This window comes from Mesocricetus auratus, unplaced genomic scaffold (genome assembly GCF_017639785.1).
Source record: "Mesocricetus auratus isolate SY011 unplaced genomic scaffold, BCM_Maur_2.0 Super-Scaffold_100003, whole genome shotgun sequence".
In the NCBI taxonomy this organism is placed as follows: domain Eukaryota; kingdom Metazoa; phylum Chordata; class Mammalia; order Rodentia; family Cricetidae; genus Mesocricetus; species Mesocricetus auratus.
The window spans coordinates 6495502-6567590 of NW_024429188.1; the positions used below are offsets into that span (position 1 = coordinate 6495502).

At 42.9% G+C, this 72089-nt stretch overlaps 1 protein-coding gene and 1 long non-coding RNA gene across 2 annotated transcripts in view; both read left to right on the top strand.

The window, feature by feature from the left end:
* LOC110339376 overlaps positions 1 to 2380 on the top strand; it is a 3753-nt gene extending 1373 nt beyond the window's left edge. The window contains exons 2-4 of the long non-coding RNA XR_002381507.2: positions 700 to 871; positions 1506 to 1584; positions 2208 to 2380. This is a non-coding gene — a long non-coding RNA (uncharacterized LOC110339376). The remainder of the gene's footprint in view (positions 1 to 699; positions 872 to 1505; positions 1585 to 2207) is intronic.
* Positions 2381 to 11798: 9418 nt separating this feature from the next.
* Positions 11799 to 42287, top strand: Itih6 (inter-alpha-trypsin inhibitor heavy chain family member 6). The gene is given in 14 exon segments (XM_040744000.1): positions 11799 to 11961; positions 13041 to 13195; positions 21558 to 21668; positions 24354 to 24601; positions 26940 to 27109; positions 30387 to 30503; positions 32020 to 32191; positions 32923 to 34796; positions 34798 to 34975; positions 36750 to 36839; positions 38053 to 38088; positions 38303 to 38416; positions 39789 to 40166; positions 41232 to 42287. Coding segments are annotated over 14 exon segments (3957 nt in total). The 5' UTR covers positions 11799 to 11859; the 3' UTR covers positions 41444 to 42287.
* The last annotated feature ends 29802 nt before the right edge of the window (positions 42288 to 72089 follow it).

A 72089-nucleotide genomic window follows, 5' to 3' on the forward strand; every position in this document is an offset into this window, starting at 1 on the left:
AGTAGTGCATAATGTTTTCTTGTATTGATGTCCTTTAATTTATTTGCTTGGTTTCAGCTTGCATGTACTTTTGGATTGTTTCCCCTTTTTCTGCACTATTACAAACAATCCTCAAGGCACATCCTGGTGTCTATATTGGACTCTTTTGTCATTTTATAATGTTTTGCTGATTCAAATAGTTTGAAAAGGACTTCCATTTTCAGCGTATGTTAATTGTACAAAGTAATGAGTTTTATTATGGCATTTACAGACCCACCCTCGTTAATGAATCTCACTATTTTGAGATGGCACTTCTGTCACCTAATAAATCCACATAAAGAATTGGGTCTCTTCAAGAGAACAAGATAAAATATAAAAACAAAGAGAAGTAGACAAAATCATTATTGGCAATAAAGCACATGAATGCAGACCCAGAAAAGTTTATTAGAAACTATAATGTACTACATGACAGTTATAGAAACAAAATTCAAGGTCTTTCTTATCCACAAATGATCACTAGTCTGCTCCATGAGGCTACCTTTCCCTTTACTAAACAAATGAAATATACTGAACAAATGAAATCCCTGTGCTCTGCAGACATTTGATTCACACGCATTTCACACATCATCAAGGCGGGTTTATATACTCCCGTTTCATCTTCTGTGAACTGTTACTTCCCCAAAGTGTATAATGTCACTCTACCACTTTCTTGCCTCCTAGGCTTTCTCTGCTGATCACATTAGACCAGCCTCTCATTTTCTTCCAATTCTGGAGCCCCAGATTCCTCTCCTTTCCAAGTTATGACAAACCTTCGATATCAAGATAGTGAAGTTCCCAAACCTGAGAGTATTGAAGGTCTATTAAAGAGCTGGAGACAACATGGATGTTGTAGGTGTGTATTTTATTGAAATAGGTCTTAGGTGTTATGTGGGGATTAAGTGTCTTCATGGAAATAGAGACCATAGCTATGACCTTGGTAGCCATCCAAGTAAGCAGTGCTGTGGTTTCTCCTAGAGTGTTAGCTGCAGAGATACCGAGGAGATGGGTGGGGGGTGGGGTGGGGTGTGTAGTAGGACTTGATGAGTGATTGGATTGTGTGGGGATGGATTGGAAGGAGGAACATATTCAAATCTTGGGATCTTTCTTTAACTGATAGCGTAGATGGGGACCCCTGCACTGAGACATGGAGGAATGGATTTAAGAGGAAATGAAGCCGGGCGTTAGTGGCACACGCCTTTAATCCCAGCACTCGGGAGGCAGAGGCAGGCGGATCTCTGTGAGTTCGAGGACAGCCTGGTCTACAAAGTGAGTTCCAGGACAGCCTCCAAAACAATAGAGAGAAGCCCTGCCTCTAAAAACCAAAAACAAAGAGGAAATGAATGTTGGTTCTGAGGCACCTGTGGTTCATCCAGGTAGAAATACTGTATTGGCAGTTGAATCAGCATGTCTGAAACTCAAGAAAAAGGCCTGAATAGAGACTGTCAATCTAGAAACTGTCATTATATAAATGGGTCTTTAATTCACAGGAAAGTGAACCCAGGAGGAAGGAATGCATCTAATTGGAAGATACTGAACCCAGAAATGAGCCCTAGAGTTCAGAAACATGTATGGATGCTATGGATGAAATAAACGAAAAGAGTCGTAAGGCATGACGAAAGAAATCACAGAATTTGAAAGACTTTTTAAGAAGGGGTTCTCAACCTGTGGGTTGAGAGGGTCAAATGACTGTTTCACAGGGATCACACATCAGATATCCTGCATATCAGATATTTACATTACGATTCATAACAGTAGCAAAATTACAGTTATAAAGTAGCAACAAAAATAATTTTATGGTTTGGGGTCCACACAACACAACATGAGCCTGGGTTTGATCTTTGTCACTGGTTTAAAACACACACATTGCTGATTTTTTTTTACAGCTGGGTGTGTTAGCATACAATGGTAGTTCCAGCATTTAGGAACCAAGGACATCCTGATTAACTAACCTGAAATACATAGGGGGAGAGGAGGAGGAGGAGGGGAGAAGGAGAAAGGGAGGGGGAGGAATAAATGTGTTTAAGATGTTAAATATTGCTGAAGTCTAGAAAAACATCGCATAAGAAAAAGTCCAGGTGTGTTTACAGGTAAATCTCTGGTGAGCTTGGAAGGAATATGTGCAGTGTAGACATTTGCAGAGTCAATTGCTAATTTCTTAAGCTGAAATCCACTCTCTTCATTTTCTCTAGCCATGGAAGCTCTCGCTTTCAGGATACAGAAGCTCTGCTCTGGATAAAGACAGAGAAGACTACAGTTACACTTAAGGACAGCTTCGCAGGAAGTGAAAAGAACCTGATTCCTGACAACGCTGTGGGATGGACTGCCTACCCCTGGCTTTCTTTTAATAAGAGAAAGAAGTTTACCTCATTTAGCCCTTGTTATTTCAGAGTGTATGCCGTGCAACACTTTCCTGGTGGCTCTGGGTGCCGTATGTGGTATTTGTGACAGTGAGCAGATTTTCAAGAAACACCTGAGCTTGCCATCTACACCTATTTGCCAGCCTTTTTTTCCCCTGCAGCTTTTCCTTCTGAAAAGTGTATAGTGTTGCCTATATTCCAGTTAAGCAGAGCACTTCTCTATGAGCTGACACTTTCTCTTGCCTAGGAACTTCTCATGCAACCGCTTCCCTATGCTCTCTCGTTCCAATTCCAACATTTAGAGTTCCACATTGTCTTGCCCATGGTCTCGGGAGGAACAGAATTAGAACCTTGAATATTGTCAAATTCAATGAAGTAAACTAAATCTCAGTCCAAGTTCATCAGAGAGGTAATGCCCTTCCTCAATTTTACTGCCTTCCTAACACAATGCCATAAATATCCTTATCTTAGCACATGGAGATGGGGGGCTGCGACCTAATCTGAAGAGGAAAAAAGCAATTAGCTCAAAGTCTTTACCTTTTGACTAGAGAAATTTTCTTCCATTTTCTTCTTACATTCTGTAGAATCTTTTGATCATCAGCATTAATCTACAAAATCTGTAGAGCCTAAATCGTTATGCTCAAGGCCTGTTTCCAATAACCATAGGCCATCAGAAACCTGAGATTATGGTCACCAGGCGCGTGCACATGCCCTAGAGCCTGATGGCCTGAGTTTGATCCCAGGGTCCCTTTATGGTGGAACTCGAGAATTGACTTCAGCAAGTTGTCCTTTGACCTCCACATGAACGCCATGGTACACACACATACACACACACCTCAACACACACATGCATGATCACACACACACACACACACACACACACACCACAACACACACACACCTCAACACACACCATCAGGTTCTAGGGCTGCTTTCTCTTTACTGCTGGAATCCTGTTGTCCTGTTGTAAGGCAATTTAACTCAGTCTGTGTTACTCCAAACTCTGAGGGCTATCTATGCAGCAGGGGGAAACACAGAAACAGAGAGAGAGGGAGAGAGACACAGAGAGAGAGACAGACAGATAGAGGGGGAGAGAGAGACAGACAGAGACAGAGAGAGACAGAGAGGGAGAGAACTTCTGTTAAATAAAAGAAAAATTCCCCATATATATGAAATTCTGATATCTGGACTAATACCATGTCTCCCAGGTTCTTTGTACAAAGAAGCCTCGTAAAAACAAACCCGTGAGAAAGGATTTGGCCATCAAAAAGAAAACGGGGACCAACTATCTATTAGTCACCATCACAAAGGTGGCCTTTACTCATAAAAGGCTTAGAATTGGGCAAGTCATTTTCAAGTCCTCTCTGGCTACAGGAAGCTGTTCCTTTAGTCCAGTGAATTTTGCAAAATCATCAAATGTGAATACCAGCCTCATTGGGTAGAGGACAACATTAGGGGATAAGAAAGATAGCTTAGCAGAGACAAGCTTTCATCTAAATGGGTATGCAGCACAGAGGGGTTTTGAGTCCAGCTCAATGGGTATCAAATACCAGTGTTTTAACCATGATACTACATTGTTGGTGGTTTAAAGTCCCATATGCTTTCCAAGTGCTGTGGTTTGGTTTGGATGTTGTTTCTCTCCCAAGGGTTCATGTGCTGAAAGCTTGAGACTTGGTGGACTGATTTGAATTAGTGGAATCTTTCAGAGATGAGGCCTAGTGAAAAGAGACTAGGTCACTGGGCTAATCACTATTGGGAGAGATTGATGTCATTCTCTTGGGACTCAGGTGAGTTTCTATAGTTGTGAATTGTTACTAAAATATGCATACCTCAGCATTTGAGCTCTCCTTGTATGTGCTTCCACCATGAGCTATTTGTCTTGTTAAAATTCACGCAGGGCTTCGGGAAATGGGACCAACTAATCTTGGACTTTGAACATGCAGCCTCAGGCACCTTGCTATAGCAATAGAAAATAGAATAAAAATAAAACACCAGCACCCTTCCTAAATATGTTATGGACATTACAGTATGATTTCTATCTGTGAAGGCAAGTCTAACTGGATATTCCCATTTAGAATGTGTCATAAGACATATACATTTCGAGCCAGGTTTGGTGGTGTAAGCCTGTAATCACCATGCCTGGGAGGCAGAAGCATGATTCTCCCACATTCCTGGCCAGCCTGTTTTACATAGTGAGTTCCAGACCAGCTAAGGGCTACAGTGTGAGACCCATATTCATGGGGGAAAACATTTAATTAAATTTGTGAGGTCAACATAATGTTTTAAATATTTTTATTAAATTCGGAAGTGTACATAGTAACAACTCAAACAAAAGAATATTATAAAAATGATCCCATGCAGCTAGTATTTATCCCTAGTGCATGAATGGACTTTGGGAGCCCATTCCCTATGGAGGGATACTCTCTCAGCCTAGATACCTGGGAGAGGGCCTAGGTCCCGCCCCAAATGTGTCAGACTTTCATGATCCCTCATGGGAGGCCTTACCCTCCCTGAGGAGTGGATGGGGGTGGGATGGGGGTTGATGGGGGGCGTGGGAGGATGGAAAGGGAGAGGGAACTGGGATTGATATGTAAAATAAGATTGTTTTTAATTTAAATAAAATCAATTACAAAAAGAAAATAGGGAAAAGAAATGTAAGTATATGTTAGTTTATATTAAATATTTATTGAAATGATCTTTTCCTTAATAAAAACACTTAATAAAAAATTATCAACTCTCCATACCTCCATCCTATACTTCTGGAGCCACCATCCGAAATGTTTTTTAAGTTGTCATGCAAATATATATTCTATTGTTGGCCACATTTCCCCCCTCCCTTTTTTCTTCTCGTTCTTCCCTTTAGCCCTCTTTGTTCTCCTAGGCACTTTCACTTCTGCTTTCATATATATGATTTTATGTATCTATACATGGTCTAAGAATCGCAAACAAGAGAAAGTATTTGTCTTTCTGAGACAAGCTTAATTTGCTTAATAAAATTATCAGCTCCAGTTGGATCTGTTTTTCAAGAAACAATGTCACTTTGTTCTCAAAGCCACTTTTTTTGGTTTTACATCACCCTTGGGTCTCTCTACAACTCTTGATAATGCTACTTCTTAGCTTAGAAAATTGAGACAATGTCCCATCAACTCCCCGAGATAACAGTGAAGATTCTTTTCATGCCCAGAACGTCTGTGCTTTTCTTTCCACCCCCCTGCAAGGGCTAGCATCAATACTTTTTCTGTTTTTGTTTAATTTGTAGCCTGAAAAAAAAGAGACATCTATTTCCTATTTTGTCTGTTTTTACAATGATTTCAACTGCCTGCTTTTTGTTTTATTTTTAAGTATAGTTTTATTTTTTTTGAGACTGTAGTTACATCCCTCTCCCCTTCCCTTTCCTTCCTCCAATCCCTTCCTTGTACCCCTCCCTCACTTCCCTTTCAAATGCATTGACTCCTTTTTTTAAATTGTGGCTACAGCTTTTCTATAAATGTATATGTGTGTGTACATATGTATCCCCAAATATATAAATACAAACTGCTTAGTCGTATTTATAGGTTTCCAGGGATGACCATTGGTATGGAATAAGCAATTGATGTGATCTTCCTTGGTCAAGACTATTCCTCCCAGTCTCAGCATCCCTTAATTGTCTGTAGTTCTTTGACTAAGGTTAAGGTCTCATGGCCTTTCCACCTTCTATGTTAGCATGCGTTTTGGGATCTTCCTTGTTCAGATCATGTTTAGTCAGGCGTATTGTTGAGACACTTTATGGGTCTAGCTTCTCTGACATTTCAAGAAGACAAAATCTCACAGCAAACTTCCTGTTTCTCTGGTTCTTACACTCTTTCTGCTCCCTCTTCTGCAATGATCCTTGAGCCATAGCTGGAGGAGTTGTGTTTAGGCATGTCAGTTGAGATTAGGCTCCACATCTCGGCAGTTTGGTTGGTTGTGATTTTCTGTAATGGTCTTTCTTTCTGTTGCAAGGAGAAGTTTCCCTGAGGAAGGGTGAGAACTATGTTTATCTGTAAGTGTAAGTAACAGAAGGCACATTGCCAGCTTCAAAGGGGAGGGAAGCAACCAGTAGTACTGCACAGCCATGTTGTCTATGAACACAACAACTGGCATGGTACTATAACCCTGAAGGTGCAGTAGTAGAATGAAGAGACTGGAGGAAACCAACATCTCTTTGGGGAAATTATGCCTGGTACTGGAAACCTAGCCAACTACCAGGGTCTAGTGAAGTCATGGATGTTGGAGGAGAACCTACAACTGCCATTTTACAAAGCCAGTATTATTCTTAACTGCCTGCTTTTTAAAACAAAGGTATTAGCTGCACATTGCCCATCACTGACCTACATTATCTCTTTGATCTCTCCTTTGACGTTATACATATTATTGACATTTATGTTCTGTTCTGCAGTATTAACGAGATCTTCCTCTCTTTGTCTTTCCAGGATAGCTCTTAAACCTAAAAACCAATAAACAGTATTTACATTGTCTTGACTATGTAAATATTTTTTCCAAAATCAAGCTAAGTAGTGAGCCAAGAATACACTTCCTTCTTTACAAGTCCAATGTCATTAACCTTGGAACTCTTAAAGGAGACTTTTTTCTCACATCAAGTTCTGTCTTATACTCCATTAGTTGCTTATAACCGTATTTTATTTTGTTTTATATTTGAACCACTACTTTCATATATATATATATATATATAATAACATATTTTATTCTTCCATAAATTGTATGGTTTTATTATGTCAACTCATTAAACAAATATTTATTGTCTGCTAGGTACGAGATGCTGTTCTGGGAGCTGAAGACATAACGGTGAAGAAGACAGAAAGCAATGCCTGGTTCTCATGGAGGTGATTCTAGTAAGGGGAAGAGAGGAAACAATTGGATACAGAAACAAGATCTGTAACAACTTAAATAAAGTGCTATGGAGAAAACAAAATCCAGGTTTGATGGCAATCCCAGTGCTAAGAAGCCTAGGGAAGGGGGATCTGGAGTATAGGACCAGTCTGAGTGAGTTACATAGTAAACCCTGTCTAGAAACAAGGGGCAGAGTAAAAAAAACAGGGTAAAAGAGATAGAAAATACCAGTGAAGAAATGTTATTTCAGTTTTAAATATGCTGGTTAAGAAGTAACTCACTAAAATGTCAGAATATGAAAAAAATAAGGCGAGAGAGCTAAGTGGATATCTGGGAAAAGATTTTCCAAATGGAAAGGTCAGTGTAAGAACCTACCCATGGCATCTGTTCCCATCCCAGGCATTTTGGAAGAACATGGAAGTCCAGGGTTCCTAGAGTAGTAGAAGGAGAAGGGAGAGGAGTAATGGGCTGTGTGATGAGAATGGTAATGAAGGCTTGCCTCACTAGCTCCTCTCACATAAGGCTCAGTAAGTGAGCCTTGGTGGATTCTACCATTTTAACAGAGAAATGAAAGGATGTGGACTGGGTTTTAAAGGGACCTGGAAATATAATGATGGGAGACAGAAGAACAAATGGTAACATGGAAGGGAACTACTGTGGGATCTGCTGCAGTGACAGAGGAGGTCCCAGGCTTCTGGATTTCTTTAGCTGTAGGAAATTAACTTGCAATATATTTTAATTTTGTTTTTGGATACAGTTTCTCACTATGTAGCTCTGCCTAGCTTGACACTCACTATGTAGACCAGGCTGGCTTTTGGATTGCAGCAATCCTCCTGCATTATCCTTGCCAGTGCTAGGATAACAGGTATGCACCATCAGGCCCAGCTCCTGATACATTCAAAAAACCTTTTTCAAAAAAGAAACCTTTTCCCATCCCTATTTCTCCTACTGTGTTGCCTCATCCAGCCTTAATATGAGGGAGGTGCCTAGTAATACTGAAACTTGATATTCCATGTTTGGTTAATATCCATAGGAGGTCTGCCCTTTGGGGGCAGAGAGGAAGTGGGGAAGACTGGGAGGAGAGAAGGGAGGGGAAACGGTCGTCAGGGTATAAAAATAATAATTAAAATACATTTTCCAACATCCTTAGCCATCCAGGAAATGCAAATCAAAACAACTCTGAGATACCATCTTATTCCTGTCAGAATGGCCAAAATCAAAAACACCAACGACAATTTATGCTGGAGAGGTTGTGGTGAAAGGGGAACACTCTTCCACTGCTGGTGAGAGTGCCAACTTGTACAGCCACTTTGGAAATCAGTATGGAGATTCCTCAGAAAAAAATGGGAATAAACCTACCTTAAGACCCACCAATTCCACTCTTAGGCATATATCCAAAAGATGCACATTCATACAACAAGGATGTCTGTTCCACTATGTTCATAGCAGCATTATTTGTAATAGCCAGAACTTGGAAGCAACCTAGATGCCCCTCAAATAAAGAGTGGATATAGAAAATGTGGTACCTTTACACAATGGAGTACTATTCAGCAGAAAAAAACAATGGAATCCTGAAATTTGCAGGCAAATGGATGGCACTAGAAGAAACCATCCTGAGAGAGGTAACCCAGTCACAAAAAGAGAAACATGGCATGTACTCTCTCATATATGGATTTTAGACATAGATCTGGGGAAGTGCCAGCCTACAATCCCATGGCCAGAGAGTCTGGCAAACAGAACCTTCATTCAGTGGCTAATGGAAGAAGAGGCAGACTCCCATGGCTAAGCACTGAGCTGAACTCAAGAAAGCCATTAACAGAGAGGGAGCACTGATGACCAAAGGGGTTAAGACTGGGCTTGTTTAACCCCCAGAAACAGCTGACCTGACAAGGGTTAGCTCTTGAATCCCAGACTGACGCCTGGGAATCCAGCATGGGACTGATCAAGACCCCCTGAATATGAGTGTCAGTGAGGAGGCCTAGGTAATCTATTGAGCCTTGGGTAGTAGATCAGTATGTATCCCGGGTATACAAATGGACTTTGGACTCCCATCTAACAATGTGAGATGAACTCTCACCCTGAACTCTTGGGGGAGGGTCCAGGCCCTGCCCTGGATAAAATGACAGACTATGGACACCCCCATGGAGGGCCTCACCCTCCCTGGGGAAATGAGGGGTATTGGAGAGGTTGGTGGGAGGGCACGGGAGGAGGGGAGGGAAAGGGAGAGGGACCTGGAATTGACATGTGAAGCAACCTTGTTTCTAATTTAAATTTAAATTAAAAAAGCATTTTCCATACAATATGTTTTGATCATATTCTTTTCTTCCCCGAGTCCTCCCAGATCATCACCACTCTGCTACCCACCCAATTTCATGCTCCCTCCCTCCCAAAACCCAGAAAAAACAATTTTAAAAAACTAATTTTAAAAATGGATGCATCAATATGACTAATGTACCAAAACAACACACAAAATGTTTCATTATTTTCCTTTTAGTCTGTAACTCATTTCTCTAAATGTTGTGTCTGCTATGTTGATCTGTATATCTGTATCTTTGGCATTTTTCTTTTCATATTTCCTGTTTGTTTTGTTGTTTCACCTTACATTCCAAGAGATTTCTTGTATGTTATTTTCCAGTCTTTCTGTTGACATTTTTATTTCCAGCAATTTCTTTTCCATTTCTAAGGTGTCTTTCTTTTCTCTGATTGCTGTTGTTTTGTAGCATCTAATTCTTGTTTCATGCATGTCACACTTTCTTGAATGATTGACAAGCATAATTTTCTCCTGAAGTTCTCTTTTGTTACTCAAATTCCCAACTTGCTCTGGGTTCATTTGTTCTATTTGCTTGTTTTGGCTTCTTGCTTTCATAGTACAGGCTTTCTTAATTTGCCTGGGAACCCTTGGTTATCTGTCTTTAAGAGAGAGTGGGCACCTGCTGAAGTTTTCTCTGTTGCTATATAAACAAAGCTTCTCTGCAGCTAGGACTGTCTTCTATGAGGAAATTTCTTCCTCTTCTTTTTTAAAACCATGGTCTCACATATTCTAGACTGTCCTTATACTCTGTGTGACTGAGGATGACCTTGAACTTCTGATCCTCCAGCCTATACCTCCCGAATGCTGTGATTACAGACAAGCTACACCACATCCCATTTACACAGTGCTGAAGACCCAACCCAGCAGTTCATGAATATCCCTAATGCCTGCACCTCCACTGAAGAACCTGCAATGGGAAACTTTGAGTGGACTTGGGGTAGGTGGCAACTAATAAGATTTGGAACCCCCAAAGGTCAGAATGAGACTTTGTTTTGCAGTGCCGAATGCCATAAGGCAAATCAAGGTGTCTTGTGATCTTCATGCCAATTTATAAATAGTTAAAAATCAAGGTGTCTTGTGATCTTCGTGCCAATTTATAAATAGTTCTCAGAGAGTTTTGCCCTTGTTGATAGATGCTGAAAGTCTTGTGAATGTAATCTGTGTTCATATAAGTATGATTAAGGTTCTGATACACGCTAATGGCCCCTGTGCAGGCACACTCCTCAATCCATCTTCCACAGAACCTTCAGAAACTGGGCTCAGAGCATGTCAACTCTGCATCTTTCTGCCCCTTTCATGTCTCCAGTAGGACAGGGGACTCCCCGTGCTCTTTTGTTGACGTTTTGAGGCAGGATCTCACTGCATAGGCCAACTTGGAATAGAACTCACCATGTAGAATAGGCTAGCATCAAATTCATAGTTCTTCGGCACCAGTCTCCCAAATGCTAGAACTATAAATGTGTAGCACGATGCCAGGCCACCATAGTTTGACTTTTGCCATACCTCATCCCACTATGCATTTACTGAATATCTACCAGATATCAAGCATTCCAAAAGTACAGACTCGGTGTTGAGACTTTTAGAAAATATTACTGTTATCCCCATTTTACAGATGAGGGAACTGAGGCTGCAGAGTGGTAAGTTTCCTCGCTGAATATCATGCAGCCAGCAAGCAGCTGAACTGCAATTCCAACCCAGATGTTCTCAGCCCTGAGCCTGTGTTTTAAATGACTGAATTATACTCTTTCTCGTCTCTTCTGCAGCCCATCTTGACCTCTGGCTATTCTTGAGATTGGAAACCTCATGCCTGTGGAACCTCTACAGTCCCTCCTGTGTCAAGACTAAAGAGAGCAACAGAGAAGACCGATGCTGGGTATTTGCCTCTCCAACCCTCTTAAAGGCTGCTACCTTTTTAAGATGATCAGTACTCAGTGACCTTTCTCTGGCTCCAGTTATTGAGCTCCAGTGGATGTTTATAGGAAAGAAAAACCCCACCCTGAGCCAACATAGCAAACAGACAGACCCAGCACTCTGGCATGTTTAGTTTCCATTCATCTTACAGCTGGACGAAGGGGAAAAAGGAGGCACAGAACTGGCCCTTCTCCAGGCAAGATGCCAACCTCAGTTCTTGGACAATCCTGGTTTGTGTAGGCCTCAATGCCACATTCAGAGACTTCCCCACCCTTCAGCATGGTCCCTCCCTCTCAAGAGAAGGGATACCTGGAAGTTTAAAAGAGGAAGGCCTTGGAGATCAGGGCCAGACATTCTGGATGAGAACAGCAGACCCAGGTCAGAAGTGGCACCATGTCTGAATGGAGGTGCCTCAGCCGTGTCAGTGTTTTGCTGACCATTCTCCTAGACCTAACACACCAGGGACCCCATGGCTCTGCCTCATCAAACAGCAAGGTCAGTTCTAGCATAAGAAAACAGTGTTCTGCAAGTGGTGAGAAAAGCAGCTCGTTGGGGTGGGAGGAGCAGAAGTTTCTCAGTCTGTTTCTGCTGGGCTGAGAAGCAAGGGCCAGAGAGAAGAGTTACTGATTTCTAAGTGCAAGTCAGGTGATGTGCTAGTGGTCTCTGTTATTGTTTCAGTCAGTCCTCACAGCATCCCTGTAAACCACACTCTCTTCTTATTCCCATTAGAGAGAGGAGGAAACACAGGCTCAGGGCTTAAGACATAGGAAGCAGCAGGGCCAGAACTTGAACCTACGCCCAACTGATTCCAGATTCCCTCTATGGTCCACTTCCCCATACTAAGAACAAAAGATGTACATGATTTGTGGGAGATAGAGGGATCATAACTTCAGGGAAGGTTTGGAGAGAGATAGCTGTCTTCTGCTGGGTGACCTCAGTGTCTGAGTCTCAGCTAGCATATCTTTAAGATGTGGGAGATACTAGAACTTAACTCCTCAGACTGTGAGGATTAAATAGGATCATGAATGCTGAACACTTAACATGATTGCAGTATATTACTGTACTTATCAGGCTCAATCTTTATAGCTGAAATCATAAAAAACCTAAATATTAACATATTGCCTTGTAATAGTATAGGGCCTGATGAATACATCTATTCTGTTACACTCTAAAGCTTTGCTAAAATGTTACATTCATTCTAAAGTGAAACCTGTGGACCACCAACAGCAGCAGCAGCAGCTTCAGGGGATTCAGAAGCAAGGAGGACATCAGCCTCTTCCTGCTGCAGGGTTGCTAAATTAGTACCCGTGTTTGGCAAGATATGAGTTCATTAAAATCAGAGAAGTGCTTGTCTAGAGGTACTTTGATTTGGGATTGTCTCTAAACCTTTAGTTCTGAGATTTGCTAACTGCACTCTCAGGCAGGTCCATGTATGACAGAGGTAATTTTCCCTTCAGGTGCCTCAGTTTCTCCTCCTCCACCCTGAAACCAGTTCAGGAACCTTGAGTTCCCAAGTACCTATCCATCTTGGCCCATAAAGGGCTCTCTGTAACCCACCTCTGTTGCATTCACAGTTGTTGATGGCGAGCTATTCCATACGTTCCACCGTGGTGTCTCGTTATGCACACACTTTGGTCACCTCTGTCCTCTCCAATCCACATGATGAAGCCCATGAAGCCATCTTTGACTTGGATCTACCTCGCGTTGCCTTCATCTCCAATTTCACAATGTAAGTCTGCTTCCAAACTCAGTGTTTCATTCATTTGTGCATAATTCGTTCAGTCTGTTTGCTCCTTCACTAGTGTGGAGCAGTGAACAGGCTGAGTTTAAAAATCAGATTCCTTGAGTTTGAATCCTGCCTCTGGCAGCTGTGGGACTCAGGACAAGCTACCTAACTTTTGAATCTTATTTTACACATCTTTAAAACATGGCTAAAATTAGAAACCACTTGCAAGGATTAAATGAAATAAAACATGTGGAAATCTAGGCTAACATTAGTGCCTGGTGTATGATAAATACTTGATAAAATTAGCTTTTGGGGGAAAAATCCTTTTCCTGATACTGAAGGCATAATTTACATAGTTCTGGCTAGATGTGATGGAAAGATGGACTGCACACAGTCTCTAAGTCTTAGTCTACTGTCTAATGGAGGACACAAAAAGAGAATAATCAGGACTTAAATAAGATATTCTAGGAGAATTCTGAATGCAAAGTGGTGGGAACCCCAAGGCCCAGCAGGAGACAGTGATCAGTTTTGAATTCCCATCAGTGGAAGAAAGCTTTGGACAAATGACACTTAAATTATGAGATGTTCACTAGCCCAGCACTATGGAAGCAAGCCTAAAAAACTAAGGCAAAAGAATGAAGACCCAAATGTTCCCTCATGAGGTGAAAGTGCATGTCCTTCTATGTACTGAAGTGTAGACAGCAGGCAGAGGGTAGAAAAGTGGTCAGAAATGAGAACTGAGAGGTAGGAAAAGAGAGGCTTTTAGGGGCTTCCAATGGGAAAGCAAGAGCATGGAACCCACACGTATTAAATACACCATAGAACAAATATATATCACAAGGGTTGTACATATAAGTCATCAAAGAGAATGGAAAGCTCTATAAATAGAGTATTAATATTCTTCCAGTCCCTTTTGTTTGTTCCCTGAATACCCAGGGAGCTGTAAATCCCATTTTCGAGATAGCTGGGCCCTTGGAGAAGAGATATGGCAACGCGGTGAGCAAGGGGTGACAACAGCAAAGCAAGGCTACGCTGGAAGAGCCAGCCAAATTTGGAAGCTGAGAAGAGCCCTGTAGTGCAGCATGGAGGGAGAACATGATGGTGGGATTTGAGAGCCCACTGGAGGGAGAAACAATCTGTTTGCGGTGGGAGTATGAATGGTGACTGCCTTTTTTCTGTTTTGTTTTGTTAGATGGCAGGCAATGGATGAGATGAAGACTGAGGGAAGAGGAGTAGATGAAAAGAAAGCTTAGTGGGGTGGCATCAGTCCACAGACACCATAGCGTGAGTTGTGCAAAGGCTTCTGGAGTTGGGGATGTAGCTAGGTCAGATATTTTCCTAGTATACCCAAAACCTTGGATCCAGTTCCCATCACCAGATAAAACTGCCGTGGTGGCACACAGAGTCGTACAAGCACTTGGGAGGTGGAAGCAGGAAGATCTGATGTTAAAGGGTGTCATCCTCAGCTGTGTACAGTGTGTTCAAGTTCAGTGCCAGCCTTAGCTACATGAGATCCTGTTTCAAAAGGACAAAAAGAAAGGGGACTTCTGTCTTTGAGTGTAGACACTCTCAGAGTTAGTAGATTAGGGAGTCCAAGTCGAACAGAATTTCTGCCCATGCTTGGGCACTGTCTCCCCACTCATGGGGAGAAGGCTCTTGTGCTATAAACAACCTTTATGACCCTAAGCCCATGCTGTGCTATCAAGACCCTCAGCTGCACGTTGGAGAGTGGCTAGGTTGGAAGAGGTGATTGGTGTGAAGTCAGTATAAGGGGGGAAAACTGAAACAATGAGAGGAGACTTCCCTGCAGCAGGATTTCCAAGTGGGTAAGACTTGAAGCAACCAAGATCATTCCAAGTAGAGGACCAAATGAAGCAAATACAAGAATAAAAGCAGTCCCCCCAAACAAACAAACAAACCCCAGGCATGTTATGAAGTGTGGGGGCCAACCTGAGAGTTTGACAGTTGATGTAAAGACGGAGCAATAGGCAGAATGGGGGTTCGTTTCAATAGGAAAAAAAACCACCGAAAGGATTTTTTTTAAAAATTTAGCAAAGCAAGCTGGGGAAATGTTCCTGGGCAGACTCTGTGGAAAGTATGCTGGCTGGAGGCAGCACACACAGAGGCCCCAGTGTGCGACTGCCAGAGTCGCTCCACCCTACCACCCCAGCCCCCAGGAGACCTTGAGGCCCAGCCAGCTCTGTCCACCCCCACACCAGCCCAGCCTCAGCAATACTGTTTCAGCTGCCTTGAAACACTCCTTGCCTAAGTAGTCTCTTCTGCCAGCTGCATATCTTCCCTTAGCATTCCTGGAAGCTGCTACTATCTGTGCCCTAGTTACTCCATTTGTGAAATGGAGACAGCTGTTCTTGCCTCCCACAGAGGTGTATTAATGTTCTCTAGGACACCAATTTCTCACAGCTCAAAGGTAGCTCTGACCCCATCCATTTCTTCCCAGTTTGAGACTTATCCAACACTTCACATTCCTTGCTGCAACATGAGCTCATTGAGTCTTGAATTCAAAGCCCTTGGATTCTCTAGCCTTCTTTCTATAGCTCCCTTCTCTTTGATCCCCTGTTCCATGAAACACAGCCTGACTTTTCTTCCTGTCGTCCTGGGATGCTTGTTATGAAACGATGGCATGATTACTGTGGGCAAGGCATTAGCAGCAAAGCAGGCAGCCATTTCTTTGCCCTCAAGGAGCTCACAGTCTCCTAGAGAAGTTAAGACATGAAAAACATAAACTAATATGCATCAGTTTGTCTATGAGAAGGGCTACCAAAGAAGAGTAGCAAGTAGAGCAAAGGAGACAGAGACTGAATAGAGGTACCAGTCTAGAGTGATCAAAGACCAAGTGACATTAAGCAGAGACCTGAAGAGAGTGCTGTGAAGACTTACAAGGACCTGGAAGAGGAACACTCTGGGCAAAAGGAAGAATAATTACAAAGGTTCTGAGACAAGGATGTGCTAAGCAAATTCAAAACAGGGCAAGGAATGCTATAGACAACAGCTAAAACTACAGACAATCTCAGGGTCTAATTGATGAGTGGATACCTAAATGCACCATAAAAAGAAATGACGACCTGCTACTTGTGACAACATAATTGGGCTGCTCGTGGTATTCTGTATCTCTAATCGCAGCATAGAAAAGGCTGTAGCTAGAATATTGGGTGTTCAAACCAGCTTAGACCACATATCAAAACCCGGTTTCAAAACAATTGTTTGGTTTTTTGTTTTGTTATTCTTTTTCTTTTGTTTGTTTCTTTGATTTTAGTCTGGGTTTGATCTGAGTGCAGTTGCTCAAGGCCAGCCTAAGGTAGAACAAAAACAACAACAAAACACTCCCCTCAAATTTTGGTTAGAGAGATGCCAGCACCCACATGGCAGATCACAAGAATCTATAACTCTAGTTCCAGAGGATTCAACACCCTCCCTGGCTTCTTCAGGTACCAAGCGTGTACATAGTGTGCAGTCATATATGTAGGCAAAACATTCATGCACATAAAATAAAATAATAAACTTATTTTTCCAAACTCTCAAACCCTGCCAATTAGATGGAAGGGAAGGTCCTTATGCTAAGTGAATTATGTCAGGCATGGAAAGGCAAATGCCCTATGATATCACTCACGTATGGAACCTAGATGGTTAATTTCATAGAATTTGAGAGTGGAATAATGATTTCTCAAGACTGGAAATGGTCAAGGGAGATGGGGAAATCTTATCACTGTTAGACAGGGACAACAAACTCTAAGGCACAGGTACAGTGTAGATGACAATTGTGCACTGTACTTCAAAGGTTAAAAGAAGGATTTTGAAAGTTTTGCCACAAGTGATAAATGCTTGAGGATATACATGGTTATTTGCTTTAGACATTACACAAGGGATATATGTATCATACGGCTATCAAACATTAAATGCTCACTAGTACATACAACTTTTATGGGGTTTCTGTATGTATGTATGTATGTATATGTGTATATATGCATATTTGCATATCTTATGGAGTCCAGAGGTTAGCTTCAGGTGTCTCTCAGGCACCATCTACCTTTTTTACGAGGCAAGCTCTCTCACAGGCCTGGAACCCACCAGTAAGCAAGGCTGGCAATCCAATAATGCCCCACTACGCATGCCCTGTCTTTTTTGCCTGGGTTTTGGGGATTAAACTCAGTTTTGGGGATTAAACTCGGGTCTTTGTACTTACTAGGTAAGCATTTTATTGGCTAAACTATCTCCTGGGCACCACCTTATGTTCTTTAAAGTATAAGTTAAAAATAATTTTAACTTTAATTTTTAAAATTATCGAGAGACAGAGGTAAGAATATTGAGTTCAAAGTTTTTTTGAGCTGCAGAATGAGCCCTGTTCAAACAAAACAAAAAAGCAAAGAAACTGAAGGAGAAAAAAGGCAGGAGGATCATGCTACATAGTGAGTTCAAGGCTAGTCTAAGCTACATGGTGAAGCACTGTCTCAAATAGCTGATGGTATATAGTTTGGTCTCATAGAGCTTACCTAGCATGTACAAGGCCTTAAGTTCCACACCCAGCTTTACCAAAATAGAGAGGGTGAGGGAGGAGGAGAAAAAGAAAGATGGAGAGAGGAAGAAGGAAGGAGAAGAAAGAAAGAAAAAGAGAGAAAGAAAGAGAGAGAGAGAAGGAAGGAAGGAAGGCAGGAAAAGAAACAGCATGACTAGAGCAGGATGAATGGCAGAAAGAATGGGAAGTCATGGGGTTGAAAAGATAATAGCCAGCCATAATGTCTGGAGTACAAAGTGCCTAGTGAAGAGTTTTGCTTTCATTCTCGGTTGAGATGGAAGCTACAGAGACTTTGAGCAGTAGAAATGAAGTGACTTGATTTAAGATTAACATGATATTTCAGGCACCATGGTAAATGCCTTTAATCTCAGCACTCTGAATGCAGACACGGGTGGATTTCTGTTGCTCTAGTTCAGGGCAGCCAGTAGTATGTAGTAAGGCCCTTTGTCGATACACAAAAGATTAATAGATGTTTCTACTGCCATGAGATCAATCTATAAAGAGCAAGAGTTTAAAAGGGAGACCAGTTAGTAGGTTTGATGAATAGTTATTTGTCAACTTGACATAAGCTAGACTCATCTGGGAAGAGGGAACCTCAACTGAGAAAATGCCTCCATCAGATTGTCCTATAAGGAGGTCTGTGGGTCATTTTCTTGATTCATGAATGATATGGAAGGACCTAGCCCTCTATGGATGGTCCCACTCCTGTGCTGGTGGTCCTGGGTTGCATTAAGGAAGCAGACTGAGTAAGACAATAAGTAGCAGCCTTTCATTTTGTCTGCATCAGATCCTGCCTCCAGGTTTCTGCCTCTAGTTCCTGTCCTAATGTCCCTTCATAGTGAATTGTAAGCTTTAGGCTGAAGTAAACCCTTATTGTTCCCAAGTTGTTTTGGTCATGCTGTTTATCACAAAATCAGAAAGCAAACTAGGGCAGAAATCGGTACTAGGTTCATGGAGTGTTGCTGTGACAGAACTGACCATGTTGTTTTGGGAAGGACTGTGAAAGATTTTGAAACTTTGGACTGGAAAAGTTGTTGAGTGATTAGATAGGCTGTTCTGTGCTAGCATGAAAGATATGAATGCTTAGAGTAATGTAGATGATAGAGACCTGGATTGTCAATTTTCCTAGGGAAGCAAAGACTTTATCTGGCTGTTCTTACAAAATTTTGAATTGGAAATCTTTGGTTTCTGGTCAGCTAGGGCTGAAAAATCAGTTGTGATTATTAAGAGACCAGCATCACTAAAATGAAAACTTTGCTTTCCTGGAACAATCAATGCTGGTTAGCCAGGATCAAGAAATCAGCTGTGATTAATAGGAGACCAGCATCATTGAGGTGAAATCTTGTGGGAAGTATTTCCTTGGGGTTAGCGCAGAAGCTGTGGTCCAGGAACGCCAAAACTGCATCTCAAGCTGGTAGCTGAACTTGGTAAGGTGTAGAAGTCCCCGATATAGTGCTAGTTTTGAAATTGTGAAAGGGTCATGGAGAACAGCTAAGCTTTGGCACTGTGAAAGGCCAGGAGAGGCCATTGGTGAAGATGCAGCCTCAGTTGCAGTGCACACCCAGAATTTGGGTGCCAGGACTACAGGATGACAAAACAAAGACAGTGACAAAGTGTGGTGTGGAGATGGCCTGAGCCTCACAGACCAGCTATGTGTGCTGTAGATGGCAGAGCTGGAGAAGTGGAGCTGCCCAAGCACTTTGGAGCCTAGGAGATTGTGAGTAAATCCCCGACATTGGGCTTTTTACACTGTTGGAGTTTGGTTTTGCTTTGATTGTAGCTGTGCCCTGGTTCTTCCCTCTTGGGATAAGAAGTATGTAACTTTTTTATTTTACAAGAGCTCGTAGTTAGGGACTTCGGATTTCCAGAGAGATTTTCGGTATCTTAAAGAGGTTAAGCTTTTTAAAAAAGTCTTCGAATTTTTTTAAAGTTGTTCTGTTTTATATTGTAATATTAACATGAGAGCTTGGAGATAAACAAGAAAGAAATGTTACAGTTTAATAGTGATGTATTTGTGAATCATACTGACAAGGAGTCACTTGTGCTGGTTAATTTTTTTGTCAACTTGATACAAGTTACAGTCATCTGGGATGAGGGAATCTCTATTGAGAAAATATCCCCCATCAGATTGGCCTGTAGGCAAGCCTATAAGGCCTAAGGCCATTTTCTTAATTAGTGATAGGCAAGGGAAGGCCCAACCCATTGTGGGTAGTGTCATCCCGGCTGGTGATCCTGGGTTCTATTGATTGAGCAAGCTACGAGGACCAAACCAATAAGTAGCACCCTCCATGACTTCTGCATCAGTTACTGCCTCCAGGATCCAACCCTTCTTGAATTCCTGGCCTGAGTTCACTCATCGATGGTATGACCTGAGAGTTGTAAGCTGAAATAAACCTTTTACATTTCTTCCACTCTTAGCATTCCTTAGTTGCCTGTAGTTCTTTGTATAGGGTTGAGGCTTCATGATCTTTCCTCCCATGTTAAAATATCTACTGGTATCTTCCTTGTTGGGGTCATGTTTAGGTAGCCATATTGTTGAGACTTCATGGGCGTACCTGCTCTGACATTTTGGGAGACACAGTGTTACAGCAAACTTTATGTTCCTTTGGCTCTTACAGTCTTTCCATCTCTTTTTCTGTAATGCTCCCTGAGCTTTAGGCACAGGAGTTGTGTTGTAGATGTACCAGTTGGGAATGGGCTGCACAACTCTGCATTTTGCTTGGTTGTGGTTTTCTGTAATCTCTGTTACACAGACAAGTTTCCTTGATTAGGGGTTAGAACTACACTTATATGAGAGTATAAAAATAAATATTTAGAATGTAGCTAAGGGTTATGCTGGTTCAGTAAAGTGACAGCTAAAGGTCCTTCTCCTTCATTAGCCCTGGTAGTTGGCTAGGTTTCCAGTATGATTTCTCTCTGGTTGAGAGGATCATAAGTCCAACTAGAGAGATGTTGGTTAACAAGGTATTCATGGTACTACTGCACCATTGGGGTTATTGTTCCATGCTGGTCACTGTTATAGTTCATAGGAGTCATAGGTGGGTAGGAGTGTTGGTTGCTTCCCTACTTTGGAAGTTTGTAAGGTACATTATGGTACTATGAACACTAACCCTCAGGGCCTTTAGGGCCTGTGTAACTGACAATTATTAGCACTCACACCATTCACAATATTGTTTACCTAATGTGTTTTCTTTTAAAAGACACACCTTTTTTTTAGTTTGTCATTCCTATCCCAAGCAGCAGTGCCTGTGAGTCATTAAATTAAAGTGTGTGTGTGTGTGTGTGTGTGTGTGTGTGTGTGTGTGTGTGTGTGTGTAACTTGAGATGTAATCACACTAAATTGTCTAGCTTGTCCTGGAACTCACTATATAGCCCAGAGTGGCCTTAAATTTGTGATTCTCCTGACTCAGATTCCTGAATGCTGGGATTATAGGTCTGCACCACCATGCTTACCTTGATGTGTTTATTTAAAAATAAATGTTTTAGCAAATATACAACAATTATAACGAAAATGTTCAGGTCTGTTACACCTAAAAATATTTTTGTGTGTTTAAAGGCAACCATTATTCAACACTTGGAGAAACACAAAATCCAATAGCTCTACCATACGTTGTGTGCTCTCTCTTTCCCCAGTTGACAAATAGATTTCAAGAGAATATGTTCCTCTCCCTCTCTTGCTCACTCATCATTTCTTCCCACTCAATCTGGAGCTTAATGACAGTTTTGTTCTCTCTTTTCTCCCATCCCTTCTCCCTTTTATTTAGAACTATGGTTTTGGTCATCGTTTTTTGTTTCTCTGTCTTTGCTATCCCTTCTATTTTTCTGCCCCATCAGGACCATCGGCAATAAAGTCTATGTTGCAGAAATCAAGGAAAAACACCAGGCAAAGAAAATCTATGAGAAAGCCTATCAGCAAGGAAATACAGCTGCTCATGTAGGCATCAGGTAAGGCTCCATCTGGTCTGAAATATGATTAAGCCATCTTAACTGTGGGACCATGAAAGATATTCTCTCTGGACCTCATTCTCTGCTTCTGTAAAAATGAAGATAATGATTTCTACTTCATAGGATTACATTAAGATTATGTGAGCCAGTAAATATCAATGCCTATAGCAGTAGATGCTTAATAAGTGGGGGTTTACTTCCCTAATTTCTGCTTTCTTCTCCTAGCAAGATGTATCTTGTTTAATAATTGGTACTTTGGGAGAAGATTATGTACAAGTGAGTTTTTCTCTTCTTTTATTATTTTTATTTTTAAGGTGATATTTTATTTATTCTTTGAAGGTTTTATACATGTAGACAATGCATTTTGATTATATCCAACTCTCATACTCTATCAAAGTCCTCATATACCCCCTCTTCCAACTTCATATCCTCTTCTTTTGTTCTTTATAATGCCCTGAGTCCAATTAGTGCTGCCCATATGCAAACGGGTGTGGGCCATTCACTGGAGCATGGGCAACTACACCTTTCAAATAAAGATGACTTTTGCTCCTCCACAGAAGCCACCAGTAACTCTTTAGTAAAGAGTGGGATCTTATGGGCTCTTCCCACATTCATGCTGGGATTTTTGTTGGCTTGATCTTGTGCAGGTGATTACAGCTGCTATGAGTTTGTGAACACAAAAGCCATATCATATACAGAAGACATTGTTACATAGTATTTCTTCAAATTCTTCAGCCTTTGAATTCTTTCTGCCCCCTATTCCATGATGTTACCTGAATATCAGAGGGGATGATATAGATGTCTGAGTCACTTATTCTCAGCAATTTGACCAGTTACAAGTCTCTTAAATAATCACTATTTAGTGCAAAAAGAGGTTTTTCTGATCAAGATGGACAGCACTTTATATGACCATTTAGTAAAATAGCAATAGTGGGTTCTTTCTTTGGTTTTATGACCTCTTCAGACATGGACTTTTGACTAGGTTTTCAGTACCAGGCATGAAATTCTTCTTGTGAAGCATGCCTCAAATCCAATTAGAGAGTAGTTGGTTACCCCGTAACAGTCATACTACTATTACATACCTTGCCTGGTAATCTGATACTGTAGTATGCTAGATACACCACTGGGAAAGAACACTAATGTATTTTCTCCCCAGGCAAGCCACTAGGGAATCTAGCTAGCAGGAAGGAAGTTTCCTGGTCAATTCAAGATTGGTTTATCTATTTCCTGCAACTAAAGTTTATGGTATCTTTAGCAATTAGGCTTTATTATCTTTTTATGGTGAGAAACCCAGAAAGTGGTAATGGATTGTATTGTTGGGGTCCTTTGGGAGCCTCTTTGAACAATAACTCATAAGGAGGTATCCCACACCTCACATTAGGAGTAGCATTTCTACCTATGCTCTTATGGAAGCACATATGCCCCTATGTACTTCTATTAAAACCACTTTTTAAAATGTTATTTTAAATTTGCTGGTAAAGTAGTAGGTTTCCATAAGTTTTTTCATACACTTTTAATTTTGGTTAACATGTATCCCATATCCTCATTTCCCCCATACCTCAACTCTCATCAGTGTTTAAAACTTTAGACTCCCAGCACACATACTATGATCCCTGTTGATCTCTCCTTCCTTGTATGGGTCCTGGCCATGAGCAAATCTTACTTCAGCCATTCTCTTAATTGGGCCCCATGCTCTCTAGGTTCCACTTCCCATCAACTTTGCTTCCTTCCAAAGTTATCATATTCAGTGTGGCTAAATGCAGCCACAGAAGGGTTCCTCCGCGCCCCCTGGGGCTTTCCCACCATAAACCCCTCTTCTGAGGGTCACCTTAGCATCTTCTCATATTCAAATGATGTCCTTTCTTCAAAAATAAGACCAACAATCATCCCTCCTGTGGAACATTCTTTTATCCCATCTACAAAAAAAAGAGAAAGCTTTAGACTCAGATATTCCCCCTTCCTTCATACTATATATGTTCTACTCATCCTATGAGGCCTCTGACCCCTCTCCCACATTCATGGGCCCTTTTTGACTTCCTGACTTATACAGACACTCCAAGTTAAACATAGATATCTAAAGTTTGAAATAAGAATCCACATGTGAGAAGTAAAATGCCGTGTTTGTCTTTCCAGTCTGGGTTAACAAATGAGACTTGCCTAGATTGACCCTTATTTCTTAAATGAGTCCCACTCATCTGGTATAGTATTATATTTTTATGGATTCCTCTTGGCTTCTAAGAGGGTTTCATCTTACAGGAACGCTTTAGATTTTGCTACTAAAAACTAAGTTGTTGCTATTTTAAAAAGCTCCATTGAACACAAGGATCAAGGCAGATTCTAGAGACTATTTACAGGCAGGAATTGTTTGTGTAAATCGAAAACTCTTTAATTGTTCTGTTTCAATTCAGATTTTTATCAACCATAGCTCTGTAGGAAAGAGAGCTACCTTTGAGATAATTTTTCAGCTACAGTGGTTCAGGTGGGGGAAGAAGGAGGAAAGGGAAATTGGTGAGTAGATGCCTGGATGATTGACTGTGGCCCTGGGACTTAATTGAATCAGAAGCCTGATCAGCTCCAGTTGCCTAAGAATGAGGCTTAGCAGAAGCATGGCATCTGATGATTCCCCTATGCCACAGGAATTCCAAAATCTAACACCCTTCCCATCCATTTCTACCTCTTACCCAGGGACCGGGAATCAGAAAAATTCCGAATCTCCACTAGGCTGGCAGCAGGCACAGAGGTAACATTTGCCCTGGCCTATGAGGAACTTCTACAACGATATCAGGGCCAGTACCAGTTGGTGGTAAGCCTGAGGCCTGGACAGTTGGTGAGGAAGCTGAATGTAGAAATCACTGTGTCTGAAAGGACAGGCATTGCCTATGTGCACATACCTCCACTGAGGATCAGCCCCGTGTACACCAACAACCAAACAAGTATGTGGGCAGTACTATGAGATACTAAATATATTGTCATTCTTTGAATGGAAACCTTGAACATTCCATGGAACAATCTTCCAATAATGTCCCTATACCAATTTCCTTCCCCAAACAGAGAAGGGGGCTTGCTTAGAATTCAAGATATTTGGAGTTCAATATCCGCCTAATTCTTGCAGTATGAACTTGGCATGAAATAGAAGCTTCTGGAAGTGTAGATTCAATTACTAAAAATAATTGATGACCAGGCATGGTAGCACATGTCTTTAATCCTAGCTATCAGAAGGCAGAAGCAGGTACCTCTGGGAGTCCAAGTCCAGCTTAGTCTACAACAGTGACTTCCAGGTCTAAACAGTGAGACCCTATCTCAAAAAAAGAACTAATGTTTGACAAGCAGATATATAATGGATCATGAAGTACTGTATTAACAATGTTGATGCTGCACAGATCATGGGGATGAGTCCTGCTTTCCTCTAAATGACCTCAAAGAGAAGGAAGGCAGGACATGTGATTGTAGGATGCCATGTTAGACAAAGAAGGATCTTGAATAACAAGCTTACAGCCAAGTCCATCTGTAGGATTATGGTAGGAGAACTGGCTACAGTGCAATCATGATATTAAGGAAACACAGAATCCAAGACATCGTTCTACTAGAACCTGCTTCAGTAGGCTTTAGTTAGGACCACAAATCTCCATGTTTAACCAGTCTCAAGTGAACTTGATATCCAGTCAAGCAGGGGGGGCACCAAATGAATTTAAACACTTCCCTGAGAGTTGAGTAGACAGAAACAGGTAAATTACATAGCATAAGTGGGTATCCTTGGAGAGGATTTCAGCACTAGAGGGTCTGGCTGATGGGAACCTGCCCAGCCAGAAAGACTGCATGATGTGTGTGGTACAAGCTGGCTTCCAAGGCAAAATTGACTTTGCCATAATATCGGGCCATATGCAAAGGGAACACCAGGGTTAGGGGTCCCTTTGATTACACGGCAAATGAAAGAGAGAACAAATACGACCAAAGATCACAAACAGAGCGCTTTTTTCACAAAGGTAAGGAAGGATCCTAGGGCCTTGTTCATGGCAGGTGATCAATCTCTCACAGAGCTACACCCTAGGACCCACTGCAAGAAGGAGACCATCCCTCCTTCCATGGGACACAAAGCATCCTAACAAATACTGATGGTGACGCTATCAGTTCCCTTCATTTCATGAGGTCCAGGTGTGCTTCCAAAGGCCTTTTCCCATAAGCTCACATTTGATCCCTAAAACAACCTCCTACGATCTAGGAGCTACTGTCACCCCGGTGCTGTTCCTATGGAGACGGAGATCACAGAAAGGCACAAGTGTCCCAGGGACACAGGGCACCATCAGGGACCTAGGCCCACAGGCCAGCAGAATCTAGCAGCCTGCATGCTTAAGCCCCAAGCTATAAATGGCAGCTCCCTCCCCCTTCTCCTTAAAGGTTAAAACAGAGGATAGAAGTAGTCCTGTGGGGATAAAACAAAACAAAGAGCCCTGGAAGGAAGGAAGCCCAGGGAATGTATGTGAGCAGTCGCCTCAGAGCATGGGGGCTCGGTTTGCCCCTAAGCTTCCTGACAGCTGTAGCAGGAAGAAGGGGGGAGCAGAATTCCCAAGTCTCCATTTTCTAGAGAAAAGGAGGCACTGAGACGTGTCTAAAGGGACACCGGTCTTGGACTGAAATTCCAGAGGAGTTGATCTTGCAGCCGGTTCAGCAAATGTCCAGGAGCAAAAGTCATGAGTGACTTCACGGGGCACTAAAAGGCTCCTTCACAGGCATGACTCTGAGTGACAGGGGGAAGAGGGAGAAGAGGAGCCACACAGTTGTGTCCCAGAGGGGAGCACTGCTAGCCTGCCCTGTCTCACAGCAGGAAGGACAGGAGAGGAGCCCAGCCCCGACACTGTGTCCATCTCGGTCCTCACCGCCCACTACGCTGACCCTCGGGAGGAGGACACTGAGCTCCCGGTGGAGCTGGGGACATGAGAGTCCTCCAGAGACAGGCCCTGGGTTGGGTGGGAAGTGAGGCAGGGGGAGGTAATGAGTGAAGGACAGACCCTCTACCTCCAGGGCTGGGAGGTGAGGGAGGGCTGGGTCTGGCAGGCAGGGTGTGATGGGTGGGGCAGGGCAAGAGATGGCCACAGGGCTTGTGACAGAGTGGCAATGGAGCAGCTGGAAGGGCATGCTAGGCTAGAGGAGCAGCTGGGAGATGAGGGATTGCACTTCTCACCCTCCCCAACATCCAACATCGCCCCTCTCACTGTCTCCCTCCATGGCTTTTCTCTCTGCTGAGCCCTCCATGCCACCTCAACGCCCATGCAGGTGACGGTGACTTGCCCCCATCCAGCAGGATACAGAGGGGAGAGACCTGTGTCCGCATCACCTTCTCCCCAACACTGCAAGACCAGTCTGCCTTCTCCAGCTCAGGCATCATGGCCGACTTCACAGTCCATTATGACGTGGTCATGGAGGACATCATTGGAGACGTGCAGGTACCTGGAGACGAAGATGCAGAGTTCTTGGTACAGGGTCACTCTGGCCAGGGCCATGCTCTAGGCTATAGGAGCTGTCCCTCTGAGTGTTCCAGGGATATGTGAGAGCTAGCCATCAGGGACGAGGTAAGTGGCTTTACTTCTTTGGAAGCATGTACGCACCTCACAGAGACACTGGAGGACTTGAAAACGGCCTGGATGAACCCACCCAGGCCTGTCAGGCCCTAGCCAGCTCTGAAGCAGCCCATTTTGTAGACAAGGCATTGCCGAGTGTTTCTGCAGCTCTCTGACTGTCCTGTTGTCTTTGGCTTTCTTGCTGTGGTTGGCTTCTGAACACTTGGTCCCCATCGTGAGGCCCTTGCCTGCACGGGAAGTGTGTCCACTGTGATCCTCAACACCCATGGAGAGAGAGGGGACCTCGTGTGCTCCAGCTGAGCAGGGAGACCTGACCCCAACACCCCCAGTCAGGGCTTGCTGGTGAGCTTGGCCAAAGACTGGGAAGTCCCTTTCCAGAAGGCTTCCCCAGCCTCCTCCCTCCGGCCTGGGACACAAGCCATCCTGCTGAAAGCCACCAGGCCACCAAGAAACTTTCTCCACCACTCACTGGGCCATTCCCACAGAGAACAGGAGCAATGATTAACTCAGGCTCACTGTTGCCCTGGGTGTGTCTCCCTCCACTTCCTCCACTGCTCAGCATCTACCTCTCCACCATGAAAGCCTTCGAAAGTCCTTCCTATTTGTATACCCTCCACACCTCACCCTCTACCTCCCCCCACACCTCACCCTCTACATTCCCCCACACCTCACCTCTACATCCCCCCACACCTCACCCTCTACATCCCCCCACACCTCACCTCTACATCCCCCCACACCTCACCTCTACATCCCCCCACACCTCACCCTCAGTTGCTTTCTCTAATCTACCCCATACACTGCTGGGGACAAGCCTGCTCCTCTATGCCTATCTTGACACACCTCCCAGCAGATCTACTCCAGCCTAGGGCCCAAATCACTGGCCCTGGAATCTCAGAAGGGATTGGAGCGTGCTCTCAGTCTCTCCCTTGTGTAGATGCTGGTTGTGATGTAGACAAACCTCTGTTGGCACCAGAGATCAAATTTATCACAGGTGCTATGCTAAGCAGTGTGTGTGTGTGTGTGTGTGTGTGTGTGTGTGTGTGTGTCTTACCAGGGAAGGAGTGTCAGGACAGTGTGTCTGAAAGAGCTAACAATTAAGGTCCTATGACAACAGTTAGTACATCTTGCCTGGAGTGAAGGAAAAGGCAGGTGGCAGGGGTGGGGGCATGACCGCACATGCCGAGTGATGGCAGGGACACATACAGATATGAATGGCAGTTATGGCTGCGGCAAAGGGGCAGGGATGGAAGGACTGCAGTAAGATAGGGAATCACACTGTAAATGAGGCCTGGGGTAGCGGGACCCAAGTTCTAAGCGTCTGCTCAGAGCCACACATCCCTACCAGCTTCCTTCACTGAATCATATTTCCTTGAGCTTTCCCTGTGCAGGCAATGACCTGGAAAACCTTGCACATGCTGTCTTTCTGGGGGTGGGGGGACTAAGGGACCCAGAGAAAGAGCTCTAAAGAGGTGACCTGTGATGGCAGAGGCTCAGGGTCTCAGAATCCCAGATGTTACAAGTGGGAAGGGCGTCTGTGAGATGGCGTCTGCTGAGAGTCCAAAGGCATCTACTGGATTTGGAAACGCTTGTCCTAGGTGCCTTTAGTGTTAGAAGCATGAGTCTGGGGTGGGTGTAGCATGTGCTGTGGGTTCAGCAGGGATGAACTACTTGAGGGAACTCTCACAGCTGCTCATGTCTTTAGCTTGAGATGCTCCCAGAGATATAGAAGCTGCATGGGAGCCGAGAGCAACTGGGAGCAAGAGGTCGTGTCAGCGGGTGGAAAGCCCACACTTGCCCAGCCTCTAAGGAAGACCTAGCATGGTGCATGCTGGGAGAGCAGTTGACACAGAAACAAGGTGGTGGGCCTCAGACAGGGTCCATGGCAAGAAGGAATGCCCCCCAGCAGGAGGCATGTGAACCCTCCCCCATTCAAGGTGGCTTGTGCAAGTGCATATGACTTGGTGCACTTCAGGGTGCTCAGGGGCTGAGAGCATGGCATGTTTGACTGAAAGGGCTGTGGGAGGTTGCGGGGCAGTTTCTTGCACCCAGGCTGTAAGCTAGCCACTGGAGATCGTGAAACTGCAGCCCAGGACTGGTGGGCACGCTTTCCTCCTCCGTATATGCCAGGTGCATAGGAGCCCCAAAGATTCTGCCCATGGCCTGACAGTGACTGAATGGACGAGTGATAGACAGCTAGGGAAAATGGGACAGACAGCCAGGATTGTGTGGAACGGTGCTCCCATTCCATGTGAATTCAATCAGAGGCAGGGATGGAGGGGGACAGCATTTCCTCTTCCCACTGCCCTCTCCTCTGGAAAAGAAGGGAGCCCACAGGGTGACTGAGGGCACACAGGAGCAAATACCGCTGTCCTTGGCCAGCCCTCGGCCCTTAGGCCTTAGGCCTCAAGCTGTAGGCTCCAGGACAGCCCAGACCCCTCGGCATCTCAGGCCTTCCTGGCTGGAGAGGACACTGGTCCTGAGGGGCCTCCAGGCCCATGTCCTTCCCTTCCCTCCACTGACCCAGCCCTCAGGCTCTGCAGAGGGAAAGATGGAGTGTGGGGGCAGGGGGCCGGCAGCCAATCACAGCAGGACAGCCTAAGGCATCTGTACCTGGTGCTAACCAATCCCCTCTGCACAGACAGCTCTGTTGGCCTCTGCTTCCTCCTCCCCTCCCTGCTCTGCCCAGCAACAGCAGAAAGGAGTGTTTAGGAGGAGAAGGAGGCCCTGCAAGCTCCCAGCCCTTGGCAGCAATGAGCTGGGCCCCCGGCTCCCTCTGCTAAGGGAGGTTAAAACAATACTTTCCGTTCCTGGAGCCCAGACAAACGTCCCCGGGGACCCTCAAGCCTGTGCAAGTCCGGCTGTCTCATGGACAGGAACTCACAGAGTACCGAGATGCTGACCCTTGTAGGCCTGGGCCCCAAGCTTGCCTTCTCCCCTCTGCTGCTCTGGGCAAGGCCTGGGATGAAGGTCTCAAGAGCAGAGGCTCACTTCTGCTGTGCAGACAAAGGCTGAGCCAGCTGACACAGCTAGGGAGGGTGAGCTGGCCTGGCAGGGAAAGAGCAGGCTGTTATGCCGGAGAGTGAGAGGGGCCTGATTCCCATTGGCTCTCACCCTCCTTCTTGCCTCCCTTCTCTTCGGCCAGGTCTATGGTGGCTATTTTATTCATTACTTTGCCCCCAGAGGCCTCCCGCCAGTGGAGAAGAATGTGGTATTTGTTATAGATGTGAGCGGCTCCATGTTTGGAACTAAGTTGCAACAGGTAACAAGGACTTTTCCTGAGTCTTCTGAAATCTGTAGCTGTCTCCTCTTCTGATAGTGTAATACGTTGTTATTAAGCTTCTGTTTTTCAACAGATGCTACTCTTTTTCTGAATGAAGGTTTCATGTAATAGCCCAGGCTGCCCTCAATGTCAGTATGTAGCTGAGGATGACCTTGAAATTTGATTTTCTTGCCTCTACTTTCTAAGTGCTGGAATTATAGGTGTGCACAACCATGCCCAGTTTCCATGAAGCTTTGATCGAATATAGGGCTTCATGCATGCTGAGCTGTATTTCCCGCACTTAACACCTCTCATTGTTTGATGTGTGTCTCTGTTCCATAAACTAATTTTGTGACCCTGAACCAATGACTTTTTCTGTCTTTGTGAGCCTCATGCTCTTATCTGGAAATAGGTATAATGATAGTGCCTTCTTCTCTACGGTTCTGTAAAGCTTATATGAACTGATTCAGCTAAAGTATTCAACAATGTCTAGAATATAAACAGTGTTCTGTAAATGGTACCTAATCCTACAGTCTACTTTCTATGGAATCTCCTATATACCTACCTCTATGTTAAGCATTGTCGTGGGGGAAAAGAGTATTGGATCTGTGACTGGAGAATGAAAATAGTCTGTGTAAGAGTGTTAGTGAACTGTCTGGGGTAGAGACTATCTGGGTGAGAAGGAGAGAAGCATATAGGTGAAGAAAGTGCTTTGCAGAGAAGGGGCCAAGTGAAAGATCACTGAGGATATGAATAAATAAAGGAGAAACGCTGTGCTATCTAAAGGACACAAGGCCATAGTTAGGCAGTTGAAGTGGAATATGGGTTATCCCGGATCTGATGAGAAAGTAAACGTGGAGGAAACAGAGGGGGCTGAGGATCAGAAGCAGATCTGAGTGGAAGTAAATCATGCCAAAGCCTAGCAGCCATCCATACATCTCTGTAATCTTACGGTCCTCCAACCTGAAAGTACTGGCGTCATTCATCCCAGGTTCACATGCTCAGTAACTGTTGACCACACAGACTGGAGAGTTCTGGCAAGACCAGAACTGGGAACCTTGGGAGTGACACTGTCCAGTAGACCTTTCTTCTGCTTATTCATTTTGTTTTTGAGACAGTCTATGTCTCACAGGCACTTAGAACTTGCAATCCTTCAGCTGCAGTATTCCAAGTGCTGTTTACAGCCATGTACCACCATGTGTGGCTCCATTGGAACTTTCTTGGTGATAATCTCAAATTCTGTACTATCTAGTGCAATAGCCACCAGCCACATATGGTCATTGAACACTTGAGATGTGACTCTTTCAAGTTAAGAGCTGAACTTTATTTTCTATGTTAGACAGTGTACCTCAAAGTCTACCATAAATCCTGACAAACATTTTGCCCTGATATCCTCAACTCACAGAGAGGAGAGGTCAAATAGGGTTAAAACCATAAAGTAATCAGAGCGAAGTGTCTTGTGAGAAGAGTCTTTGAAGTTCATGGAGCTCCAATTCTCTTCATCCCTTTCCCACAGACAAAAAAGGCCATGAACACCATCCTCAGTGACATGCAAGCCAGCGACTACTTCAACATCATTTCCTTTTCTGACAAAGTTAACATCTGGAAAGCCGAAGGCTCAATCCAGGCCACTGTCCAAAATATCCATAGTGCCAAAAACTACCTGAGTCGAATGGAAGCCAGTGGCTGTAAGTGTGATACCTGCCTATCCAAATGCACAGGCTGTGGTGATATAGGACATTTCTAAGTCCTTCTCTTCATTCTGCCATGCCTCTCATTTGTCACACTGCCAGAAACATCACTTTCACTTTGGGCATAAATAACCATACCTTTTCATCCAATGGTTCCCCTCCTATCTCCCTCTCGTGATAGAAAGAACATGGTTGATTTCCCCTGTATCTTAGCAAATTTCTTTTTGGATCTCAGTTTCCTCTTCCTTAGAGCAAAAACAAAAAATCACTAAGGCTTTTAAGGGCAATATTATACATTTTATTTCCAAGCATTTGCCCTGGTTCTGACTTTTGTTAAATCCTGTCTCAAGTAATTCACTCTCCCAGATCTACTGCCTCTGCCATCTAAGTCATCTTTTTTTCTGTGGCAAGAAGGTGGTGGTGCTGTCTTCGGGTGGCTGTCATCTGACTAGAGAATGAAACAATCCTGCCCCCCCACACACACACCCTGGGAAATAATCAAAGAATGGTCTGAGACAGGGATTGATAAAAGACAAGGACACGTGGGTTCCGTTATCAGGTGAATCAGGGTGAGCCTGAAGGAGCTAGGAAGGATAGGCAGTGGGAACAGCATGAGAAAAGATAAAGTGGGAAGGATGAGCCTGGGAGCATGGTGCAGTAGGAGTGTGTCTGCGGTGGGGATAAGAAATGGCCTGAGAACGTGATCTCACAGTCTGCTCCCCAATTAGGGACAGACATCAACGCAGCTCTGCTGGCAGCTGCTTCAGTGCTGAACCATAGCAACCAGGAGCCTGGAAAGGGCCGTGGTGTGGAGCAGATTCCTCTTATCATGTTCCTGACAGATGGGGAGCCCACAGCCGGCGTGACAACTCCCAGTGCGATCCTTTCCAACATCCGCCGGGCGTTGGGACACAGGGTATCTCTTTTCAGCTTGGCCTTTGGGGATGATGCTGACTTCTCGCTACTGCGCCGTTTGTCCCTGGAAAACCGGGGAGACGCAAGACGTATCTATGAGGACTCTGATGCAGCTCTGCAGCTAGAGGGTTTCTACGAGGAGATTTCCAAGCCTCTGCTTGCAGATGTGCACCTGAACTATCTGGGTGGCTTGGTTGGGGCCTCCCCAGGGACCTATTTCCCTAACTATTTTTGTGGCTCTGAGCTGGTGGTGGCTGGCAAGGTGCAACCAGGTGAGCAGGAACTGGGCATCCACCTAGCAGCCCGTGGCCCCAATGGTCAGCTTCTTGTGGCCCGCCATAGTGAAGAAGTCACCAACAGCAGTGAGAAAGCCTTTGGTTGCCTGGGGAAGCCTGCCCTCAATGTGCCCCACTTTATCCGCCGCCTGTGGGCCTATGTCACTATTCGGGAACTGCTGGAGGCACGTTTCCAAGCCCGGGACACTACCACTCGCCGTCTGCTAACTGCTAAAGCCCTCAACCTATCCCTTGAATACAACTTCGTCACACCTCTGACCTCACTGGTTGTCGTGCATCTCCAGAAGACCAATGGGGAATCTATGAGCCAGCTGTCCACTACACCTAAGACAAGCACAGTCACACCCTCACCCAGCAAAAGCCTTGGCCTAGGTACAGGCACAGCTCAACCAGCCTCGGTACTCAGGGCCTCTTCTAAATCGAGGCCCATGAAACCAACCTCAGCTATTAATGCCCCTAAAAAGAAGGTGCCCAGCTCCAAGGAGTTGGGGAAACTGGGACAGTGTTCTAATAGCCTACCAACTTCAGTACAACCAAAGCCCCAAACTCCAGCACAAGACTCCAGTACTCTGGCATTGCCAACTTTAAAGATGAAACCTCTTGCCCCTGTGCCTTCAAGTTCTAATGTCCCGTTGCCTCTGAAGCCCACCACTTCATCACACCAGGATCCTGGTGTGATACCACTTGTTAATTCTAGGACACACGTCATAACTCTGAATCCTGTCAGCCCTGCCCAGCCCAAAGGTAGCACTATGAAACATTTTAATCCATTTCCTCCTTCCAATCTCCCTGCTCCATCAGATGCCCAACCTCCACCAGATGCCCCATCATACCCTCCACCTGGGGAACCCATATCACAGCCACTCCAAAGCCGTACACAGCCCAAATCTATCTCTACATTTCAGACACCCAAACACCCATTACTCCTCAGCTCCAAGACTCTTGCTCCCAAGAGTCCCCCAAATTTACCACACCCTATATCAGGGATTGACTTGCCCAAGTCTCCTGAAATTCCTTCATCTCTTAAACCTAGTGCCTCATCTCACCAAACTTCTACAAGCTTACTACTCTCCAAGTCCAGAACCCCAGTTCCCTATCATGCCCAAATCCCACTACCTGCCAGGCCCAGGCCACTGGTTCCTGAGAGCCTTAGCACATTCTCAAACTCTCTCTTGAGTTCCACAAGCCCCAGCAGTACTGTGCCCACCTCTATTCCTAGGGAACTGCTCCCTTCTTCCTTTACCCCTACTCTGATCTCTCCACTGCCCACTGAAAGACTCTGGCATCAGCAAGACCCGCTGCTAGGACCCAAGAGCACCAGGCAAGTTCTGGGACCATCCCTGCCAGGGATTCTAATAATGGCCATAACCAACAGCTCTGGTCCTATGCTAGGAGGCATCACCCCAAAATCTCCCAATCTTGCTGCCTTCCAGAACTCTCCCTGAGACCATCAGTCTTCATCTTCTCCCAGAGAAGCTCCAGCTGCTGCCAGAGTCTCTGGTAGAGTCCAAGTTCGTGGAGTCATTGAACCCACCGGTCTTCTATACCTTCCTCACCCCTGACAAAGATGGTGAGTGCTGGTGGCAGGGGGCCAAGGCAGAGCAAGGGATGTGTGAGCACAGAGAGCTGAGAGTGGAGGAGGTACGTAATGCTCCAGAAGCTTCCTTGATTGCTTTGGGACCTTGAACTAGTTAACATTTATAGACCTCAGTACATAGGCACAGAATCAAAGACCTTGACAGATAAGACTGGAAAGGCTAAACAGAAGCAAACTGAATAAACTGGAGTTGACATTTGTCTTGCTGAAAGAGAGAATGGTTGCTGACTCCCAAGCAGCGGGGGAATGTGGTATTATAAATTGGAACATCACTAAGTAGGGCAGGTCTGCTTGGTTGTTGTGTGCTCTGTGAACAGACCTACTTAATAAAAGGATATAATTTTTACAGAAAATAATGGCAATTGCCATTACACTTCCCAAAGACTATAAAATAATAGTTTTCAAATCTCCCTATGTACGGGTACTTCTATTCATATCGTGTTTATAATCTAACATTTAATTCCCCATAAGAAACTATTGATATATGTATTTTATACACAGGGAAACTCAAGCACAGAGAAGTTAAACAACTTGTTTAATGTCACATAGCTAATCGGAGACTAGAACCCATACATTCTGGTCCCCAAAGAAATGTGTTTCATCACTCCACTATTCAATTTTTTTAAAGAAGAATTTCTTGAGTTGCATTATAGGAGAGGGTTAGAAAGGGTTAGGGGGTAGCATTAGTTCACAGGAACACAAATTTGGGCAAATTTGCCATACCATGTTCCTCACTTCCCCCAATATCCCACCTACCTCTACATCCTGGCAATGCCACTTCTATTATATTTTCCAAATCCACTGACTTCCCAGGATCCCAGCCACTATCACAAATCAGACAAACTCTATCATTTCATCTAAAATATCTCATCTTGTCTCCTAACCAGTCTCCTCTTGCCCTCTTGCAGGCCAAGAAATTTTTCAAAGAAACAAATCAATTAATGTCCCTTTCCTATATAATGCCCCTCGAGGACTTCCCATCACACATGGAATGAAGTTGAAAGTCTTCTTTATGGCCTGCATGGTGTATGCCTACACCACACCGACTTCACCTTCTCCCACTCTCCCATTTATCCCCTGAACTCTAGAGCCTGCTTTCTTCCCTGCTCCTCCCATTGTGCCTTCGCCAGTCATCACTCAGGTGCTTCTTTCTGGCTACTGCTTCTCCTGATGCAACTGGTCTGCCCTTTCCTATAGTCCTTATCCCTCCCATGCGCCTAAAACTTCAGCTGGTGCCTTGGATCTCAGATCATCTTTCTCACCCACCTTCCTCCACAGGCCACTTTAGGCCTTTCCTTCCCTTGTAAGCCCAAGGAAGGAAAGCATTTTTTTTGTATAGCATTCACTGCCATTGACAATGTTGACTGTGATATGTTTCACCAGGTGAGAAACCACACATGTCTTTCTCACCAACATATCCTGATGCCTAAACAGTGCCTGGAAGAATAAGTGAGTGAACGAATAGAGGAATGTATAGATGCTATGGGAAAGAAATTTGAGTGTGTCTGAGCTTGAAAGGGCCTATGACGATATAGACATAAGCAGGTTAGTTTGGGTAGCCAGTGAGGACTCTCCTCATAAGAAGGAAGAAAGGATTGGACATGGAGGTCACATAGAATCCTGGCACTTGGGAGACTGCAGCATTAGGATCAGTAGTTGGAGGCAAGCCTGGACTGCACAGTGAGACCCTGTCTTCTCTTTGACCCAGAGATGGAAAAGATTCCTTTTATTTCTTTGTGTTTGGCAGGAAGTCCGCACTGGGATGGCAATCCTGAGAGGGTCCTGGAAGGAGTTGAACGTGATATGGACTCTAAAAGTTCCGTGGAGCTAGTAAAAGGTAAACAAGGGGTTCCTCTGGCAAAGACTCCTCTAACCTTTGTTTATATTCAGTGTCATTTGGAGCTCTCACTGACAGTGTGGGAGCCCAGAACAGAAGCAATGTATTCATTTTCCATCAGTTTGTAACAAGTTACCATAAATTGGACAATTTAAAATAACACATATTGGCGAATTCGTTTTCTCCAATGGAGTCTCACTGAGTGTATCAGTCACACATCAGGGCAGGTCCTATGTCCATGTCCTATGTCCATGTTAGCCAGCACAGAATGAATTCAATGGTGTTTTTGTAGACATTTTGTCTCATAATATTTCATTTGGACAGTTTTTATCTTAGTGGTCTTTTGCTTGCTTTTTCTTAATTTTTATTTTTGTGTTTTCTGTTTCTTTTTTGTTTTGTTTCTTGTTTGTTTGTTTTGAAAGAAAAAATATAAAGTTGAGTATGTAGGGAGGTAAGGAGGATCTGGGAGGAATTGGGGAGAGGGAAACAAGATCAAAGTGTATTATATGAAATTTTTTCCAATAAAAAGGCAAGACAGCCCCCCATCCCCTTCATCCATGTTCTCCTGCTGTGACAGAACACTACAGCATAAGTAATTTGTAAGAAGAGACATTTCGCCTCCAGATGAGAGGCTTCCTCTCCTGAGAATCTCCTTGGTGATAGGACTCTACACAATCTCAGAGCAGTGCAAGTCATCACTTAGCAAGACAGAGCAAACCAGCCCAAAGAGGCAGCTTTTCGAGCAATCACTTTCTAATAATCCATTAATCCATCAATTGGTCTGCCCTTGAAGGATAACTAGAAATTGCCTTTGAGTAAGAAAAAAAAGGAAAACATTTCAAATGGCAAGAAAAACAGGAAGCAGAAGCAAAAAAGGCAAAGCACTCATAACAACAGTCAGTTCAGGGTCAAGTGAGATGGTCATGTGTGATCCCAGCCCTCTGGAGACTGAGGGAAGGAAGATCAAGAGTTCAAGTCCAGGCTGGGCTATACAGTGAGGCCCGACTCAAAAAAAAAAAACCAGGCAAGAACAAATAAATCAATTTGACTAGTATAGAATAAAGCATAAAGAGAAGTAAATTCCAGAAAATGTTGCAATACTGAGTTCAGGAATTTGGCCCTTACCTATAGGATTCAGAGGCCGGCGGGTCCAGGGTGGTTAGGGATGTGTTACATCAGTTCCTTATCAATGTATGTCCTCTATCCTTTGCAGGCACATTGCCAGGCATCTTCACCTTCTCGTCCTCTGGTAATCTACTCACCCCCCCAAGCACCTTGTACACCGGGCTCTCTCTCCCTCCTTCTCCCCACTTTCTCTCCCACTCTTTCTTCTTTTCCCTCTCCCTCTTCTCCCTCTCTCTTAAAAAAATAGACATTCTTCCATTCTCCTCTTCTCCTTGCCCTCTCCTTTCTCCCATTCCTTCAAGACTCATAGCTTCAGAGTTTCATTTCCTGCCTTACAGTGGATGGGGACCCCCACTTTGTGGTCCACATTCCTCACTCAGGAGAGAAGATCTGCTTCACACTGGATGGGCGCCCAGGGGACCTACTGCAGCTCATAGAGGACCCTAAAGCAGGTGAGAACCCAAGGACTCCATTCCCACACAAGACCACAGCTGAGTGTTCTCATGTTAATAACCCTAGATATCTGGCACTTTATTATATATACCTTATAGTAGTGTATATAAAATAATGACATATTTTATATAATGGAGCACTGCTTTATAGAGTTTGTGTTGGTTTACAGTTCCGGAGGCCTAAGGGCCTATAACATATACATATGACATATGTATAGATGATTATAATATGCATATAATACATATGTAAGTATAATATATGCTCTATATATTCATATACTTTATATTTATGATATATAAAATAATTGCATATATAGTACCTTGTAATATACATGAATACATATGAAAACAAACATATGACTCACAAACATCTGCAACTAGTTTCAGGATATCCAGCACCCTCTTCTGACTGCCACAGACACCAGGCATGCACATGGTATGCATACACACATGCTGGCAAAACATTGACACATAAATAATTCATAAATAAATCAAAAGCTAGATATAATGCTGCATGCCTTTAATTCCCATTCTCAGGAGGCAAAATCAGAAGAATCTGTGTGAGTTCAAGGCCATCCTGGTCTACATAGTGAATACCAGGACAGCCAGAGCACATAGTAAGATACTGTCTCAAAAATTAATAAATCAACATTTAAATAAATAAAATTTAAAATCACAAAAATGAAAACAAGCACATTTGTAAAAATGCTAAGATAGCCAGATTTATATAGCATTACATATGGTAAATTATTTTGACATTCGTTTGCCCTAAATATGCAAATATGAACCATACAGTAACCCATACACATCAGAACATTCAGACATAGAAGCCCTGATGCTTCCAGATTCGTCCCAATCCCCAGGAATCAAATACACTGAAGTAATACATATTCTCTGCCACATCAGACACATGAAGTCGACTAGTGCACAGAAATGGTACGTACTGATGTGCATCTAGTGCATTCATACTGACACTATACACACTGGAATAGCTTACAAACAACGAAGACATAGAACACCAACACATCCAGAGGCACATACAATCATACAACCAAAAATGCACATTGTAGCATGTCATCTTCCTCAAACATACAGCTGTACTGATATTCCCAGAGATATTCACCGGAATACAACCAGACACACAGATTTATACAGCAATGGGCAAACATTCACATATACATGCAAATAACCACGCTAGGGTAAGCATGTGTACATGCTGCCCTTACACAGAGTCAGGGTGGGCATGAGAGATACATTCTAGCCACAAATCTGTACTATGTCATCTGAACCCTCACACCTGCCTGTGCAGTGGGTCACCAAGTGAATGTTGGGGTGAAAGCCTGTGCTCTATACCTGCATTTCCCCCTTATAGGGTTGCGTGTCAGTGGGAGGTTGCTTGGAGCACCACCAAGACCAGGCCACGAGGACCAGACCCGTACATACTTCCAGATCATCACAATCACTTCAGATAAACCCCGGGCCTACACTATTACAGTAAGCCTCAGTTCGATATCCGTGCAAGGTGAGGGCACCTTGAACTTACCCTGGGACAAGCCTGCCCTGGTGAAGAAGCCCCAGCTGGAGCTCCATGTGGCTTCAGCAACCCATCTCACCCTCCAACTTGGGCCCCAGCTCAATTTCGTGATCCTTCGTCACCAGTACAGACACCCAAGCACACTACAGCTACCCCATTTGGGATTCTATGTGGCCAGTGCCTCAGGCCTCAGCCCCTCAGCCTGTGGCCTAATAGGTAAGTGCTGCCGAGGTTGAGAGGCGCCACGGTGTACCAGTCCTAACAGAAACGTCTTTCTTTTCCTTTCTTTCTTTTTATTTTTGTGTATATGAATGCTTTTCTTGCACATATGTATGGCACCATGTGTACACTGGATAGCCCCAGAGGCCAAAAGAGGACCTCAGATTCCCTGGAACTAGAGTTAAAGAAGTTTGTGGGTCCATGTGGGTACTGGCAACCAAATTCAAGATTTCTGTAAGGACAGCAAGTGCTCTTAACCTTGGAGCCTTCTCTCCAGCCCAGAACCCTTCTTTAGGATGAAGGTCTAGTGTGCCCCTCACATTCAGTGCTCTCAACTGGAAAGAGAAATGGAAGCTAAACTCTGCATTTAGGAAGCTCCTGGTACGAGAAAAGGAAAGAGTCAGCTATAGACTAGTGATCAGAAGGAGGGGCGAGTGTCGAGTAACCGATGGTGAGAAAATTTCCCCAGCCTCCAAGCTCAAGAAAGACCTCTCCAAAGAGGGTGGGCATTGCATTTGGAAAGCTAAGCAGGAGTGTGGTTGAAAGGAACGGAGACCGGAAGAACTAGTGCTGGCGTGATCAAGCTGAATGTCAACATGAGGAGTTTGACTTTATCTCAAAGGCATGGGGCGGGGAGAAGGCATGAAAGGTTCTAAACAGAGAACGATGTAACAAGGTCTTAGTATTCTAGAGCACCATCTGCATGTTTGGCCGTCTGTGAAGGTTGGCTATAGGTAGCCAGACTGTAACTTAGTCAGAAGACCCTGGCAACACCTGAGGCCAGCGATGACAGGTCAGACAGATGTCTTCACCTCGCCAGGGCTCCTTGAGCCTCTATATCTTCTTGTCTTCTCCAAGCCCAGCTGCTCTCTTTATCTCTGCCATCGTGACTCTCCACTTCCCCACCGCGGCCCTGTGCCATCTGGCTCTTCCGTGCTTTCCACGGTGTCTAGCCTCTCCCCTCCTCTAGGCCTGATGCTCTACCCTGCCAATTTGCCCCTAGATTTCCTGCTTTCAGGCCTCCCCAGAGTTCTAATTGGTGCTGTATCTTGTCTCCCTCAGGACAGTTTCAGCACACAGACATCCAGCTGGTAACAGGACCTACTGGGTCTTACTTACGGAAGCACCATGGGCCAGGTGTGCCAGTGGTACTAGGAAAGAAGCTGCTGAAAGAGTCACCAAGGCTTCATCCCCGCTGGACTTCATGCTGGCTGGTGAAACGCTCTCATGTAGAACAGCTGCTGGGTCAGCCCTACCTTGCCTATGTTCTGTGATGGCTCCTGGACCTAGAGCTAGGAGGTCTGAAATTTGGAAATCCAGAGGCCAGAGCACGGAGTCAACCAGGACACAGGCCTGGGTACATGGAAGCACACATAAAGGCCGCATATACCTGTGCTAAGAGACAAATACATCAGGAAGCACAAAGACAGAGCTAAACAGAACTAAACAAAAAGCTTCATTTCGCTACCCTTGTGGTTCTTGTTTTACACTCTCTGGTCCCTCCAAATTCACACTAGCCCTGGAAGTGACTTTCTTTTTTATTCATTTGTTGAGAATTTTGCACATGTATACAATGGACTTTGATCTTCTTAACCCCCCAAGCCCCCATCTATTCCTCCCAGGACCCCCTACCCCACCTCAACCTCACGTTCCCAACTTCGTTTTCTCTTTTCATTACCCACAGACTGTATTTCTTAAAACCAAAGCCTCACTGAGTCACGAGTCAGTCCTGCTCATAGCGTTCCCTTATTCCTACGATGGTGTACCTATAGCTCTCTTGGAATGCCCCTAATAAGCTATGATGGTCCCCACCGTTAGACTTCTATATGTATTCACCCTTCTGTGTGGGGCACTCTTCCTTATCGAGGTAAACTTGGTTCATCTTTCAAGTCTTAGTTGTCTCCTCTCCTGGGCCTTCCATGAGGTTAGGTTTGACACTTAGTTTATGTCCCATTCAAACTCGTAGCACTTTTCATACTTTGTAATAATCATCTATTTACTTGTCTGGATCCTGGCTAAACCTGTAAGATCTCTGAGAGCAAGAATCTGTTCTGAATCCTTTGTGTAGCCACAGTTCATGGCATGTGGTAAGTGCTTAATAAATATTTGTAAAATAAATGAGTGAACAAGAATAACCATTAAATAGCAGTAGGCACCCAACCAAAGACATAGGTCACGTCCAGAAAACAGGCAAAATGACAAGAATGTGGAGATACAGTGACAGAGGAGACATAGCACAAGTACAGGGAACTCAGTATAATGAAACATGGATGTGAGGCCACATGCCTATAATCTCAGCATAATGAAACATGGATGTGAGGCCACATGCCCATAATCTCAGCATAATGAAACGTGGATGTGAGACCACATGCCCATAATCTCAGCATAATGAAACGTGGATGTGAGGCCACATGCCCATAATCTCAGCATAATGAAACGTGGATGTGAGGCCACATGCCCATAATCTCAGCATAATGAAACGTGGATGTGAGGCCACATGCCTATAATCTCAGCATTTGGAAGGCTGAGGCAAGAAGATAGCTATAATTTCAAGGCCAGTCTGAGCTACATAGTGAGTTTGAGGCCAATCTGAGCTATAAGACAAGGACCTATATCAACAACAGCAGCAATAAAAAGAAAAAATCATGAGCATATGGACACAAAGACATAAAGAACTGAGTGCCAAAGTGACTATATCAGAGATAGAAACATGTTTTATTGCTGAGGTTCAGTATTCCCATGACATTAAGTTACTGTCCCTTCTTAGAAATGCAAAGAGACAAAAACAAGATGACTTTGGGACAAACACAGAATGACAAATGTGAGGAATGATACATAACAACATAAAATCTAATAGACACACAGCTTCAGAGTGGAGCAGAGATATTATGATCACAGAGACATAAAGATACAAGGATAACCACGAAGATACTTGTTAAGATCACAGTCCAAAAAAATCAACCAAGGATGAAAAATTAGAAACATGGAAATAACTCTTAGGCATATACCCAAAAGATTCGCATTCACACAACAAGATTGTCTGTTCCACTATGTTCATAGTAGCATTATATGTAATAGCTAGATCCTGGAAGCAACCTAGATGTCCCACAACTGAAGAGTGGATAGAGAAAATGTGGTACAATTACACAAAGGAGTACTACTCAGCAGAGAAAAACAATGGAATCTTGAAATTTTCAGGCACTAGAGTAAACCATCCTGAGTGAGGTAACCCAGACACAAAAAGACAAACATGGTATGTACTCACTCATATATGGATTTTAGATATGGATCAGGGGAGTGTGAGTCTACAATCCCAGTGCCAGTGAGTCTGGGAAACAAGGAGGTTCCCAAGAGAGATGCCTGATACCCCCAGGGAAGTGGAATGACACAACATCTCCTGAGCACATTGGGAACATCGGGGGAGGGGAGAGGGAACCAAGAAAAAGAGAAGGGAATAAGAGGAGGGGAGAAGAAGGCATAGGGGAGCAGGAAGGTTGAGTTGAGGTAAGAATAGAGGAGAGCAGGATGAAAGATACCATAATAGATTGAGTCATTATAGGCTTGAGGAGAGAGCTGACACTAGTGAGATCTCCAGAGATCTACAAGGATAACACCAACTGGCAAACTGAACAATAGTGGAGAGACTACATTAATAGCCCCTCTTTGATGGTAAGGTTGATGACTACCTTATATGCCATCCTAGAACCTTCATCCAGAGACTGATAGAAGCAGAGACAGATACCCACAGTGAAACACTGAACTGCAATTCTGGAACCTAGTGACAGATATGGAGGAGTGATGATCAAAGGGGTCAAGACCATGATGGTGAAACCCACAAAGACAGCTGACCGGATAAATGGGAGCTCTTGAATCCCAAAATGATGGCTGAGAGGTCAACAGGGGACTGATCCAGACTCCATGAATGTAGTGTCAGGAGGGAGGCCACAGAAATCACTGGGGCCTTGGGTAGTAGATCAGTGTTTGCCATGGTTTATGAATGAGCTTTGGGAGCCCATTCCAAATAGAGGGATGCTCTCTCAGCCTGGACACATGGGGAAGGGCCTAGGTCCTGCCCAGGTTGAAATGACAGACTTTAGAGATCCCCCCAAGGAAGGCCTCACCCTCCCCAGGGAATGATGTGGGGATTGGGATGGGGGCTGGTGGAGGGACAAGGGAGGCGGGGTGGGAGAGGGAGCTGGGACTGACATGTGAAGCATTCATGTTTCTAATTTAAATAAAAACATATATTGAGAAAAAAGAAACATGGAAATATACCAACACTCTGATTTGTAGACATAGGTGGAGATGATAATAAGAGGCACATGGCCAGAGACATGCAAGGTGTGGAAACAGAAATTTCAGAGTCACAGATGCAATGACAAAGATTCAGTGATATCAGCACATACAGAAGAACAAGTCACCATCAGAGATCCACATACTCCAAGATCTATAAACAAAGAAGGAAAGCCCTGGACAATGAAAACAACCAAAAGAGACAGAAATCAGACCAGACAACACAGACATAAGAAAACGCAGATACAGTGGAACACGGTAATGCAGTACAGCAACAGAGTGGAAGAAGACGGAGTAGTAGTAGACATCGGACTGTGAACCCACAAACCTAGTCACGTGATCATAGGGTAGATTTGGAAACAGAAATAGATAGATATGCCTGGAAATGTAGAGATAAGAAGAAAGAAAACTAGACACAGAATATAGATCAGGATGTAGAAGATAAGAAAGGTACAGATGCAAAGACATTGAATCATGATATACCCGAGGACACCTGTAAGAGTGACACACATCAGGCAATAAACCAAGGCTACAAATGAAGGGATAAGAACAGTAATTTCAACCTAAGGTCATAAAGGTAGTGGGTTATGATTTGAAAGTGTGGCTCCAGACCCCAGACAAAATAGGGAGGCAAAGACAAAGTAGGGAGGACAGTGAGTGAGAAAGAAGCAGATGCCAAGAAATACTCAGACAAAAAATTTACAGAATCAGGAATACCATCATATGGAGCCCAAGACAAAGACTCGGGGACTAGGAGAGTGCAAGTTCAGTACTAGAAGTTGTCACACAGAGACACTGACAAAATATGGGAGAGATAGAGAAGAGAGCTGTAGCAAAAGCCAGAGATTTAGACATGAGAAAGGAAGTTCTGGAGATGCCAGGCCTGGGGACTCTTCCATATTAGGCATATAGAAGGCAGCGTATGGAGACCATGAGCATGTGACACTGTCTGCAGCAAAGGAACTTAGGGACACACAGACACAGAATATAGTACCACATGTACTGGACCACAGAGTGTCCAATATATGCAAAGAGTTAGGGTCACCCAGAAATAAGTACAAATTGAGAGTGGAATACAGAGTCTGGAGGGTACTAAGTTGCCTTGTTTAGCCAGTAGATAGCATGCAAATACACTCAAAGCCACGTAAAGTTTCTGCATATACAGACTCAAAGTTTCTGCATATACAGACTCAGGGATGCACAAAGATTCAAAGACATATGAAGACTTATGAATATACAAAAATGAGAAATATGTAAAGAATCACTGGTACATAATCAGGAATACATAAAAATTAAGTGCTACACAGAAAAGGACACACACATACACACACGTGCACTCAAACAATAGCAACTCACTAGATTCGCAGGTAGTGAGACGCAGAGCTTTATGGGCACACAGAGACAGGAAGATACAGATACTAGAAAAGAAGCTTGGGACCTGCTAAACCTGAATACATTCAAGGGTAAGGATACATATGCATTTAAACATATAGCCAAGGCACATGGAGAAGAGGTCAGAAGTAAAGACTACAGTTATAAGGATACCCAGAGATAGTGCTATGTTGGTACTGAAACACAGAGAATGATAGAATTTATAGCATAGAGAAGTATTAAGTGTTAGAAACACACTCACAGACTTACTGACAACCAAGGACATACAGATAGCAGATCACAGCATACTGTAGGAACCACAGACACAAAAAACCTTTGTATACATAAATCTTGGGAAACTGAATTATGTAGACATAATCCAAGTGCTTGTCATACAGATATTATGATTCATACAGTCAAAGGAAAACATACATAGTCACTAAAACACACAGACACACTGGCATGAATAAATATTTAACACACACATAAGCTCTAAGACAGGTGTCAGATAATACAGAGGCAATAGTACGAAATACTGGTACACAGAGACACTGGTATACACACACAAAGGAACACACAGAACCTGAGTTACTAGAACACAAAGAACTGGCACGCAAAATGAAGCATATGGAAAACAAATCTCAGAGACAAAACAAAGTGCTAACCCTAATACGTAAATGCTGAGGTGGGTAGACAGGAGGCTACAAGATACCACTGAGACACAAGGATACAGAAACTGACAAACATTGGAAAAAGTAAACACTGGGATACACATATGCCAAGGTAATCTGGCAATGAGACACAAGAAAACTCGCGCAAATGCTCTGAGGAGTAGAGTCCATGACAAGGCATGCACATACAGGCGTAGAAGTATGTAGAACTGGTCTTTACAGATACACAGATATAGAAATGTTAAAAACTAAGAGGCACACTCTGGTGCGGAAACATGTAAGCTAACTATAGATTTTCACCTCTACCTTTGTTCCTCCAAGTCCAATCCTCCAGTCTCATCCCTAGACCTGTAGAAGAACACTCATGGCAGCCTCCCTTCTCCTGATGTATTCATGTCCAGGGGATCACACATATCTTCCCGACCTCCAAACTTCTTACCTCTTCTCATTGCTTGCTTTGTCCCAGGCTCCAACTTCAGCAGGAACTCCCTGGAAAACCAGAGGCCACTCCAAATAGGGAGGAAAGCAGGCTAATTGCATATTTTCACCTTTCCCTCCATCCCTCCCAGTGTCATGCTCTGTCTCATCCCCAGCTCTGTAGCAAACCTTCTGCTATGTCCTCTCCACACTCACAGCACTCACTTCCCAGGGACTAACTAAGCAGATCCTGGTGGATCACCCTGCTTTTCTGTCTCTTGAGAAGACCCTCCACCACCTCAGCCCATGGACATTCCTAAGTCTTAGGTACCAATACCCAGAAACGTGTTTTAATTGGAACCCTCAGTGCCAACACCTATGAGAACCCCGGAAGATTTTCTTACAGGAAACACACAGCCACATGCCCACTTAAGAACCAGAAAGGAAACAGAAACCAAGGAACAAAACACTCACCAACAAGGAAAAGACCAAATATCAGCACGTAAAATTATAATCATCCTAATCCCAGATGCCTATACATGAAATGAAAATACAATCACCATAAAAATTACAATCAACAACAGCCAAGACAGTATGTCTCCACTAGAGATCAGCAACCCTAACAAAGCAGTCCCTGAGTGTTCCAACATAGCTGAAGCACAAAAAAAGATCCTAAAATATCCTTTATGTATAAGACAAAGGTCCTTAAAGAGGACATGAATAACTCCCTTAAAGAAATCCATAAAAACACAAAAACAGGGTCAGGAAATCAATAAAAAATATTTAAGATCAAAAGTGGAAGTAGAGTCAGTACTGGAAACCCAAACTGAGGGAATTCTGAAAGTGAAAAGTTTAGGTACTCAAACAGGAACCATACAGCCAAGCTTCACCAACATAATGCAACAGATGAAAGAGACAACCTCACACATTGATGAAACAATATAAGAAATGGGTATCTCTGTCAAAGAAAATATTAAATCTAAAAATTTCTATGACAAAACACCCAGGAAATCTGGGACACTATGAAAAGACCCAACCTAAGAATAGTAAGAATAGAGGAAGGAGAAGAAACTCAGGCCAAAGGCACAAAAAATGTTTTAACAAAATCATAGAAGACAGTTTCCATAGCCTAAAGAAGGAGATGCCTAACAAGGTACCTAGAAACATACAGAACACCAAATAAACTGGACCAGAAAAATAAGTCCTCTCAGTACATAATAATCAAAACATGAATTGTATACAACAAAGAAAGAATATTAAAAGTTGCAAGGGAATAACACCAAGTAACATATAAAGGCAGACCTATTAGAATTACACCCAACTCCTCAATGAAGTTTCTAAAAGCCAGAAGGGTCTGGAAAGATGTGCTGCAGACTCTAAGAGACCACAAATGCCAGCCCAAACTAATATATCCAGAAAAACCTCTGAACACCATAGATAGAGAAGATAAGGCATTCCATAACACCAAATTTTCAGCAATATCTATCTATAAATATAACCCTACAGAAGGTGCTAGAAGGAAAACTCCAACCTAAGAGAACACAGGAAAAAAATAGCCCCAGATCAGCAAAGTCAAAGAAGAGAAGCACACACACACCACCAACAACAATAAAAGCAATGACCGACAAAATTATAGAAATCAACAAACATTGGTCATTGATATCTCTCAGCATCAGTGGCCTCAATTCCTCAATAAAAAGACACAGACTGCCATTATGGATTCAAGAACAGGATCCATCCTACTGCTGCAACCAAGAAACACACCTTAAAATCAAGGTGTAAGGATTGAAAAAATATTTCAAGAAAATTAACCTAAGAAGTAAGCTTCTGTAGCCATTTTAATATCTGACAAAATAGACTTCAAACCAAAACTAATCAGAAGAGACAGGAAAGAACTCAGCATACTCATCAAAGGAAAAATCCACCACTTTTATTGAAAATAGATTCTTTTCTCATACAATATCCTGATTGCAGTTTCTCCTCACTCTAATCCTCCCAGTTCCTCCCTACCTCTCCTCCCATGCAGTTAAACTCCCTTTTCGTCTCTCCTTGGAAAAGAACACGCTTCCAAGAGACAGCAGCAAAACATAGCAAAATAAATTATAAGATAAAACAAAAACATCACATTGAAATTAGACAAGACAAACAAACAGAAGGGGGGAAAAGCCCAAGAGAAGGCAAAAGAATCAGAGACCCACGAGTTTACACACTTAAGAGTCTCATAAAAAGACTAAAACTGAAAGCTATAATATACAGAGGACCTGATGCAGACCTGTGCAGGCCCTGAGCTTGCTACTTTAGTCTCTATGAGTTTATATGAGCTTTGATCATGTGGATGATTGGGCCTTGCTCTCCTAGTGTTATCCATCTCCTCTGGCTCTTACACTTTTTCTACATCCTTTTCCCTGAGGATCCCTGAGCTCTGAGGAGAGGGTTCTGATGGAGACATCCCATTAAGAGCTGTGTGTTGCAAGGTTCAAGGTGCCTCTATCTCTGCCTCTCTCTCCCTTCCTCCCTCCCTATCCCACCTCCCCCCCTCTCGTGTGTGTGTGTGTGTGTGTGTGTGTGTGTGTGTGTGTGTGTGTGTATGTATGTATGTGTGTGCGCGCGCACGCATAATGTCTGGCTGTGGATCTCTGTATCTGTTCCCATCTGCTGCAGGAGGAAGCTTCTCTGATGATGTCTGAATAAGGCACTGATGTGTGAGTATAGCAGAATTTCATTAAGAGATGGGGAACACGGCGAGGGGTGGGGGGGACTGGGAGCTGGGAAGAAGAGAGGGGGAGAAGAGGAAGAGAGAGTAGGTCATGGGGGAACAGGAAGGTTGAGTGGGGGTAGAATAGGGGGGAGAGGGAATCATGGGTTAGAAGACAGATCAGGCACCAGTGTGACCTCTAGTGATCTAAATGGATGACACCAATTGGTAAGCTAAGCAATAGTAGAGAGACCACCTCGAATGCCCATTCCTGATAATGAACTTGATGTCTATAACCATCCAGGAGCCTTCATCCAGTGACTGATGGAAGCAGAGGCAAACACCCACAGTTAAACACTGAACTGAACCCATGGAACCCAGTGACAGAGAGAGAGAGGAGCGATGAGCAAATCGGCAAAGAATGGGCTGGCAAAACCAGCAGAGACAGCTTATCTGAACAGGGGAGAGCTCTTGGACTCCAGACCGACAGTTGGGAGGCCAGCATGGGACTGATCTGGATCCCGGATGTGAGTTTCATTGAGGAGACCTGGACAACCTATGGGGCCCTGAGCAGTGGATAAGTGTTTATCCCTGGAATACAAACAAACATCGTGGGTCTATAGCACAAAGAGGGATGCTCTCTCAGCCTGGACTCTTAGGGGAGTGTCTGGACCCTTACCCGGAGTGAAATGACAGACTCTAGATATCCCCTATGTGGAAGGAATTGGCAATAGGGTGGGAGGCTGTGGGGGGGGCGATGGTGGGGGGTGCGGGAGGATGGGAGGGAGAGGGAACTGGGATTGACATGTAAAACAAGCTACTTAAAATTAAAATAATTTTTAAAAATCTAAAAAAAAAAACACCAACAAAAAAAGAAAATGGCCCTCAACAGGAGTGGCACACTATTAGAAGGTGTGACCTTGTGGAATAGGTGTGGTCCTGTTGGAGAAAGTGCACCACTGTGGAGGTGGGTTTGAGGTCTCATATACACTCATGATACTGCCCAGTGTCCCAGATCATTTCCTGTTTCCTGCAAGTTGTAGGACTCTCAGCTCCAGCACCATGTCTGCCTGCACACCACCATGTTCCACCATGATGATAATGAAACGAATGGTTTCCTTTATAAGAGTTGTTGAGATCATGGTGTCTCTTCACAGCAATAGAAACCCTAACTAAGACAAACACTCTGCATCATATCTGATCACCAATGATTGAAGCTGGATATCAGCAACGGAAACATTACAAACGCGTGGAAACTGAACAACTCACTACTGAGTGAAAAAATGGTTCAAGACATAAAGAGATTCAAGACTTTCTAGAAATGTATGAAAATGAAGACACAGCATACCCAAATGGAAGTTCACAGCAATATGTGCCTACATTAGAAAAATGGATAGATCTCATACTAGCAATGTCTGAAAGCTCTATAATGAAAAAAAATAAGCACGCCTAAGAGGAATAGAAGGCAAGAAATAGTCAAACTAAGGGCTGAAACCAATAAAATAGAAACAAAGAGAATACAAAGAATCAATGAAACAAAGAGTTGGTTCTTTGAGAAAATCAACAAGACAGGCAACCCCTTATCCAAATTAACTGAAAGGCAGAGAAAGAATATACAAATCGACAAAATCAGAAATGAAATGCGGGACAGAACAACAGATACTGAAGGTATCCAGAGAATCATAAGGACATACTTTAAAAACGTGTACTCCGTAAAATAGAAAAATTGAAAAGAATTTGATATCTTTCTTGATAGATACCACTTACCAAATTAAATGAAGGTCAGATAAGCAACTTAAACAGACCTATAACCACTAGTGAAATTGAAGCCATCAATAAAGTTTTTCCTATCAAAAAAAGCACAAGGATAGATAGTTTCACAGCAAAATTCTATTTTAATTTAAAAGAAGAGTTAATGTCAGTATTCTTCAATTATTCCACAAAACAAAAACAGAAGGGACATTTTCCAACTCATTTTATAAGGCCACAGTTCCCCTGATACCTAAACTGCATAAAGCCCCAACAAAGAAAGAAAATTACAGAACAATTTCCCTCATGAACATAGACGCAAAAATATTCAATTAAATACTTGCAAACTGAATCCAAGAACACATAAAAAAGATTATCCACAATGATCTTCATCCCAGAGATTCGGGATGGTTGAACATATGTATATTGATAAGTGTAATCTAGCATATAAACAAACTGAAAGACAAGATTCACATGATCATCTCATTAGATGCAGAAAAGTCCATTGACAAAATCCAACACCCCTGGACAGATTAAGGACACAAAGGACATACCTAAACATAACAAAGGTATTTTATAGCAAGCCCATAGTCAACATCAACTTAAAGGGAGAGACACTCAAAGCAATTCCACTAAAATCAGGAGCAAATCATGGCTGTCCACACTCTCCATACCTAGTCAATATACTATTTGAAGTGTTAGCTAGAGAAATAAGACAACTGAAGGCAATCAAGGGGATACAACCCAGAAAGAAAGAAGTCAAAGTGTCTTTATTTGCAGATGATATGATATTATACATAGATGACTCTAAAAATCCTGTCAGCAACTCCTACAGCTGTTAAACACTTTCAGCAAAGGAACTGGATACAAAATTAACTCACAAAAATTAGTAGCCCTCCTATGTACAAATGACAAAGGGACTGAGAAGGGAAACAACACCTTTTACAACAACCTTTAGCAATATAAGCTATCTTGAGGTAACTCTAACTAAGCAAATGGAAGACTTATATGAGAAACTTTAAGACACTGAAGAAAATATTAGAAGTTGGAAAAATCTCCCATGCACATGGGAGATTAATTTGTAAAGATGATCATCCTACCAAAAAAATCTACAGACTCAGTGAGATCTCCATCAAAGTTTCAACACAATTCTTGACAGATCTTAAAAGGACAATTTTTAGCTTCATGTGGAAACATACACATACACACAAATAAATAAATAAATAAATAAATAAATAAATAAATAAATAAATAAATAGCCAGAATAACTAAAAACAATCCTGAATAATAAAAGAACTTCTGGAGGTATCACCATACTTTATTTCAAGATTTCAAGTTGTACTACAAAGCTATACTAATAAAATAAAACAGCATGGTACTGGCACAAAAACAAATGTGTTAATCAATGGAGTCAAATTGAAGATCCTGACACCTGATTTTTGATAAATAGGCCAGAAACACACACTGAATAAAAGACAGTATATTCAACAAATGGGCTAATCAACTTAGATGGCTGTATATAGAAGAATCCAGATAGATCCATACGTATCACCCTGCACAAAACTCAAGTTCAAATGGATCAAAGGCCTCAACATTAAACAATATACACTGACCATGATAGAAAAGTAAGTGGCTAATAGCCTTGAACTCATTGGAACTGGAAAAGGCTTCTGTACAGAACACCATTGGCACTGGAACTAAAATTAACAATTAATAAATGGGACTTCATGAAACTAAGAATCTTCTGCATGGCAAAGACTAAGTAGCAACCTACAGAATGGGAAAAGATTTTTCCCAACTACACATCCAATAGAGGGCTATTGGACTTAAGGACCCACTCCACAAGATGGAATCCACACCCAACACTGCTTGGGTGACCAAGAACCAGAGGATATCCCAGGGACCTAGGGTAAAACCAAATAATACTGATCTAAAAGAAGGAAAAAGCTATAGTGACAAAATTACTAATTTTGTTATACTCATAGATCAGTACCTTGTTCAACTATCATCAGAAAAGCTTCCTCCTGCAGCAGATGGAAACAAAGACAGAGACATTATGCAAATAGTGAGAGACCTTGGAACACTCAGCCCTGAATGGGATGTCTCCATCATATCCCTCCCCTGAGAGCTCAGGGAACACTGTAGTAGAGGAGGCAGAAAGAATGTAAGAGCCAGAGGGGATGGAGGACACCAGGAGAACAAGATCCTCTGAATCAACTGAGCAAGGCTCATATGAACTCAGAGACTGAGGCAGCATGCACAGGGCCTGCACGGGCCTGCACCAAGTTCTCTGTGTATATGTTATGGTACCGACTGTAGTGTTTTTATGGAACTCCTAAGTGTGTAAACACATGGGTCTCTGATTCTTTTGCATTCTTTTGAGCTTTTTTTCCCTTCTGTTTGTTTGCCTTGTCAAACTTTGATATGATGGTTTTTATTTTATCTTACTGTATTTTATTTTGTTATATTTTTAAAAAGTGAATAAATCAATGAACCAGTGAATTGGTGAATGAATGAATGAATGAATGAATGAATACCCCTCTGGGGTAAAGGTTAACAGCACATTTATAAAGGTTAACTCTAATTTATAACTGCTGAGAGAGGCAAAATCAGTTTTCTCCAATAGAGTGACACTGTTATATCAACCACTCCAGAACAGGCCTCGTGTTCAGGAGTAGTTGACTACACAGATGTGTGTGTGTGTGTGTGTGTGTGTGTGTGTGTGTGTGTGTGTGTGTGTGTGTGTTTGGTTACCGTTTGGTGTTTTGTTTTGAGGGGCCGTGGTTTTATTTTGTTTAGTTGGTTTTAGGGAGATTTTTGTTGTTATGTTCAGTTTCTGTTTGTTTTTTGAGAAAGAACTTAAACTTGAGTGGACAGAGAGGAGAGAGGATCTGGAAGGATTTGGAGGAGGGGAACAACATGATCAAAATATATTTAACCTTAAAAATTGTTTTAAATAATAAAAATGCAATAAAATATATGCCACCTGTATGAGCTATAAATACAGAGCTATTTTCTGCATTAGTTAGGCAACCTATGAATAGCATTTCATTAATTTATTGCTTAATATTAAATAAAATTCATGGAACACAACTTTCCAGTCATCCCAGGATCTATTTAAAATATTTATCTTATTTTTAATTATGTGCCTCTCTGTGTATGTCAGTGAATGTGAGTGAAGGTGCCCTTGGAAGGAAGATGTCAGGTCCCCTGGAACTAGAGTTTCAGATGGTTGTGGGCCATCTGACATAGGTGCTAGGACTAGAATTCAGGTTCTTCATAAGAGCAAAACGACTGTTTGAATGATAATGGTCCACATAAGCTTAGATGTGTGAATACTTAGTACCTAGTTGGTGGAGCTATTTGTATGATTAGGGGGAGGTGCATCACTGGAGGCAGGCATGGAGGTTTCAAAAAACTGGTACCATTCCCAGTATACCCTTTCTCTGCATCCTGCTTGTAGATAAACATGTAAACTCTCAGCTGCTGCTTTAGTCACCTGCTTCTCAACCATTATGGCTCTAGTCCTATAGAACTGTAAGACCCAAATAAACTATTTTATGTAAAAGAAGAAAAAATAGGTGGGAGATGCCACAATGCAACATGCAAGTAGCCACCAGAGTATACAGACATTAATCTACACAGACTCTGGAACATATTGTCAGCAAAACAGAAATAATTACAGAGTCATGTAGATATTGCAATGAAGAGAGGCTCTATAGGTGGTGGGACACCTGTGCCACACAATCTTTGGGATTAGTAGACATTGAGAGCAGATTCTGAAACCCAGAAACACTGGGACACATCGACATTGTCTCATAGTCAGAAATTTGAACTTAGGAACATTAGAGTAAACAGACACTTGGATACAGAAAGGTTGTTATTCGTAAATACTGAGATATATCCCTGACATAGACACTTGAATGTGCAGACATTCTAAGGAATGTAATCAATAGAGTACTCAAACAGTAGAAAACAGACACTGCAGACAGAAACTGAGACAAGCAAATGCTGGGGCACACAGGTACCAAGATATAAATGCTGAAATACAGACATTGTGGCCCTCAGATACAGGAACACACAAACTGAGTGCTCAGAGACTGAAACATACCATACAGACACTGGAATATATAGTCATTGAAACACACAAACATGGCAACATAGAAATTAGGACATGCAGAAACAAACACGAATAAACCAAGGCATACTAAAACACCAAAAGCTGACTCTGGGACACATGAACACTGGGGCGTATAGACACTAAAGGAAATAGGAAAGGGATGTGCAGAATCTAAGAAACAGGCATTTGGACACAGTGATATAAAGATAAACATATCTGGTGCTCCACACACTGAGACGTGCAGACACGCTGGCTTCAAACTTGTTTAAGTAAATACTGGGGCTTACAGGCATTTGGACACTGATTCACATCAGTGTATATTCATACAACACAGACACAAGAGACACAGAGATGTAGGCAAAGGGACAGAAAGCTTCTAAAACTAGATACACAGTGCAGCATTCTGTTAAAACAGACACTGGAACACACGGATGCTGAAAACCATGGAAACATACGCAAATTCAAAGATACACAGACTCTGAGCCATAAAAAAGAAAATCTTAAACATAGACACTGGGGTATATAGACACTGATGTATAGAGACACTGGTATACAATATACTAGGTCTAATCCCAGCACAGGTGGATTTCTGAGTTCGAGGCCCACTGCTCTACATCATTCCAGGACAGCCAGGACTACACAGAGAAACTCTGTTTCTAAAAACCAAGTCACACAGACAGTGAGCATTATCAACACTGACACATTTGAAGACATGATGACACAGAATCACTGGGGACAGACAATGGTACTTAAAGATACACAGTCAAATCAATATTGATAGATACATATCTGAGGAATGCTGAGATGCATACCTAGCAGGGTGCTTGGGATACAGGGACAGAGGTACACAGAAACTGAAGCTGGAAACAAAGCAGCATGTCAACACAGGATCATGTTGGTAACGAAAAACACAGATATATGACACAAGGGTATCCAGAAAAACACAAATCTTGTTTGACCCAGGCATAAATGGTCAATAAAAATGCTCAGTGTTGTTCTAAGCCAATAGTACACCCAGTTGATGAGACATAGAATCTGAGGAAGACATACCTTGACATAAATACACCAGGAAATGTAGGCACAGAGATATGCATTCATACACACACACACACACACACGCACGCACGCACGCACGCATTTACTTACTTTCATATCCACACATGCATCAAGAGACTATTGAACATAGACATAACCAGACACACAGACACTAGGGTAAATAGGCAATGGGTTGTACTGTCACTGAGCACTAAAATTGAAACACACACTTGTGTAAACACACATTTGCATCTATAAAGACGTCAAAACACAGAGACACTGGGAAATACACAGCTCTGGAACAGATAGACCATACAATGACATAAAGACACTGGGAATGGCTGACGGAAGCAGAGGCAGACATCCTCAGCTAAACACTGAACTGAACTCCTGGAACCCAGTTGCAGAGAGGGAGGAGTGATGAGCAAAGGGATCAACACCAGGCTGGTGAAACCCACAGAAACAACGGATCTGGGGGAGCTCATGGACCCCAAACTGATGACTGAGAGACCAGCATGGGACTGATCCAGACCCTCTAAATGTGGGCATCAGTGAGGAGGCCTAGACAATCTATGGGGCCTTGGTTAGTAGATCAGTATTTATCCCTGGCATACAAAAGGGCTTTGGGTGCCCATCCAACAATGAGAGATGTTTTCTCAGCCTGGACCCCTGGGGAGGGCCTAGGCCCTGCCCTAGATGAAATTACAGACTCTGGAAATGCCCCCATGGAGGACCTCACCCTCCCTGGGGAGCAGAGTGGGGATTGGGTGGGGGACTGAAGGGGCTGGAGGGGGCAGGGGAGGAGGGGAGGGAGAGGGAGCTGGGACTGACATGTGAAGCAAGCTTGTTTCTAATTTAAATAAAAAAGACACTGGGAAACAGGAATTGGGCTGTATAGACAATGAAACACATTGACTGAGACACAAATTCAAGCATTTGTAGTCAATAGACACATAGTCTCCTGCAACACGCAAACACTGGGACACACAGATTGATGCAAATAAACATTGACTTGTACACAGACCATGTGACATACAGACTCTAGAAAACAGACATCGAGATGCATAGCCACAATTTGAAACTGGAAAATCAAAGACACCATGATTTGCAGCATTGAGATACTGCCAAATATATTACTAAGACAGGTACAGACACTGGGGTATAGAAAGAATAGCACCTACACATAAAGGTAAAAACCAGTGCCAGAAATGATAGATGCCAGGCTGTGCAAACATAGAGTAGAAGATTCCCAGACAATTGGATATAGAGGCCGACAGAACATATAATCAGTGGAATACTGAGACACTGACGTAAACACAAAGCCACTGGGATGTAAAGACAAGAAGACTCAGAGCAGCTGAGGCATATAATCCTTAGATATGCAGTCACTGGAATACACACAAGCATTGTAACACTCAAGACACTGAGACAGACACAAACAAGGTGGCACACAGTAGCAGGGTGTACAAACAATGGAACACGAAGTACACGACCTGTTCCCCACTCTACACACTGAAGAACCTGAGGAAGAGATGAGTGAATTATGGAAGAAGGGACCTCCTGATGGCTCCAGAGAAAGGAGGGGGTGTGTGAAGACGTGACTAATGTCACAGCAGTGGAAAGGGAGTGACGAAAAGAAGAGAGTGCAGCTGGGAATTGTAAGCTTTCTCCTAAAGCCAATAGAGTTACTGTAGCCTGGGATGGGGAATAAAAGTGTTTGAAACCAGATGACAGAAAGGAGTGGGAAGGGCTGAAAAGAGTGGATCTTTGTGAGGTTTCAGAAGATGGCAATAATCAACACAAAGACTCCATCTTTGGCTTACATATATACGTTGCATTCATTCATGCATGTATGCATTCATTCAACACATATTCATCACAGGCTTTCTCTGTGCTTGGCATTAAGAATAAGACACTGATGTGACATGGGCCCCTTGTCCCATTGATGCTGATCATACTTGAGGATATGGACACCGAAACAGATAATGATGACAGTATAACCAATAAGGCAGCCTTTCCAGAAGAGACAAGATCAAGGTCTAGCCTAAAAGGGTAAAGAAGAGTTAGTCAAGGAACATGGGAACCTTCAATGCAGAGCTTGTCTGGAGAATGGACTGAAAGGGTCCTTCTTTTAGTCAGTCATTCATTTTACTAACAGTAGTGGGTGTGTGCTATATGGTGAGAATTTGGAAGTGAAGCACTGTACATGACCGTGTGCTTATAGAGTTTATTGTCTGCAAGGGAATGGATGAAGCTGCCACTTTTTGTATAGATAATGGTTCATTGTGATAGGAACAGAGAAAGCAAGGGTAGAAGAGGAGGGTGAACAGATGGAAGAGGAGATAGAGTCAAGTCGGGATGCTCTTGTGGCCCATGGTATTTGGAGTAGGGCAGAGGCTGTAGGTTTGAGAGATGAGGAAGAACTGTAGAGATAATAAGAAAAGGCTATCATGGTGGAGGATTTGATTGGCAGTAGGAAAGAAAAACGAGTCCAGTGTGATTGCCATAGTTATTTGTAGCTTAGATGAGTGGGCAATGTTGCAGACATTTTCTGGGATGCAGGAGCATAGGAGACATAGATCTTAATGAAAAGAGCACATTACAGTATCTGGAGACTTCTCACCTCTTCCGGTAAATCTTCTGAGATTTCATAGCTGTCTTTGATAGAGTTATTATTGTTGTGAATGGCAGAAAATCCTATTCAAACTGTTTTAATAAAAGGAATTTATGGTTCTATAACTGAAAAGGAATGCAAAAGTACAGGGATCTTAAGTGAATACTGGGTGTCACCAAGGATCCAGCATCTTTCTATCATCTCTCCCTTCTGCCTTGCACAGAGCTCTATCCTATGTTCAGCTCTTCTGACCTACGGATGACTGTCAAAGGAACTGATCAAAAGTCCTGAGCTGCACTGTAACTTTCACACCCCCACCACAGATATCAATCCTTGTTTCCTGAAATATAGCTAATTGTACCAATTAGCCTACAGCAAATCTGGGACCATTTTTGGATGGCTCTAAGGATTGTGCCAACACTACCTAACCATATGGCTGCTGCTTGTTGATTGATGTAGGGGAATAATCACTGGTTATCAAGCATGTGGTTACAGTAGAAAAAACAGTGTACTTATAAAAATTACTGTAAACTAGGTCAAAGGAATAGCAATGATGGAGTAGCAGATGCACCAAAAGATCTAGGCAAAGCAAATCTATAGCAAACAATGAAGCTCAAAACTTTGATCCTAGAAGTATGGCATAAAATGACAACACAATGACTGTGGTAATTTTCATTTTACTGTTTCTTTTTTATTTTCTTATGTTTTGGTTTTTCGAGACAGGGTTTCTCTGTACTGTTTTGGAGGCTGTCCTGGAACTCGCCCTGTAGACCAGGCTGACCTCGAACTCACAGAGATCCGCCTGCCTCTGCCTCCTGAGTGCTGGGATTTAAGGCGTGCACCACTAACGTCCAACTATCTTGCTGGTTTTTTTTTTTGAAAACCAATGACAGTTGTCAAAGTAGTTACACCCCAACCTTTATATAATTTATGTGGAATCTGTGATCAGGCCATTTGCTATTAACAGATGATAAAAGTGGGCCATGGGGGTGTATATCACTTTCTCTGGGGGGCAAAGCAAGTCTATAGCAGAACCAGAACTAGACACCCCTGTGTGTCAATTCTTGAAGCAATTGAAACAAGTTCTAACTGGTTTCAGCTAGAAGAACCTCGCTTAAGAAGTTACTAACAGCAATCTCCCAGAATCTGAAAACACTGGATAAAAAAGAACAGAACATAACAAAACACAATGTTTCAAAATCCCACCTCAGAGGTTTCCCAGAAGAAACACTGCTCATGATGCCACTAGCAACTAGACACCACAAGTTTTAGTTGCCACACCATTGACACTTCTGCTACCTCTGTGAGCTAGATGTGGAGTCTGCAGCCTATTACTGAAAAAGATTCCATGTCACTCGTTTTCCTTAAGTATTAACTTTTTAACATCTCAATAATATAGTATTTCTATTAGTTCTTTGATAATTGTATACAACATACCTTGGTTATATTCACTCCAACTACTCCTAGATCTGCCCCACCTCCCTGCTTTGTGGTCTCCTTTTTGTTTGTTCTATTTAGAAGAGACTGTCTCACAGCATATGTCCTGGTCTTCTGGCTCTTACACGCTTTCTATTCCCTCTTCCTGGATACTCCCTGAGCCTTGGGCGTAGAGGTCATGTTGTAAATGGATTAATTGGGCATAGGAACACCATAAGTTTATCTCTGCATTTTGACTAGTTTAACTGTGTATAACCATGTCCATCTGCTGCCAAAGAAGCTTCTTTGGTGTAGTATGAGAGTTACACTTCCCTGTGGGTATAAAGATAAATATTTAGAATACAGTTAGAAATTATGCTGGTCTAGGAAAGGGGCAATAGTGGGTTCTCCTCTAGGGTCCTCGACCTCACCAGCTATGAATAATTGGGTAATACCAGGCATGAATTCCATCCCACTGAGTGGGTTTAATTACGTGACTGTTGGTTACTCGTGGGACATGAGTGACACTATTGCACTTTTTAGATTATCTTGTCATGTTGTAGTTCAGAGGCTTCACAACTGATGCTGCAGTTTTAAAGGCGACTGGGTAAATGGGTAGCCTTTTCAGTGTTAGTGCTTGTAAGTGGAATCTCCCTCATAAAATCATAGATTATCAAACATATCAAAGGTGTGGTCAAGAAAAAACAGTAGTGAGTATCCACCACATCTGGCTTGCCATCAATCGTCCCTGGGGCCATCCACTCTCAATGCAAGCTAGCAAAAATAGGAGGGAAATGGGATTTTTAAAGGGTGTCTTCCCTTTCCTCCTCTGAGGCTGGAATGCTCTACCTACATAGGAGCTTTCTGGAAACTAGCACCAAATGCTCTAAAACAAAGTTTCAGACTGGGAGGTCTTACAGCAGAAAACAAGAGAAGGAAAAAAAAGCATTGTGTTGTAGTTATCTGTCCTAGTCAGCTTTCCTCTCCCCCTCACCCTTTCTCCCCTACGCCTTTCTCATCTTTTTCTTTTAGTTTTTTGAGAATGCCATGCTGGGCGTTGGTGGCACATGCCTTTAAGCCCAGCACTTAGAAGGCAGAAGCAGGTGGATCTCTGTGAGTTAAAGGCCAGCCTAGTCTACAGAGTGAATTCCAGGACAGCCAGAGCTACACAGAGAAACCTCGTCTCAAAAAACAAAAAAGACCTGGAAAAAAAGAGAATGTCATACATATAACATATCTTGATTGTATTCACCCTCCACTCCTCCCCCTACCTCTTCCCAGATCCAACCTCTCTCCCACTCCATGTCCTCTTTTTGTTGCTGTTACAAGAGACAGTATTGCTGCAGATGTCCTGGTCCTGGTCCCTGGGTTCTTAAATGTCCCCAACCCCCTGTCTGGAAAGTTCCCCAAGCCTAACCACAAAAAACAAATTTTGATCACATCCACCCCTCCCCTACCTAATGCCTCCTAGCTCCATCCCTATGTCCTATCCACTCAACTTTGTGTCCTCATTTTTAAATGAACAAACAAAAAACATCATGTCCAATTTGTGCACTCTTTTTTCCTAATATGGTCCTTACATGGTCACCGGCTTCTGAGAATATATTCTAGTTAGAGCTACAAAACTCCTGGGATACCTACAGCATGGTTAAACTAGTGTCATCAGAGTTCCTGGACGAGACCCCAGAAGCTACTCTGGGACCAACAGTAAGAATACTCATGTTTTTTTCCTAGGGCTACAGGATACAAAGCAGCATCACATAAACATGGTCTCTTCCACCACCACCCCTACTTGAGCGGGTAGACACACACAACATGTCTTATTTAATTTTTCATTATTATCTTTTCATTTTATTTTATAAATATAGGTGTTTTGCCTGTCACCTGTTTTGCCTGCTGCCCACAGAGACCAGAAGAAGGCATCACATTTCCTGGAATTGCGGTTACTGACAAGTTCTACTCTCAATGCTGTAAAATGTAGAAAATCTATCTTATTTCACAAGTTCATAATATGATGAAATAAATATATTTGTGGTGCCTACCTTAAGGTTTAGAATACACGTTATATCTGATATTATTGTTCCTTCCATAAAATCAGAGCTAGGAAGACCTTATATTATTGACTCTAACAATTCAGATGCAGTTGTTACTGCCAGAAAGGGGGACTCTTTCCTTGATATCTCAAAGAAAGGTAATGGAGGAGAAAGAACTAGAACCCATTATTGATAATTCCTTCTCCAAGACTGCTTTTCATTTTGTCTATTCATGTCAGGGACAGTTCACACTGAGAGGAAAGCCAATGGTCCTGTCCCCAGCCCCCACCCCCACCCCCGTGTATTGACCAATCTTTTGTAGTTGTTAGAATCATTACACTTAGCAGAAACTTCTCTGTGCCAAGTGTAGTGACACACAGCTTTAATCCCAGAGACAGACAGATCTCTGTGAGTTTGAGGCCAGCCTGGTCTTCATAGTGCATTCCAGGATACAAGGGATTTGTAAAAAGGCCCTGTCTCAAAAAAACACGAGAAAACAAATCAACCCCTCCACACACACAAACTTCTCTTTGCCAAGCTTCTGCTGAACAAATTTGGAAACCAGAGAACACTGCAACCTGACCCATATAAGCACAACTAAAATTTAAAGCAGAGGTAGACCGACCAACTCTGCAACCATCCAGACCCAGAGCCAGGGTTATGTGTTGGCCCACCCCAACATCCATGCCATCTGTGGTCTCCTAGAGAAGGGGGTGGGGCAGAGGAGTGTGAGGGGAGCAGTCCTGAGGACACAGGGCTGTAAGATCTTCATGACACAGGGTAGCAATGGTATGTACAGGAAAAGTTCCAGCATCAATGGTGTAGCAGAGACAAGTGGCCTCAAACCACACCAATCTTCCTTTGGGATGAACACCTGCATGTAAAAACATGGACCGAGGGGTTTATTGGGGGACTCCCTGTATCACACTGCAGCTTCCATCACAAGAGTCTCTTTCTTCCTTCTTCTCATTTCTTCTAAATTTTATTTTGTGTTTGGGAGGGAGATGGGTGTAATGTGGAGACATGATACGAAAGGCACAAAGAATAAATAAAGAGAAAGTTCAAATTTCAAAACAGAAGTACTTTGTGTGTGTGCCAAGCAGTGAAGGTGATTAAGGCAGTTTCAGGAGGGTATTCACCTACCCACTATAAACTCCATCAACCCCTCTATCTACCCACATGAGTTGAATGCAAATCCTAGATTCTTGATTTTATGTAAAGTGTGACAACATTCTTGAGAGATTTCCAGATAGGACTGAATAAAGAGATCACCAAGTCTTCCCACCAACAGTAATTATAAAGCTGGCCAGAATTTGTATTTACTAAAAAAGAAAAGATTTTTCAGCCAGGTAGTGGTGATGTACATGCCTTTAATCCCAGGACTTGGGAGGCAGAGACAGGCAGATCTTTTTGAGTTTGAGGCCAGCCTGATCTACAAAGTGAGTTCCAGGAAAGCCAGGGCTGTTACGCAGAGAAATCCTGTCTCAGAAGAAAGAGGGAGAGAGAGAATATACAACATAAACATGATTTTTAATTATGTGTACTTGTGGGACAGGTATGTGAACATGAATGTAGGTGTCTGAAGAGACCGAATCCATGGGATCTAACTGGAGCCAGAGTTACAGGCAGTTGTCTACTGGGAACTGGACTCAGGTCCTCTGTAAGTGTAGTAAATACCTTTAACCACTGAGCAATCTCTTCAGTCCCTAAAGAAATAACAGTAAAACAAGGATTGAAAGTGTAGGCCAGTTGTTACCTAGCACATATAAAGCCCTGAGTTCAGTCATTAACCCTGCATAACCAGATGTGGTGGCACATGTCAGTAACCACAGAACTTGGGAGGTCGAGGAGGATGATCAGGGTCATTCCTCCTGAGTACACAGGATTTAAGGGCAGCCTGGATTACGTGAGAGCTTGTCTCAAAAATATTTAAGAAAGTACTAGATGATTGAGTAGCCATGAACCTGAGACTAGACAGGTCTTGAGCCTAAAGGAAAACCAAATACTTCATTCTGCTAAAGCAGCTGTTCTCAACTTGTGGGCCACAACCCCCCTGAGAGTCCAATGACCCTTTCACAGGGGTCACCTAAGACCATCAGAAAGCACAGATATTTACATTATGATTCGTAACAGTAGCAAAACTACAGTTATGAAGTAGCAAGTAAAATAATTTTGTGGTTGGGGGTCACTACAACATGAAGAACTGTAATAAAGGGTCACAGCATTAGGAAGGCTGAGAACTGTGCTAAAAGAACATAGAAATAACATTCTTCTATACCCATAGATCAATGTCTCATGCAACCATCAATGGAGAAGCTTCCTCCTACAGTAAATGGGAATACAGAGATCCACAGCTGGAGAATCTGCAAAGAATAAGATCAAATCCTTCCCCTCAGGGCTCAAGGAGCTACGCAGAAGAGGAGGTGGAAAGGTTGTAAAAGCCAGAGGGGATAGATGACACTAAGGAAACAGTATCTTCCAGACGCAACAGGATTGACGCATATATGAACTCAGAGTCTGTCACAGCATGCACAGGACCTGTACAGTCTCAAGCCAGACAAGTTCCAGAACAGAGGGAGGGAAATGGACACGGGTTCTCATCTTAGGTAGAGACCTAAGAAGCTACCTCCAATTGATACCCCTGCAAAGAAAAATTAAATTTTCTCCAATGTAGTCTCCCTGGGTATATAACCCACATTTAAGGATAGACCCCATGCCCAGCAATAGATAGCTAAAACAAAACAAATGAAATGGCATTTTTGTAGGGTTTTTTTTGTCTCATAGTGCTTTGGATGGGTATTTTTTAAATTACTGGTCTTTGTGTGTGTGTGTGTGTGTGTGTGTGTGTGTGCGCGCGCGCGCGCACATGCGCGCCTGTCTGTCCATCTGTCCGTCTGTGTCTGTATTTTCTTTTGTTCTACTGTTTCTTTTAATTTGTCTGTTTTCTAAAGAGAGACAAAAAGGCATGGCGTTGAATTGGTGGGGAAGTGGGGAGTACCTGGGATGAGATAAGGGAGGGAAAATCATGATCAGAAGACTATATTATATGAAGAAAATATTTCCAACAAAAAGGTGGGAAAATACAATAGGGTAAAGAAAATAGCTTCCTTGAATAGACAGACTCAGAAAAACTACCCTGAGAAGGTGACATTTAAGCTGAGGTTAGACTATAATTGAGGGTCCAATCACGTACATACCTGGAGTAAGAATGTTCTAGGCAAGAGAGAACAACTAAAGCATAACTCCAAGCTGGAAACATATTGGAGTATGACAAGTCTGATGTGTTGTAAGAGTCAGAGTCAATACTCGTGCCAAATGGTCTACACAGTGAGTTTCAGGACAGCCAGGGCTGTTACACAGAGAAACCCTGTCTTGAAAACCAAAACAAACTAAAAAAGAAGAAAGAAAGAAAAAAGAGTCAATGCTGCAACGTGATAAAGGCTGATTTAGGATGAGGACAATGGGTGTTGAAGAAGAAATAAATCCGAAGATTTTTAAAGATGAACAACAGCTCCAAAACAATGCAAGAGACCCTAAGTCAGTTGTAATCAAGGAACACATAGAAGATTGTTCATAGTCTACCTGGAAGAGTAAATGGATTGCAAGTGACCCTGACAGGGAACAAGTTCTGTCCTTGGAGTTCAGGGATGAAATAAAATAACTTCAAACACTCTAGAAGAAACACAAATGAATGTCATGCAATATAAAATATCTTGAGGTAACTCTAACCAAACAAATGAAAGAACTGTACGACAAGAACTTTAAGACTTTAAAGAAAGAAACTGAAGAAGGTATCAGAAAATGGAAAGATCTCCCATGCTCTTGGAACGGTAGGATCAACATAGTAAAAATGGCAATCTTACCAAAAGCAATCTACAGATTCAGTGCAATCCCTATCAAAATCCCAGCACAATTCTCCACAGACCTTGAAAGAACTTCATATGGAAAAACAAAGATCCCTTGATAACCAAAACAACCCTGTTCAACAAGGCAACGTCCGGAGGCATCACCATCCCTGACTTCAAGCTCTATTATAGAGCTATAGTCCTGAAAACAGCTTGGTATTGGCACAAAAATAGACAGGTAGACCAATGGAATCGAATTGAAAACCCTGATATTAACCCACAAATGTATGAACATTTGATCTTTGACAAAGAAGCTAAAAATATACAATGGAAAAAAGAAAGCATCTTCAACAAATTGTGCTGGTACAACTGGATGCTGGCATGTAGAAGACTGCAGATAGATCCATATCTATTGCCATGTCCAAAACTTAAATCCAAATGGATCAAAGACCTCAATATAAGTCCATCCACACTGAACCTCATAGAAAAGAAAATGAGAACTACATTTGAACACATACGCACAGGAGATCACTTCCTAAATAGGACACCAATATCACAGACACTGAGAGCAACGATTAATAAATGGGACCTCCTGAAACTGAGAAGCTTCTGTAAAGCCAAGAACGCAGTCAATAAGACAAAATGACTCCCTACAGAATGGGGAAAGGTCTTCACCAACCCCACATCTGACAGAGAGCTGATCTCCAAAATTTACAAAGAACCTGAACATCAAAATACCAAATAATCCAATTTAAAAATGGGGTACAGATCTAAGCAGAGAATTGTCAACAAAACAACTTCAAATGGCAGAAATACACTTGAGAAAATGTTCAACATCCTTAGTCATTTTACACCATCTTACACCAATCAGAATGACTAAGATCAAAAACACCTAAACAGTTAATGCTAGAGAGGATGTGGAGAAAGGGGAACATTCCTCCACTGCTGGTGGGAGTGCAAACTTGTACAGCCACTGTGAAAGTCAGTATGGCGATTTCTCAGAACATTAGGGATCATCCTACCTCAAGACCCTACAATACCATGGTTGGGCATATACCCAAAGGAGGTTCATACATACCACAAGGACATTTGCTCAACTATGTTCATAGCAACATTATTCATAATATCCAGATCTTGGAAGCAACATAGATGCCCCTAAACTGAAGAACGGATAAAGAAAATGTGGTACATTTACACAATGGATTACTATTCAACAGTAAGAAACGATGACATCCTAAATATTGCAGGTAAATGGACAACTAGAAAGAAACACCCTGGGTGAAGGTAACCCAGACCCAGAAAGACAAATATAGTATGTACTCACACATATGTAGATGCCAGACATAAAGCAAAAGATACTCTGCCTACAATCAACAACCCCAGAGAAGCTTGAACCCTCTTCCAGAAACAGATGGAAGCAGATACAGAAATCCACAACCAACCAATGAGCCAAGCTCCTGGAGTACAATTGAAGTGAGGGAGGAGTGATAATATGAACAAAGAAGTCAAGACCATGATGGGGAAACCCACAGAATCAGCAGACCCAACTAGAGAGAGATCACCGACTCAGGTCTGACAAATGGGGAATCTACATAAGACCAAACTAGACTCCCTTAATATAGGTGACCATGATGTGACAAGGACAATGTGTGAGGCCACTGGTTGTGGGTCCGAGATCTAACACACAACTGACTTAGTGGAGCCCATTCTATATGGAGAGATACCTTGCTCAGCCTAGACACAGAGGTGTGGGCATGTAGAGGAGCATTTATCCTGCCTCAAGGATATGATGGGACAGATGTAGTAGACTTCCTAGGGGAGCCTTACCCTCTCCAAGGAGCAGATGTGAGGCAGGGTGGGGGAGTGGGGTAGTGGGAAGAGAGAAGGGAGAGGAACTGGGATTGGAACGTAAAAAATAAATTAATCAAAGTAAGTATTGATTGCTTTACATATACCAGGTACTGCCCTACGTGTTAGAAGCAACAGCAATAACAAAACCCTCTCAAAAGAAATTCTATCCCTAACCAAGGAGATATGTGCCATCAAAACCTGCCAGAAAAGGAAATATCTGTTTTCTCCAATGGAGTGTCACTGGGGATATTGACTGTAATTTGTGTCCATAGAGCTACATCTCCCCTTTGCTATTGGCAATGAGTCATTGTTGAACAGTTCTGAGTAGAGGCAGGCTATGGTGTCAGAGTGGGGTTTTAAGAAATCATGTAGTATTATAGAGGACAGCAAGGAGGAAGTTAAGGCTTGGAGAAAGCGAATCAACTCCAAAAGGAGCTCTCTGTTCACAAGCTGGATTCTGAAAACTAAGTCCCTGTCAACTTGGGGCTTTGCACCTTAGAATGATGGAACTTGAGAAGAGAGTCTCCAGACAGAGGAAACCAAGCTTATGTACAATAAGTGCCTTTGCCTTCTACCCGTAACTCAGCCTAGTGCCCTCTCACTCCTTTCTCGTGGAGAAGAATCATTTGAGAAACTCAGCTCACTAGGGGGCTGATGAGTCTTGGTGGTGCTGTGTCCATGAGAGGTTGGTCTCCTAACCGGGGAAATGCCACCCACAAATGGTGATATTTTAGACACCAGGAAAAAGGACGGTAAGAGAGAGTTTTATTTTAGGTTGGAGGTTTGGTTGTCAGTCCACTAAATTAGAATGTGTTTTCCAAACATGGAGCTGTCCAAAGTATGGATTCTTCCTTGATAAGCATTTTGACAGAGAGTGGGAAGTGGTGTTTCATGGAGTGAACAGTTGACTTGTGATGGATTCCAGTGTCTTTTTCAGTCCTTACGTACTAGGTTAAGGATGATAGTAATGAGTCTTCCCTCCTGGCTACCTCCAAACATCTTTGGAATTTCTACTCTTTATCTTGATGGCATCTATGAACCTACAGCAGCTGACTCAAGCGTGTTACTTCCCCTGAGCAATATTCTACCTAGGCTCCCAAATCATCTTACAACACTATCTGCTACCATTTTAGCTTCTGATGTTGCTCATCTGCCTTGAGCAGAGCCTAGAGAAAGTGAAGAATGCCACTATATGGTTGTTGGATGCCCAGAAAAGCTGCTATGACACACCATTGGAGCAATGGAACTGGGAAGAATAGGCCAGGGATGGACAACTGATCTGCTTGGAGCTTGTTTTACCTGCCACTTTACCTAGAATAAAACCTCCCAAGGTAGCTAAATATTGTCATCTTCTCCAGTCAAGACATAGAATCAACTGGAGCCTAAGAAATGGTAGGCTATTTATATCTAAGGCCAACTAAAGATTAGATAAAGTTACATAATACATCTGTGTGCTAAAAACGGGGTGATTCTCAGTTATAAACAAGAATCAGTATAAGAGATGCATAATTCACTGGACCTATCTGTCACTACAATAACCTACTTATAATATTTACAGATTCTGCAGTTAGTCAACTGTCATACATTCCCTCAGGTCTCATACACCCAAAGTCTCTCTCTCTCTCTCTCTCTCTCTCTCTCTCTCTCTCTCTCTCTCTCTCTCTCTCTCTCTCTCTCTCTCTCTCTCACACACACACACACACACACACACACCCTTAAACACTACCCATGCTTACTGAAATGTCACACACATTCATTCAGTTTTAGTCATCAAGTTCATGTCTCCCTTATTCGGCTCTGATCACCTAAATGTCACACATTCATACTTACTCAGAGGTCACAAGAACCTCAAACAATGCTATTGCACATATTGCACATACTATCCATACTCCTTGGGACATTATGCATGTAGGTATGCATCCTCAGATATCTTGCTATTCAGAGTGTACTCTCTACACCAGCAGCATGAAAATTACTTGGGAGACTAAAAAAAATGCAGAATGTCATGTCCCACTCAAGTCTAATGAACTAAAATCTGCATTTCAACAGGACTCCCAGGTCAGTCACATGCACATTAGCAGTAAAAAGCACTAACATCAAGACTAAATCTCATTAACCATCATATTTCAAGTGCCTATCAGGTGCTCGATAAATGGTCTTTAAATAAATTGGTGACACATTCTTATGTCAACCATGCTCATCAAAATGTTCCTTCTTACAATTATACTCTGAAGTACATTTCTGAAAGAAATTATTATTCATGTGTGTATAGGGAAAGATACAAAGGAATACTCACTTGAAAAAATAAGAAACCAGAGCAATGACAAATAAAGTATTTATTATCTGTTCCATGGCAGAAATGAATGAAAAGGACAGGCACTATTATAGATGAAAGTATAATCAATCTTGATTGAAAAACAATGAAGTCAAAAAAAAGAAAAACAATGAAGTCATAGAATGAAAAATTTACATGATGCTATTTGTACTTAATTGGAGAGCAATACACAGTATTACCTATGGATACATTAATATGCAATGAAAATATAAAACTCATAAGAAAATGCAAAGCAAGTTCAGGGTACTGAATTTCACATGTGTGAAAGAAAAGAATTAGGAGCATCAAGGGTTTAACATGTTATTTCCTAAAAAGGAAAATATCATAAGCAACTTAGGCAGTGGTGACGAATATTTTTAATCCCAGTCCTGCAGAGACAGGGGCAGGGGGATCTCTGGAGTTAAGGCCAGCCTTAACTTGTTTTGTGAATATTTAACTGAACAAAGCAAAGACATGGATGAGAAGCAAAGAAGACATTCTGCTAATCTTTGATGTTTCGTCTCCCCAAAGATCCAGAATTTCTTCTTCCACTGTATTGCCCAGAAAAATTTACATTTTTCTCAAGCCAGTTGGTTGGTTACTCTTCATTCATAGGTTGGCACCTGCTCCCACAAATCCTTGATTCATGAGGCTTTGAACTTAACCCCTGGCGGAACTTTTAATGATCCCTTTTGCTTCCTAGTGGCCCCTTGTGGGCTAGCATCAACCAGGACACTTAATATTGACTGCATGAAAGAGACTCCAGAGGATGCTCCTTCCCAGATGCTCTTACATCAGTAATAATTCATACTCACACTCAGGTTTCATGCTCATTTAGAAGACAACGCACAAATGTTTTGATTGAACTCCTCTCTAATTCACAGTCATCTAGTCACAGGCCTGTTCAACACTACTTTCTCTTGGTAATTGTCTCATAGTGTCCCAAAGCTCTGTGCTTCTTCCACAGTGGTATACCACAGGCCGCTAATCAAGCATCTTTATCCCCCACTTATGTTTACATGCTTTTCATTGAACAATCAACTTACACTTGTCCTTAAAAATTGTTGGAGGAAGCGTCCACCCCATGTGTGACCTGCTGGAGCATGGGGGTGGGGGATAGTCCTGTGGACCAAGGGCTGCAGGAGCTCCATGACACAAGGCAGCAATGATATGCCCAGGAAGATTCCTAGTGAATGCCCAGCATCTATGGTGCAACAGAGACCAGGGGCCTCGAACCACACCAATGATTCCAATAAACACCTGCATGTAAAAATATATGGATAAAGGGATTTACTGTGTGTCACACTGCAGCTTCCATGGCAAGATTCTCCCTTCTTCATTTTATCTTCTTTTCTTTTTTTCTTCTTTTTCTCTTAAATTTTGTTTTGTTTTATTTTGGGGTTGGGAGGGAGATGAGTGGGATCAGGAGGCATGATGTGAAAAACACAAAGACTAAATAAAAAATAAAAATAAATTGTTGGAGTGGTGAGATGGTC